Source organism: Pleurodeles waltl, chromosome 3_1 (assembly GCF_031143425.1).
Source record: "Pleurodeles waltl isolate 20211129_DDA chromosome 3_1, aPleWal1.hap1.20221129, whole genome shotgun sequence".
In the NCBI taxonomy this organism is placed as follows: Eukaryota; Metazoa; Chordata; class Amphibia; order Caudata; family Salamandridae; genus Pleurodeles; species Pleurodeles waltl.
The window spans coordinates 810588129-810660217 of record NC_090440.1 but is presented as its reverse complement, the minus strand read 5'-3'; positions in this window follow the sequence as shown (position 1 = coordinate 810660217).

Sequence of the window (72089 nt, the reverse complement as noted above, 5' to 3'; positions counted from 1 at the left end):
TTCTGTGTTTAGTATTAAAAATTAAATTTATACATTCATTTTTGTTTACATTTATATCAAATTTGTAAGGATTATCAAACGGTATTGATTTAGGGATTATGATATTCTGCAGAGTAAGGGGGTCATTATGACTCCAGCGGTTGGGTCTATAGTGGAGGTATTACCGCCAACAGGCAGGCTGTACCTACCCCCACTATTATGACATTGGCCAAAGCCAAACCGCCAAGTCAACACACCGACCGCCACGGCAGTAATGACTGCCGGGCTGGAGACTGAAGTCTCCAGCCTGGCAGCTGTCACTAGGCCGCCCATGGCATTTTGACCCTGCTCACCACTATGGTTTCCGTGATTTCTGTACGGCCACGGAAACCATGGCGGTAGGCACTATCAGTGCCAGGGAATTCCTCCCCTGGCTCTAATAGGCGTCAAACCCTGCCCTCTTCCCCCTCCCCAGAGTCCTCCCCCACTCTTTCCCTCCCCCTGCCAATCCCCCTCCCCACATATACACACATACATGCACATACAAACACACGCATATACACATTCACCCATGCATGCATACATACACACTCACAGCAAAACACACAAACATACATCCAGGCACACACCAAGCACACAACACGACATGCACGTACACAGACACACACACTTGCACACACGCATGCAAGCATTCAAATACAGTCACACACACCCCCACACACGCACACAACAACCCCACCCCCCTCTCCTGTCGGAGAACCTGACTTACCTGCTTGCATGGGGTCCTCCGGCAGGAGACGGGACACGGCGCTGCTCCCAGCAGCAGCGTCTACCAGCAAACACCTCCAGGCCATATCATGGAACATGATATTGTAGGCGGTGTCTTGCTGGCGTGGCATGGCATAGCCGCCATGACCATCCCCGGAGTTCCACCTGTCTTCTGGCGGAATTCCGGATACGGTCATAATGCCATGGATGGTCGGTAGCCACGGCGACAGTATGTTGACGGCTGTCACAGTGGCGGTAGGCGGCATTAACTGCCAATGTCATACTGAGGGCCACAGTGTCTCAAAATGTAAAACAAATTCTGCCGTTTTCATATAGTATACAATTTCTACTCCTATCAATCTTGTTATTTTTACTTACCATGATAGATAGATGACAGTGTTAGAAACAGTGGGTCTCATTAAGAGTTTGGCGGTCCAACTGTCAGACTGCCATGTTGACGGTCCTGAAAAGACTGCCATGTTGGTGGTCTCCCATACTGCCCTATTGCGAGTTATACAGGCAGGACTGCCGACCGCCAACCAAAAATGGCAGACCACCAGCAGTGCTGCAGTCTGGAAAAAGACAGTCTCACCTCCCTCCCCCCCAACCCAGCGACCAACCACCGAGCATATTAGAAGCAAAGAGCCACTTTGATGGTCCTTCACCTGTGGTCAGTCAGTGGTGGTCTGTATCACGGCAGTTCTCAGTCTGCAAAGTAAGAGACAACTGCACATTGGATGAATTTGTAAACAACACAGCTGACCCACATTGCCACACTTGACACACCTGCAAAGGCCACTATGAAACACACCCCGTCACACACCACAATCCTTTACATCTACACTGCAACACCCAGAAGTCAGAGCACCTATATCTTGGGAGCATATAGATTAGACTCCCCGATGTATTTCTCCATCCCATAGAACATCCTGCACACACCCTTGACCATTCACCTCCTATTGCACCTCCCCTGTTAAGCAAGTCACCGTCACCCCAATTGTTTTCCACAACAATATCATGTCTTAAAAATCCCCGTTTCACAGATGAAGAGTTATGAGTCATGGTGGATGAAATCATAAGAGTAGAGCCACAATTGTTTAGAGCACAAGTCCTGCATCCTCCTCTAAGTAGGAAAATGGAAATGTGGAACAGGATAGTCGAAAGGGTGAATTCTATATGATCCATCGTGCGCACAAGGGAGGACATCGGGAAGAGGTGGAAGACCTCAGAGGCAAGGTCTGTTCCCTGGTCTCCAGACACGAACTGCAGGCCATGAAGGCTGGCAGTGGCCCTCCCAGTGCCCCATTACAGATACTATCCTAGGAGGAGAATGCCCTGGCCATCCTGCATCCTAAAGGGATTGACAGGAATACCTGGGGAAGTGGAGTATTATAAGTCACAATGCTAAAATATCACAAAAATAACATGTCATGCATGAACATGTCACCTTTCCCCCCAATTAATGTCACTCCACTCATCATCCCAGGGTCCACCTATCCAAAGACTATATTTTGGCAAATCACAATCGAAGTGTAGTCACCTGGGAAGATGACAGTGTGTATAATACAGGGACTGCCATGGCTACAGCTTCCAGCAGGCAATGTTCCTGTAGCTAAACATTACCACAGTGGTATCATGATACATCTGTAGTAACAAAGATCAATTAAATTGGGCTCACCTAGGGGATGACATTTGTACAGTGTATGTAGCACAGAGAATGACATGTCTATAACTAACAACAGGCTTTGGGTCTGTGACTCCAAATAGCAGCACAGGGTCCATAGGCCCAAATATCCCTGTATGAAATCACTCTACTGCTTTACACTCACCTGGGAGGATAACATTTGTCAAGTGTTGGGTAGTAGACAGATTGGGAAGACTGCCAAGGTCAGGAGGCACTGTTTCTGTGACTACAAACACAAGCCCCTGTCTGTCAACTCTCAATTGAAGTCTACTTACCTGGAGGATACCATTGGTAGAGGGTGTGTAGTACAGGGACTGAGATGACTGCAGCTCACAATAAGCTCTGTTTCTGTCACTCTAAACACCAGACCAGTTCACTCCTGCCCAAATACACCTGCTTGTTAACTCTCAAATGAAGCGTACTCACCTGGAGGGATACCATTTGCATACTGTGTGAAGTACAGGGACTGACTTGACTGTAACTCCAAGAAGACATTGTTCCTCGAACTCCTAAAACCAGTCCAATTTACCTGTTTGACAACTCCAAAAAGCAGTTTGCTCACCTGGGGGGATACCATCTGTCCAGTTTGTGAAGTACAGGTACTGGGCTGACTATAGCTCACAATAGACCCTGCCTCTGTCACTCCAACCACTAGACCAGTTCACTCCTACCCAAATACACCTGTTTGTTAACTCTCAAATGAAGTGTACTAACCTGGGGGGATACCATTTGCATACTGTGTGATGTACAGGGACTTGACTGACTACAGCTCACAATAGGCCCTGTTGCTGTCACTCCAACCACCAGACCAGCTCACTCCTGCTCAAATACACCTGTTTGCCAAAATCCAAACTGGAGTTTACTCACCTGGGGGGAATACCATCTGTTCAGTGCATGAAGTACGGGGTCTGTGCTGAATACAGCTCACAATATGCCTTGTTTCAGTCACGTCAACCACTAGACCAGTGTTCTTGTCTTCAAATACCCTCATTAGGTAACCCACACATAAAGTGTACCCACCTGGGAGAACAGCATTTGTCAAGTGGGGGAAGTAGACGGAGTGACATGAAGGAGAAGGCCAGGAGGCACTGTTTCTGAAATTACAAACACAAGCCAATTGGTCACTTGTCAATATAGCCCTGTTTGTGAAATCCCATTTGAGGTTCACTCACCTGGGAGGATAACATTTGTCAAGTGTTTGGGAGTATGGGGAGTGACCTGACTGCAACTCCCATCAGGCCCTGTAACTGTTACTCCAAACACCAGACCAGTGGTTACTTGTCAAAATACACTTGCTTGCTAACTCTCAATTGTAGTTTACTCATCTGGGAGTGACCAAGATACAGCTCCTGCTCAATTTAGTGCCTGCCTACCTAGCTCCATCTTGACATGCTAACCCAAGATGAAACTAGTGAGGAAAGGAAGGACACCTTACCCAATGTGCCAGAAAATGAGCCCCAATGGAGGGCAGCCCTTGCCCAAGGGACCGCTCCCCTTATGCATAAAAAAAAAATAATCTTTGGAGTCTAGTGGGCATTTGATGCGATTGGGCAGCAGAAATGCTGAGAGAGACACGAAAGGAGAGGAAAAGCCTTTCCTCTCCTTTCATGCCTTTCTCGCCCCCTCCACGTGATCTGAGGAGAAATGCTTTGCGCAGAAGGGTAGGCCTCTGATGAGGTCAGCACGCGTTCACACGCTGACATCATCAGATGCCACAGGAGGTCTGGAGGGACAGCAATTCCCCTTCCATCCATTCCCAGGGGAGGGGATGCTTGGCCCTCGGGCGGGGGCGCTAGCACTCCCCCGAGGGCATATAGCAGGACATGCTGGTCTCGTCCTCAACACTGGGCAACCATGGCCGAGGGTGAGACCAGCTCGTCTAGGGCACCCAGAGGTTAAATGATTTGCTTTGTAATGGTCAAAAAGAAGAGACATGTTTTTAAAATTCCTCTCAAATACTGTCTAGTACCTTCCCTGACTAGGCACTTGGCAGAGTTAAATAGTAAATCTGCCTCCCATTCACTGTCCAGCAGTTTACCTGACTTGGCACTTAGCAGAGTTAGAATAGTAAATCTGCCACTATATTTACTGTCCAGCACCTTCACTGACTAGGCATTTGACATAGTTAGAATATTAAATCTGCCGTCCAGCACCTTCCCTAACAAGGCACTTGGTGAAATTAGATTAGTAAATCTACCCCCCAGTCACTGTCCAGCACATTCCCTGACTAGGCACTTGGAAGAGTAAGAATACTAAATCTGGCCCCCAGTCACTGTCTAGTACCTTCCCTCACTAGACACTGATTTGAAACAAATAAAAATAAGACCCTAATCCCTGTTTAGCAACTTTCTGTGTTTAGTATTAAAAATTAAAATTATACATTCATTTTTGTTTACATTTATATCAAATTTGTAAGGATTATCAAACGGTATTGATTTAGGGATTATGATATTCTGCAGAGTAAGGGGGTCATTACGACTCCGGCGGTTGGGTCTATAGTGGAGGTATTACTGCCAACAGGCAGGCTGTACCTACCCCCACTATTATGACATTGGCCAAAGCCGAACCGCCAAGTCAACACACCGACCGCCACGGCAGTAATGACTGCCGGGCTGGAGACTGAAGTCTCCAGCCTGGCAGCTGTCACTAGGCTGCCCATGGCATTTTGACCCTGCTCACCACTATGGTTTCCGTGATTTCTGTACGGCCACGGAAACCATGCCGGTAGGCACTATCAGTGCCAGGGAATTACTCCCCTGGCTCTAATAGGCGTCAAATCCTGCCCCCTTCCCCCTCCCCAGAGTCCTCCCCCACTCTTTCCCTCCCCCTGCCAATCCCCCTCCCCACATATACACACATACATGCACATACAAACACACGCATATACACATTCACCCATGCATGCATACATACACACTCACAGCAAAACACACAAACATATATCCAGGCACACACCAAGCACACAACACGACATGCACGTACACAGACACACATACTTGCACACACGCATGCAAGCATTCAAATACAGTCACACACACCCCCACACACGCACACAACACCCCCACCCCCCTCTCCTGTCGGAGAACCTGACTTACCTGCTTGCATGGGGTCCTCCGGCAGGAGACGGGACACGGCGCTGCTGCCAGCAGCAGCGTCTACCAGCAAAAACCGCCAGGCCATATCATGGAACATGATATTGTAGGCGGTGTCTTGCTGGTGTGGCATGGCATAGCCACCATGACCATCCCCGGAGTTCCACCTGTCTTCTGGCGGAATTCCGGATACGGTCATAATGCCATGGATGGTCGGTAGCCACGGCGACAGTATGTTGACGGCTGTCACAGTGGCGGTAGGCGGCATTAACTGCCAACATCATACTGAGGGCCACAGTGTCTCAAAATGTAAAACAAATTCTGCCGTTTTCATATAGTATACAATTTCTACTCCTATCAATCTTGTTATTTTTACTTACCATGATAGATAGATGACAGTGTTAGAAACAGTGGGTCTCATTAAGAGTTTGGCGGTCCAACTGTCAGACTGCCATGTTGACGGTCCTGAAAAGACTGCCATGTTGGTGGTCTCCCATACTGCCCTATTGCGAGTTATACAGGCAGGACTGCCGACCGCCAACCAAAAATGGCAGACCACCAGCAGTGCTGCAGTCTGGAAAAAGACGGTCTCACCTCCCTCCCCCCCAACCCAGCGACCAACCACCGAGCATATTAGAAGCAAAGAGCCACTTTGATGGTCCTTCAACTGTGGTCAGTCAGTGGTGGTCTGTATCACAGCAGTTCTCAGTCTGCAAAGTAAGAGACAACTGCACATTGGATGAATTTGTAAACAACACAGCTGACCCACATTGCCACACTTGACACACCTGCAAAGGCCACTATGAAACACACCCCGTCACACACCACAATCCTTTACATCTACATTGCAACACCCAGAAGTCAGAGCACCTATATCTTGGGAGCATATAGATTAGACTCCCCGATGTATTTCTCCATCCCATAGAGCATCCTGCACACACCCTTGACCATTCACCTCCTATTGCACCTCCCCTGTTAAGCAAGTCACCGTCACCCCAATTGTTTTCCACAACAATATCATGTCTTAAAAATCCCTGTTTCACAGATGAAGAGTTATGAGTCATGGTGGATGAAATCATAAGAGTAGAGCCACAATTGTTTAGAGCACAAGTCCTGCATCCTCCTCTCAGTAGGAAAATGGAAATGTGGAACAGGATAGTCGAAAGGGTGAATTCTATATGATCCATCGTGCGCACAAGGGAGGACATCGGGAAGAGGTGGAAGACCTCAGAGGCAAGGTCTGTTCCCTGGTCTCCAGACACGAACTGCAGGCCATGAAGGCTGGCAGTGGCCCTCCCAGTGCCCCATTACAGATACTATCCTAGGAGGAGAATGCCCTGGCCATCCTGCATCCTAAAGGGATTAACAGGAATACCTGGGGAAGTGGAGTATTATAAGTCACAATGCTAAAATATCACAAAAATAACATGTCATGCATGAACATGTCACCTTTCCCCCCAATTAATGTCACTCCACTCATCATCCCAGGGTCCACCTATCCAAAGACTATATTTTGGCAAATCACAATCGAAGTGTAGTCACCTGGGAAGATGACAGTGTGTATAATACAGGGACTGCCATGGCTACAGCTTCCAGCAGGCAATGTTCCTGTAGCTAAACATTACCACAGTGGTATCATGATACATCTGTAGTAACAAAGATCAATTAAATTGGGCTCACCTAGGGGATGACATTTGTACAGTGTATGTAGCACAGAGAATGACATGTCTATAACTAACAACAGGCTTTGGGTCTGTGACTCCAAATAGCAGCACAGGGTCCATAGGCCCAAATATCCCTGTATGAAATCACTCTACTGCTTTACACTCACCTGGGAGGAGAACATTTGTCAAGTGTTGGGTAGTAGACAGATTGGGAAGACTGCCAAGGTCAGGAGGCACTGTTTCTGTGACTACAAACACAAGCCCCTGTCTGTCAACTCTCAATTGAAGTCTACTTACCTGGAGGATACCATTGGTAGAGGGTGTGTAGTACAGGGACTGAGATGACTGCAGCTCACAATAAGCTCTGTTTCTGTCACTCTAAACACCAGACCAGTTCACTCCTGCCCAAATACACCTGCTTGTTAACTCTCAAATGAAGCGTACTCACCTGGAGGGATACCATTTGCATACTGTGTGAAGTACAGGGACTGACTTGACTGTAACTCCAAGGAGACATTGTTCCTCGAACTCCTAAAACCAGTCCAATTTACCTGTTTGACAACTCCAAAAAGCAGTTTGCTCACCTGGGGGGATACCATCTGTCCAGTTTGTGAAGTACAGGTACTGGGCTGACTATAGCTCACAATAGACCCTGCCTCTGTCACTCCAACCACTAGACCAGTTCACTCCTACCCAAATACACCTGTTTGTTAACTCTCAAATGAAGTGTACTAACCTGGGGGGATACCATTTGCATACTGTGTGATGTACAGGGACTTGACTGACTACAGCTCACAATAGGCCCTGTTGCTGTCACTCCAACCACCAGACCAGCTCACTCCTGCTCAAATACACCTGTTTGCCAAAATCCAAACTGGAGTTTACTCACCTGGGGGGAATACCATCTGTTCAGTGCATGAAGTACGGGGTCTGTGCTGAATACAGCTCACAATATGCCTTGTTTCAGTCACGTCAACCACTAGACCAGTGTTCTTGTCTTCAAATACCCTCATTAGGTAACCCACACATAAAGTGTACCCACCTGGGAGAACAGCATTTGTCAAGTGGGAAAAGTAGACGGAGTGACATGAAGGAGAAGGCCAGGAGGCACTGTTTCTGAAATTACAAACACAAGCCAATTGGTCACTTGTCAATATAGCCCTGTTTGTGAAATCCCATTTGAGGTTCACTCACCGGGGAGGATAACATTTGTCAAGTGTTTGGGAGTATGGGGAGTGACCTGACTGCAACTCCCATCAGGCCCTGTAACTGTTACTCCAAACACCAGACCAGTGGTTACTTGTCAAAATACACTTGCTTGCTAACTCTCAATTGTAGTTTACTCATCTGGGAGTGACCAAGATACAGCTCCTGCTCAATTTAGTGCCTGCCTACCTAGCTCCATCTTGACATGCTAACCCAAGATGAAACTAGTGAGGAAAGGAAGGACACCTTACCCAATGTGCCAGAAAATGAGCCCCAATGGAGGGCAGCCCTTGCCCAAGGGACCGCTCCCCTTATGCATAAAAAAAAAAAATCTTTGGAGTCTAGTGGGCATTTGATGCGATTGGGCAGCAGAAATGCTGAGAGAGACACGAAAGGAGAGGAAAAGCCTTTCCTCTCCTTTCATGCCTTTCTCGCCTCCTCCACGTGATCGGAGGAGAAATGCTTTGCGCAGAAGGGTAGGCCTCTGATGAGGTCAGCACGCGTTCACACGCTGACATCATCAGATGCCACAGGAGGTCTGGAGGGACAGCAATTCGCCTTCCATCCATTCCCAGGGGAGGGGATGCTTGGCCCTCGGGCGGGGGCGCTAGCACTCCCCGAGGGCCTATAGCAGGACATGCTGGTCTCGTCCTCAACACTGGGCAACCATGGCCGAGGGTGAGACCAGCTCGTCTAGGGCACCCAGGGGTTAAATGATTTGCTTTGTAATGGTCAAAAAGAAGAGACATGTTTTTAAAATTCCCCTCAAATACTGTCTAGTACCTTCCCTGACTAGGCACTTGGCAGAGTTAAATAGTAAATCTGCCTCCCATTCACTGTCCAGCAGTTTACCTGACTTGGCACTTAGCAGAGTTAGAATAGTAAATCTGCCACTATATTTACTGTCCAGCACCTTCCCTGACTAGGCATTTGACATAGTTAGAATATTAAATCTGCCGTCCAGCACCTTCCCTAACAAGGCACTTGGTGAAATTAGATTAGTAAATCTACCCCCCAGTCACTGTCCAGCACATTCCCTGACTAGGCACTTGGAAGAGTAAGAATACTAAATCTGGCCCCCAGTCACTGTCTAGTACCTTCCCTCACTAGACACTGATTTGAAACAAATAAAAATAAGACCCTAATCCCTGTTTAGCAACTTTCTGTGTTTAGTATTAAAAATTAAAATTATACATTCATTTTTGTTTACATTTATATCAAATTTGTAAGGATTATCAAACGGTATTGATTTAGGGATTATGATATTCTGCAGAGTAAGGGGGTCATTACGACTCCGGCGGTTGGGTCTATAGTGGAGGTATTACTGCCAACAGGCAGGCTGTACCTACCCCCACTATTATGACATTGGCCAAAGCCAAACCGCCAAGTCAACACACCGACCGCCACGGCAGTAATGACTGCCGGGCTGGAGACTGAAGTCTCCAGCCTGGCAGCTGTCACTAGGCTGCCCATGGCATTTTGACCCTGCTCACCACTATGGTTTCCGTGATTTCTGTACGGCCACGGAAACCATGGCGGTAGGCACTATCAGTGCCAGGGAATTCCTCCCCTGGCTCTAATAGGCATCAAATCCTGCCCCCTTCCCCCTCCCCAGAGTCCTCCCCCACTCTTTCCCTCCCCCTGCCAATCCCCCTCCCCACATATACACACATACATGCACATACAAACACACGCATATACACATTCACCCATGCATGCATACATACACACTCACAGCAAAACACACAAACATACATCCAGGCACACACCAAGCACACAACACGACATGCACGTACACAGACACACACACTTGCACACACGCATGCAAGCATTCAAATACAGTCACACACACCCCCACACACGCACACAACACCCCCACCCCACTCTCCTGTCGGAGAACCTGACTTACCTGCTTGCATGGGGTCCTCCGGCAGGAGACGGGACACGTCGCTGCTGCCAGCAGCAGCGTCTACCAGCAAACACCGCCAGGCCATATCATGGAACATGATATTGTAGGCGGTGTCTTGCTGGTGTGGCATGGCATAGCCGCCATGACCATCCCCGGAGTTCCACCTGTCTTCTGGCGGAATTCCGGATACGGTCATAATGCCATGGATGGTGGGTAGCCACGGCGACAGTATGTTGACGGCTGTCACAGTGGCGGTAGGCGGCATTAACTGCCAATGTCATACTGAGGGCCACAGTGTCTCAAAATGTAAAACAAATTCTGCCGTTTTCATATAGTATACAATTTCTACTCCTATCAATCTTGTTATTTTTACTTACCATGATAGATAGATGACAGTGTTAGAAACAGTGGGTCTCATTAAGAGTTTGGCGGTCCAACTGTCAGACTGCCATGTTGACGGTCCTGAAAAGACTGCCATGTTGGTGGTCTCCCATACTGCCCTATTGCGAGTTATACAGGCAGGACTGCCGACCGCCAACCAAAAATGGCAGACCACCAGCAGTGCTGCAGTCTGGAAAAAGACGGTCTCACCTCCCTCCCCCCCAACCCAGCGACCAACCACCGAGCATATTAGAAGCAAAGAGCCACTTTGATGGTCTTTCAACTGTGGTCAGTCAGTGGTGGTCTGTATCACGGCAGTTCTCAGTCTGCAAAGTAAGAGACAACTGCACATTGGATGAATTTGTAAACAACACAGCTGACCCACATTGCCACACTTGACACACCTGCAAAGGCCACTATGAAACACACCCCGTCACACACCACAATCCTTTACATCTACACTGCAACACCCAGAAGTCAGAGCACCTATATCTTGGGAGCATATAGATTAGACTCCCCGATGTATTTCTCCATCCCATAGAACATCATGCACACACCCTTGACCATTCACCTCCTATTGCACCTCCCCTGTTAAGCAAGTCACCGTCACCCCAATTGTTTTCCACAACAATATCATGTCTTAAAAATCCCTGTTTCACAGATGAAGAGTTATGAGTCATGGTGGATGAAATCATAAGAGTAGAGCCACAATTGTTTAGAGCACAAGTCCTGCATCCTCCTCTCAGTAGGAAAATGGAAATGTGGAACAGGATAGTCGAAAGGGTGAATTCTATATGATCCATCGTGCGCACAAGGGAGGACATCGGGAAGAGGTGGAAGACCTCAGAGGCAAGGTCTGTTCCCTGGTCTCCAGACACGAACTGCAGGCCATGAAGGCTGGCAGTGGCCCTCCCAGTGCCCCATTACAGATACTATCCTAGGAGGAGAATGCCCTGGCCATCCTGCATCCTAAAGGGATTGACAGGAATACCTGGGGAAGTGGAGTATTATAAGTCACAATGCTAAAATATCACAAAAATAACATGTCATGCATGAACATGTCACCTTTCCCCCAATTACTGTCACTCCACTCATCATCCCAGGGTCCACCCATCCAAAGACTATATTTTGGCAAATCACAATCGAAGTGTAGTCACCTGGGAAGATGACAGTGTGTATAATACAGGGACTGCCATGGCTACAGCTTCCAGCAGGCAATGTTCCTGTAGCTAAACATTACCACAGTGGTATCATGATACATCTGTAGTAACAAAGATCAATTAAATTGGGCTCACCTAGGGGATGACATTTGTACAGTGTATGTAGCACAGAGAATGACATGTCTATAACTAACAACAGGCTTTGGGTCTGTGACTCCAAATAGCAGCACAGGGTCCATAGGCCCAAATATCCCTGTATGAAATCACTCTACTGCTTTACACTCACCTGGGAGGATAACATTTGTCAAGTGTTGGGTAGTAGACAGATTGGGAAGACTGCCAAGGTCAGGAGGCACTGTTTCTGTGACTACAAACACAAGCCCCTGTCTGTCAACTCTCAATTGAAGTCTACTTACCTGGAGGATACCATTGGTAGAGGGTGTGTAGTACAGGGACTGAGATGACTGCAGCTCACAATAGGCTCTATTTCTGTCACTCTAAACACCAGACCAGTTCACTCCTGCCCAAATACACCTGCTTGTTAACTCTCAAATGAAGCGTACTCACCTGGAGGGATACCATTTGCATTCTGTGTGAAGTACAGGGACTGACTTGACTGTAACTCCAAGGAGACATTGTTCCTCGAACTCCTAAAACCAGTCCAATTTACCTGTTTGACAACTCCAAAAAGCAGTTTGCTCACCTGGGGGATACCATCTGTCCAGTTTGTGAAGTACAGGTACTGGGCTGACTATAGCTCACAATAGACCCTGCCTCTGTCACTCCAACCACTAGACCAGTTCACTCCTACCCAAATACACCTGTTTGTTAACTCTCAAATTAAGTGTACTCACCTGGGGGGATACCATTTGCATACTGTGTGATGTACAGGGACTTGACTGACTACAGCTCACAATAGGCCCTGTTGCTGTCACTCCAACCACCAGACCAGCTCACTCCTGCTCAAATACACCTGTTTGCCAAAATCCAAACTGGAGTTTACTCACCTGGGGGGAATACCATCTGTCCAGTGCATGAAGTACGGGGTCTGTGCTGAATACAGCTCACAATATGCCTTGTTTCAGTCACGCCAACCACTAGACCAGTGTTCTTGTCTTCAAATACCCTCATTAGGTAACCCACACATAAAGTGTACCCACCTGGGAGAACAGCATTTGTCAAGTGGGGGAAGTAGACGGAGTGACATGAAGGAGAAGGCCAGGAGGCACTGTTTCTGAAATTAAAAACACAAGCCAATTGGTCACGTGTCAATATAGCCCTGTTTGTGAAATCCCATTTGAGGTTCACTCACCTGGGAGGATAACATTTGTCAAGTGTTTGGGAGTATGGGGAGTGACCTGACTGCAACTCCCATCAGGCCCTGTAACTGTTACTCCAAACACCAGACCAGTGGTTACTTGTCAAAATACACTTGCTTGCTAACTCTCAATTGTAGTTTACTCATCTGGAAGTGACCAAGATACAGCTCCTGCTCAATTTAGTGCCTGCCTACCTAGCTCCATCTTGACATGCTAACCCAAGATGAAACTAGTGAGGAAAGGAAGGACACCTTACCCAATGTGCCAGAAAATGAGCCCCAAGGCCTCAAGATGCATCACCAGAATGGTATTGCCGGGAGATATATTCACACTGCACTTACCACATGATCACTCCTGCCTCTACCTGCATCTCAATCAACTAGGCCAAAAAATGGCCAAAGTCATATCCTGCACAGCCACTGTCTTGCCTGCACTAGTGGCAAGTTGTCATTTCCAGGCCATCCTCTAAAGTGTAACTGAGCTGCACATCACATCAGCTGCTTGGGTCAAACTCAATTGGCAAACTTCACATATGTTCAGTTAAAACACCAACTACTATGGTCACTTGGCACAATTGGATCAACTGCAACTTAACTTTGAAGAAGGTCTTGGTTTACTATAACACAAACTGTTGCAGGTAGGTGTCAAAAACCAGTAACATTGTAAGTTTCACATCAACAGGTCACCTGTCACTGGGCACATAGAGGTCACAGAGGAAACTGCCCCCCCATCCCCCCTTAGTGAGGACAGGACTCCTGGACTGCTGGATGTGGAGGACACCCCTGGCTCATCTGGGCAACCAAGTCTTACTGTGCCCACATCAATACTTCTCAGCCCAGTTGTCTCAACATCTCAGGCAGTCATTCACCCCCCAACCTTCGTACCTTGCACAGTGTCGACAATCTCATGCCCCCCAGTCCTGGATCCTGAGTTGCGACACAACACTTCAGACAATGAGGGTCTAGGAACATGTGGAAGATGGCAACCTGTTGAAAGGGTACAGGACCGTGGAGGTGGTGTGTGTGGGAGTGATCCGGGGGTTTATCAAGAGTCCCAAGGCGTGATGGGCAAAGGACTGAATGAACTCCAGGAAATCAAGCAGCTACAGAGGGACATCCTTCGGGACATGCAAGAGCAATGGGAGGCCCATAACACCACCATTGATATCAACACCACCCTGGGCAGGGCCATTCAACATCACTGCACCCCTTCCTTCGGTGCAGCAATACCAGGACCATTGACATCAGCGCCAGCCACTGAAAGGGAGGCCCTGCTAGAGGAACGACCAGACCCAGACTCCCCTGCCTCTGTAGCAGCAGATCCTACCTCGCAAGCTAAGACATCCAGCAGAGAATCCAGGAAGTGCAGATGGCAAGACACCCACCGCTGCCAGCAACTGACCACTTCCTAAGGGGACTTCTTTGTGTGCACACATTCACTTTGTTTATCTTTTCCTGAACCAACTACCTGTTCCAATGGGAGGAGTACTCTGGACCTTGGGCTCCCAATGGTGTGACATCTACTCAGTTGATTTCATCCACAATGACTGACCCCTTCACTTTACTTTTAAGTTAATTTCTGTCCACAATCTATGTTTTGCACTAGCACTGCACTAGCACTGTAATAAATTCATCCTTCACAAACGTGTTGTCTGCTTAATTTCCAGATGTAAACTATGTGGACCATATGATGAGGACACAAGCTACTTGTGCAAGAAGGGAAATATCAGTCACCGGTACACAGTGTCCGGCTCAGAACCATAATCATTACACATCAACACATTAGCACAAGTGTCTGGTCACACAAACAAATTTAATTCCAGAGTAAAGCATATAGGCTATCCATATGTCTAGACTTTTAGAAACAAGAATGTGTAATTCATACTGAGTCATTGTACATTTCCTGAGGTACAGCCCTCTCAGACCACAGAGCAAAGGGATTTGGCAGCCATTGACCCGTAGAATAGGCAACAGGGAAGTGGATTATGTCACCAGCCTGAGCCTTATCACATTCCACACCAAAGTTTTCCAAAACCACATAATCTGAGTTATAGACAGATGGCAGGGCAACAGTCTCTGACCACAGGTCCATCATGGTCCGGTTACCATGCATCCAATGGTATGACACACACATATGTCAATGTTGTGACACAGGCACTGTGGCCTGCAATGATGAAAAACATCGACAGCTATATATTGGCAATGCAAAAAGTATTTAGCCAATGTAAAGGAAAAATGATCTGTTTGAAATCTCTGACTACATGTGCCATGTCCATATGATGACACACATGATGCAAGAGGCCCATCCACAGCACATACAACAAGTCCAATAGGCACTTTTGACCTTCCACCAAGTCACTGTGCAAGCTGGAACAATCCATGTCCACTTTGTCTGTCCTAACAGCATCACAAACCTGCCAATGTCACAACTCTGAAATGCCCACATGAGGATGTCAGAGTGAAGGTACCTGTACAAAGACAAAACAAGGAGTATAGGCTTGGAATCATAACCACAACACAAATCACAATTGAAGCAACTTGGAAAACACTTACATTGCAGGGAAACAAACACTAACGGAGCAACATTCTTAATGTGGGGATGTGTCAAACACAAATTAATCAAACTGCCTTTGGCTGGCCATTGCAGAGTGTCAGCTCCTTCGTTTTTTGTGTAAAACAAACTCCACACATTCTCACAACTACAGCCCATTGTACAATCACAGTCATATCATCACAGGACATACTTACGCTCATAAAAAGTAGCCATTCATGAGATTTTCCCTCAAGTCAGCTCCTTCCTCTTCACCACTGTCATCCTCACTTGCCATTTCAGGAGTCTTACCCAGTGGCACTGCAGGCTCCCCTGCCTCTGGCATGTATGGGATGTTCCTACACAGGGCGAGGTTGTAGAGCATGCAGCATGCCATAGTGATCTTACACTAGTACAGGGGGACTCCACCTGTCTGATCAAGGCACCGAAATCTGGCCTTCAGGAGCCCAAAAGCCCGGTCCATGAACTGCCTTGTTCTTCCATGAGCCTAATTGAAGCGGACTTACCCTGGCATAGTTGGATGCCTTAGTGGTGTCAACAACCAAGGATCATTGGGATATACAGAGTCTCCTGCCAAGGAATGGAACATATTTGCATCAATGAGTCTCACACTTCATGTGTGTCGCACCTCACATTGCACACACAGAACCAGAACAGACTTGACTTACCAACTAGCCAGGCCCTCTCTGGTCACAGTTGTGACATCAGCTGGGGTGTGGTGCTGTTTTGAACAATGAAGGAGTCATGGACTGAAGCCGGAGAACAGGCACACACATGTGAAATGTAATGGAAGTTCTTTCTGTTCCAATATATATGTTCATTGGCATGTGATGGCACCAAGCCAACATGTGTGCCATCAATGGCTCCCACCACATGTGGTAGGCATGCAAAACCATAAAAGTCAGCCTTCACATAGGCTAAATCCTCACATCAGGGAAACTGGGTATTGGTGTCAATGTGTTTCAACATTGCAGAGAGGACATCCCTCAACAACCAGACTGAACATGGGCTGGGACATACTGGCTAACCAGGCCACTGTATGTTGGAAGGACTCTGTGGCCAGGAAATGCAACACTGACATGCCTTGTACAATGGATGATATGCTGGTTGGATAACTAATAGCTGGCATCAGATCTGGCTCCAACTGATGACACAAGTCCACTTTTGTTTGCCTATCCATGTGCTACAACATTATGATATGATGATGCTCCATGGTCTGCAAGTCTGGCAGTGGATGGTAGACAGGATGTTGATGCCTCCTGCCTCTCCCTTGGTACCTATGTATGCCAAGACATGATTTGTATCATAAGTCAGTGTGTCTGCAGCAACATACATGATGCATGTCAAGTTTATATTGTGACATAGAATTTCAGTCTGCATAGACATGGCACTCAGTACACATCCCAGCTGGCAACTACACAAGAGTCACATGTGACCCACATGTTTTCACACACGTGTCTGCTACATGGTATTGGACCAAACTATGACATTTGTGCTATACAATTGCCCCTCAAATTGTGACTGCCTCCCCCAAGTACAAAAAATACTGTTGGCAGCGGTGTACCATGCACTGTTGTTTAATTCCATCTGTGCCCTGCAACATGCTAAAATGTTGTTTGATGGGAAGGACGTGACCACCATGTTTTGCAGATTCATTCACTTGACTTCTAACACTGCTGTCAGCAACACCTCCACTACCTGAGCTGCTGTGTGCTGCTTCAGGGAGCAGTCATGCTATGTCCTGCAGGTGATAGGGCCCCTGCCTTATCCTCCGAGGAGCTGGAGAGACTAGTGGACGGGGTCGTACCCCTGAATGGACAGCTTTATGGTGCTCCATAGGAGCAGGTAAGTACCTCATGGGCACAGTTTTTTCTGTACTTCACCATCCTTTCCCTCCTTACATACTAGAATGCGGCCATGTGTGCCTGTTGTTGCAGTCTGTGTGGCATCAATGGGATGGACAGTGTGGAGATATTGGTGGCCTGTGCCATATGTAAAATTCAATCACATTGTGATGTGTGGCTAGTTTGGGTTCCAAGATCCTCCTTATGTTGGATGTATGACTAGGTGAGGAGATATAACTGCCATCCATGGACATGTCTTTCCTTAGGATTGATGTAAATGTCAGACAACATGTATGTGCATGACAGCATGAGCTGAGTATGCATGTTGTATGAGTCAGTTTTGAGTAATGTGAGGAACTTGTATGGTGCCACGGGGATTCATCAACACAACTGCCCTTGCTAAACTGTTGTTTGGAAGGCATATCAAGAGTCACTCTGCCCTTCAGGTTGCCACACACACAACATGCCAATTTGCTGTTGTCTACATGATGTACTGTCAGTAATGGAAATGACAGGAAAGGAGTGTCATGTAGGTTCTGTCTGCTTAGCCTACAGAGACCAGGGCCTGTCAAATGTATCTCCTAGTATGGGTCCTAGCGTAGGCTGGTATAGGGTCACTGTTGCTATGCAACTGTGGCACTGTGCCCACTCCCTGTACCCCAGCAGATCCTGTCATGTGGCCAATATGAGGCTCTGGTGCCAAATCCTGCCCATTCTACCCATGCCTCATTTCTTTGATTAGATTAAGAATGAGTACAGAGGTAATATATTGATCTAATCCATATGTGCACTTGGCATCATTATCAATGTTTGTCTTTGACTCATCACAGGTCCCTTACTCCCACAGCCCTGTTGTCTCCTTCACACAGGTCACACTTGTCCTGTGCAGGCTTATTGCATGAATGACAGTCCAACAGTGCAGACAGTGTGTTGACTCCAGGGAGGTCATGACATGTGACTCAGTAGTTTTATCACATAGCAGAAACTGTACAATGCATGCCTTTGTTTGTTGAATGTCACCTCTGTAGGATGGACACATATATCCAAAGGAGTGTCCTGTAATACAGGTACATTCCACAGAACCCCACCCCCTAAAGTGCCATGAGTCTGCATTTGTTATGGCACACGTCACACATGGACAGGGAAGTCACTTCCTGTACCCACCATGTCAGTCCCTTCATTGTTACCCATGTGTAATATTTGAGTTTGTACTCTGGCAGTTGGCTGCAGGGACTGAATGCAGAGAGTCAATCTCACTGAGTGTGAATGTGTTGGTCCATTCATGCCTAAGGAGATTACCCTTCAGAAGCCACATAGGTGTGATGTGTTTCATAGTGGCTTACGTCACAGTTAGGTTGCTAGAGCATGAGCTACATGATGTCAGTAAGCTTGCTTAGTCATTGTAGGCCATAAGCAGGGTAGTGTTAGTCTGCAGATGGAGACTTATATGTCTGTAGTCATGTCCCTGTACTAAATGGCTTGTATGAGTCATGCTTAGGGACTATTTACAAATAGGAAAGTCCTAGCTTGATGTTTCTCACATGTTTGTGACTCAAGCATTTGTGAGGAAACTTGTGATCATGATCTCTTGATTTGTCTTTTGCATCCATGCAGGTCAACACCCATCAACATAAGGGATTATAGAGAGCCATTGCCAAGAAGGGGGTCCACAGCTGGTGGAGCACCCACTGCATGAAAGGTGCGAGGACCTGAGATGCTGGGTCCGGAAGATCGTGGAGGCCCAGCTGGGGCTGGTGTTTAGTTATTTTAGCCATGTTTTAGACATGTTATTTTAGCAAACTACGCCTGCAGTTGTGCACTTTAGCCCAGTTACATTTCATTCAGCATTGCTTTGTTTTTCTATCATTAGCCACATTTGCGGTGTTGTTTTATTCTCTCTTTTTGATTGTTCTTTCACCTAGGAAAGCATTACGTTCTTAGCACAGCATTCATTTCACTTTGTGCTTTCTTCAAGGCTGCAGCCAGACAGGATTGCCAGCAAAAGTGGTAACCTGTGTCTCCGACATTCACAGACACATACATATCCTTATGTTGGGACCTTTTCTTAGAACATCAGCTATTTTATAATAAAAACCCTTCTCTGTCACATACACATTAGAGGGAGATTCCAGCCAGATAACTACAACTGCATGCTGACTGCTGAATGTCTTCGCTACAGCTTCTTGCTTAGACTGTCAAATCCCTAATATGGGAATGATGTCCTCTTAGACAACGGGCTTCCTTGCTCAGGTATGGGGGATGATGTCTTCCCAGGGGAGAAACCTGAAGGGCGGATTAGGGTTTACCACGCTGTGTGTGTATATATATATATATATTGTTGGACCTGGACCTTTTACACGGTCATTCCCCAGACTTTTTGCTTTTTGCCTCCTTATTTTTCTGACCTTTGATGGCTGACGTTTTGACTCTGAGCACTTTTTCACTGCTAACCAGTGCTAAAGTGCATGTGCCCTCCCTTACAAATTTGGTATGATTAGATTATACCTAATTGGCATATTTAATTTACCTATAAGTCCCTTTTAAAGTGGTATCCCTATACCCAGGGCCTGTAAATTAAATGCTACTAGTGGGCCTGCAGCGCTGCTTGCGCCACCCACTGAAGTAGCCTGTCAAACTTATCTAAGGCCTGCTAGCGCAGAGCCTGTGTCCGCAGTTTCCTGCCACAGGGACCTGCCATCTAAATTTACTTACCAGGCCCAGAACTCCCCTTTTACTACATGTAAGTCACCCCTAAGGTACGCCCTAGCTAGCCCTTTGGGCAGGGTGCCATGTATGTAGAAGGCAGGACATGTGCCATGTTTCGTGGCCTGTCCTGGTAGTGACAAACAGCCTAACTTGGTGTCTCACTGCTGTGAGTGCTGCCTCCTCATAGGATTGCATTGGAAATGCCCTGCCTTATGTGTAAGGGGTATTGTCTGATTTATGAGGGGTAGCGTAGACATGTTTGGTATGGTTGTAATAGTGGTGAGAAATGCTGCTTACTGGTGTAGGTGTGTTTTATATTACTATCACAGAAATGCCACTTCTAGAAAGTGCACATTTATCTGTGCTTATGACTTTGGCTTTTTGCAGCTTGTCTCCAATGCACATCTGCGCAGACTGACAGTTGGGGCTTTGTGCATACTTCTCAGACAGCCTGAACACAGGGAGGGTGGAAGTGACACAGAGGTGCATCTACATATTTTAAAGCCTTCCTGGGCTGAGAGAAGGGAGAGGCGGGGCACACCTGCATTTGTAAAGGCTGTGCCCTGGCCTTACACAATAGGGTCGTTAACCCCCCACAGATGTTGGGAGCCTGTGCTGAAAGGAGAGTGGGGGCACTCCCAGAACCAGTTGTAACTGGCAGGAACCTCCTCTCCCTACCATTGTGAAACACACTGTAAACCCAGTATAAGTACAGGGGAATTTTCCCTACAATTTGAACATTCTTGGAACTTGAAACTGGACACAGAACGCTGATGAATGGACTCACCAGGAAACCACCTTGGACTGCTGCTGCTGTGCTGACCTGCCTGGTCACTAGGAGGAACTGCCACCATCTGCACCCCTTGTGCTGGCCTGTAGCTGGGCCCACCAGCCCTGTGCTTCTTCTTGCTTTGTTGTTCCCAGGGGCAGGGTGCTGTGGCCCCTGACCCCTGCCACGATCTCTACAGCTTTGCCTGAAGCGCTTGGAAAAAGCGCTCTCTCTTAAAATTACTGCAGAAGATCACCGCCGCAGCCCGGGCTGCAGATGTGCCTTAGCGCTTGGAAAAGCGCTTTATTGTAATCCCTGAAATCACCGCCGCAACCCGGGCTTAGAAACAAGCCCTCGTGCTTTCTTTTGAATTGCCCCAAAAAACACCGCCGCGACCAGGGCACCTCATTTTGTCTTTTAGCGCGAGGGTCTCGCTAACTCTATTGCCCCCGGGGCACTTCCAAAGGTGAAGAAAGGAGCTAGCACGCTCCTATCGTGTCCCCGTGTGACGCACGCTTTTCAGAGCACCCCGGGGCACACATTGTCTCCAAATATCCATGCTGCTTCCCTCGCGGACGAGGTAAGGCAGAAAAGCGGCTCGCGCACCGGACCGGGTGCGGCCGCATTCGGAAGCGGGTGAGGAGCCTCAACGGAGGCCCCTGCTTCCTTCATTACCTTGTAGGCAGCTGCACCGCGGACAAGGGTGGCTGCCTTCCTCCAAGCAGGATGCGGGGAAGAAAGGGAGTTCCCTTTCCCCGGTCACTGTGCTAGGGGCACGATCACCCCTGCTGCTCTAACCTTTGGTGCTTTGGGCCTCCCCCTTTCAGAGAGGGCCATTAGAGGTCAGGGGGGGCGCACAAGGATCACGGGTCCCCAGAGGGGCCTGTTCTTTTCATTGTAGAGGGGGTGCAGACCGCCCCTCTCTCCCAAGAGACTGCAGAGGCCCCCGTTTTGCACATAGGAGCGCCGGGGGACCCATTGTCCATCTTCTAGGCACTGGGAGTGCCTCTTCATCACAACCAGGTACTTTTTAGGGAATATGGGCTCGAGGAGCCTAGTATAGACCTTACTGCTTTCAAAACATTACATATATGTGCTGATGTTTCTTTTATGAGCGTGACAAGCTGATATGCATTTTTTATGACTTGTGATCTGTTTTCTAATATTCCTTTTATGGGTGTTTAGAAATTGTTCATGACAAGTGCATATAATTTGTATTGTAATTCCTGACTACTGGTTATGTTGCAGAATCCTGAGTACTTACGTGTTCTAATGTAACAACTGCATATTCTTGCAGAGTATTAGTAACTTGTGTAACATTCTGAAAACTGCTAAGGTAGTAGGGTATTACTTACGTGTAATGTTGGTCTAATTATGTTTTGTGCAATACAGATTATTTTTACATAGCTCAGTGTTGTGTTTACTTTGTGGTGTACATTTTGCGTCACGTGTGTTGTGCAAACGCTTTACACATTGCCTCTGGGATAGGCCTGACTGCTCGTGCCAAGCTACCAAAGGGTGAGCAGGGGTTATCTTAGACGTGTAACTCCCTTGCCCTGACTGGAGTGGGTAGGTTCTGCCTTGCCGAGGTGCATACCCTAGCCAACCAGAAACCCCATTTCTAACATATATATATATATATATATATATATATATGTATATATATATATATATATATATATATATATATATATATATATATATTATTCCTATTGACAGTATGGTAGGACTGTTTTGTGTTTCATTCTTCTCATCACCATTTTGCTTCTAGTGTGTTTTATCATCCTAGATATTGCAATACATGCCATTAAAACCTTGTTGAACTATACTTTGCTTCTGTTTGTCTTTGCATGTGTGAGACTAATGTAACTGAGAGAAAGAGATGAGATCTGATCGACCAGGATTTCCCTGAGGAGTCCTCTCTGCCATGCTCCTGGTTACCACAATCCTCCCCACTCTCGGGTGGAGATGAGGCACTGCTAGTTGGTTGGAAAACCTAGATTGGGCTGACAGGTGTCACATGGTGTGGGATTGTACTCAGTTCCCCTCAATGCAGGTGATTCTGCTGCCCAAATCCAGTAGTCTCATTAGGATAATGAGAACCTGCGTGACATGGTGCCAACAACGTTTGGTGAGGCACTAATATTTGGATCCTCTTAAGTATCTCTGTCTCATTATGTGTTAAAGGCGCTTCAATGCTACATAAGGAGACACCTGTGTTATTGAGGATTTCCTCCTCAGCTAGGTAGGTAGTACCTATCCAACACTGTTGGTTGTTAAAGCGTGAACCTTAAAAGGATCATTTCCCATTTGATGTCCTTATCTCTGAACAAATACCTTTACCATTACCATGGTAAACTCGCACCAGATAGTAATTGCAGTAAACATAGGACAACCCTCACTGCACATTTATTGACAAATGGCCACACAGGCCAGGGGGGTCCAGTCATATTTGTTGTTGAGGCTCATCCAACCTATAGAACAGAAACATTTTATTCTTGGGTCATTTTCCCAGCAGGTGATGGGAACACTAACACATTTCATCACTACACACCTGCTAACATACCTGCACAATACAGAGCTTATACATACTTGGAGATACCTCTTGCTTATCAAGACCATAATAATTGGCTTGATAGCGCCCTACCACATATAATATTACACATTAGGTTAGGTCTTCTGAGCAATGATGGTCCTACCTGGCCTTTACTAGCCACATACACACCACATCCTGATTCAGCAGCCTTGGCGGTAGCTGAGGTTCGCTGCTTACATACAAAGCTCATGGCAATATACAGACTGTTAGTACAGTTTATAATGCAAACATTAAATACTAACCCAGCATGTGCTACCCCAGTGCAACCACATACAGTAATGCCAGGCATTAATCCTGCGACTGTACATTGCATCATGGGTAAAGTAACCCCAGCCAAGCCAGATGAGATTCCGTTTTGGTTAGCTCAAAAAATTAATGTGCTGGAAGCAGTTTTTCCCATACGGGTCCTCAGGATAAACATAGAATACTCACTATGAGCTTGCCATTTGGGATGGTTCCCACAGTAGATAACTGTAATACTTGGGACATGGTATTGGCCACACTCTATATTACTGCACACGGTACATCAACATTTGCTAATCTTCCGAAGGTGTTAAAAAAAATTAAGATGAATATGGGGCTGCTCCGGCCCTTGATTTGGGGATGCAATTAATGGGAAATTTTGCCACAGTGTCTTCAATAATATTGAGTAATCTCAAAGGGGAGGCAGTTGCACTAGCAGTGTGTATGCGGCTCCGCGACGTTCCTGACCAGGACAAGAACGTGAGCTGCTAAAGATTTTATCACTGAGAGCTACTCTAGTATTTGTCAAGATAGTATGGGGGCCGGACCCATTAAACCACAATTACAGGGTAGATCTAATAAAGATTCTACCAACCAAGCACCTGGAGGTGATAGAAAACCCTGTGATACAAAACAACAAACACCTAAAAAAAGTACGTGAAACCGAGAAAGGAGTCACAACGCTTGTCTGAAGTTTCTGTTAAGAAAGAAGAGAAACTTCCCCAACAGAAACCACGATACAAAAAGGAAAAAAGTGGCAGCAGTTGCAATGCAACATGGTACTCAGGGAGCGGGCTTTACTGAAGAACAGGAAGTGGGTACTAGCACTGCTAGACAGTGCAGCAGAGGTCACAATAGTTCACTGGGATCTTCAAGAGCATCGGGAGGTGAAAGCAACTGATGACTTCTTACAAGTTGAGACTGCGGACATGCGTGTCTCCATGCCCGATAAGATGTCTAAAATTACTATACAATTAGGAGGAGACATTGAATGCACAATCAATGCCATCATTTGGGATCCCGTCATTACCATTTATGATATTGTGTTGGCCGAGATGAATTGCCCATCAGAATTTGTCCATAATCTCCCTTATGGGGAATAGCTTTTTGAACAGTCATTCTCATCCCTTGTTCCCAGAAGGTTCATAGAAATTCAGGCCATTGATTTGGCAGTGGCGAAGGCGCCCACATTAAATTACAACGTAGGGCTGGATAAAGATTCCCCCTATCATGTAATACCCATTAAATCCCAATCTGAACCTCAACCCCAATATCCAATAAAGCATGAAACTAAAGCACCTGTGAGGGAAATCGTTACACAATTAGAGTACCACGGCATAATTGAACCCTGTGTCTCACCAATTAACAATATATTGTTCCCTGTAGCTAAACCAGACCATTCATACAGAATAGTCTTGAATTCAATGGCAGCGTCTCTGACTGATGTTGACTATATTTTTGACTCAAAATTACAAACCCGAGAATTTTTGCAATAAAAACTTGAATACCCACTTCCAGCAAATACATTGCCTAATGAACAATATCAAATGATTATGTACACTGATGGCTCAGCCCAACCAGCTATAGGCACAAAACATCAATACTCCGCCGCTTGCGCGGTCATGAATGGCTTCAAGGAGGATGGTGAATTCCAACCACAGCATACTTATGCACAGACCCTAGGGACTGCACTGCACAATTGCAGAGCTTAAAGCTCTGGTGATGGCACTGGAACACACGGATCCAGAACAGCTGACGTTAATTGTGATTTGTACTATTGTGTCCTGTCAGTCAATGAATATCTGCATTACTGGCACGATAATGGATTTAGAGAATCAAAAGTTAACATCATCAAACACAGACTTCTGTGGGGGAAAGTAGTCGATCTGAAGGAAACACTACCTAATGACCATGTTGTACATTCACTAGGACACCAATGTGTTAGAATACACATTGCTGGCAATACCTTGGCTGATGAAGCTGCCAAATCAGCAGTAGCTATGGCTTCTGTTGCTGCAGTAACTCATTCTAGATTGAAACACTGGCTGCTGTGAAAGCTTTGGCTGACGGCATGCCAAAGGCATATCCTGACAAATATGCCTACTGCATATCATGCCTCAATACTTCCCTAGTCATAATTCCAGGGTGTGGGTAATCCTGTGATTCCCAACAAAGATCAAAGACCAGAATTGAGCAAAGTAAGGCATGAGGGAGTTGCTTCTGCCCATGCTGGTGTGATGGCTACAATATCATTGTTACAAGAACGTTACTGGTGGCCAGATCTATATGAACAGACCAAGCAGTAAGTCCTTTGTTGTGACATCTATCAGAAATAAAGGTGTCCACCACCAAACACCCATCGCAGACACCCCTCCTAATTTCTAACAAACTGTTTGTTATAATGTGTGCACTTGGACCATTGTGGTCCCCTGACACCTGACAGTGCATACAAATACATTTTAGTCACTGTTGACTCATGCTCCAGATTTCTATTGGTTTGACCACAATGCTTGGCTGATGCTCAAACTGTTATTAAAGATTTGCAAGTCTTTATCGGCACATATGCTGTTGCGGCTTTCCCCTCGGACCAGGGCCCTGCCTTTGCCTCAAGGGCTTTTAGGGACACCATGGCTTCCTTAGGGGTCCAACTGCATTATTCGTCTCCATTTCATCCCGAGGGAAATAGTGTTGTGTAGCGTAGAAACCAGGATTTAATGTAATCCTTAATAGCCAGAGTATTAGACTCAGGTCGTAGTTGGCTTACTCACCTGTATGGTGTCCAGAGAGCACTTAATAATCTGCCCAGAAAGTCCCTGGGGGACATACCTCATACGAATGCCTGTTCGGAACGCAAATGTATGTTCCAGATCTTGATGGTCCTGGGACGTAGGCGGCAGATACATCGTTCTGCCAGTGCCACCTCCTTGGGAATAAGGGATGTACCAATAACACCTACAGTCTGTATTACAAAATTTGGGGATCTGGTGCGTGTAACGATTGCGGTGAAGAAGGAGTTTGGTCCTACCTATCATGCACTGGTTCCAGTCCTGGGATTTCACGGTACCAGAACTGTAATTTTAACACTGCTGCCTGGTTCTAAAGAAAATCACTTTGTCTCCATCAGCAATGTTAAGCTACACCACATGGCCGATCCTGCACAGCAGACCTAGAGGACTCCTGGGTAGTGCCAAAATCTCTCTCACTACAGACCGTGATGTTCTGACACAGGTTTTAAGGAGCAACACTGACACCTCTCTGAGCTTGGGCAGGGTAGAAAATGATCTTTCATTAGTGCCATTAACTTCTTCTGTGACAGGTAACATCAACAATGTTGAACGATTTTACTCAAATTCTACACAAACGGATGGTATAGTCTACTGTGTCAGGAATCCCCAAGGTGCCTCCTGCGTTATTTGTCAGCATCCCCAGGGATTAGGGTTAAATCATATCTCTGTTCTTGGTTAAACCTTCATGTTTCTAAGTAAACATAATGTGCTGTATTACACAATTGGTTTTTATCAATGCTTGTTTTACCAATGCTTGTTTGCTAATGTGAGCAGGTGTAGGCATGTGCTTCTAATCGGGTGTTGTGTAGACATTTGCTTCTAATTGGGTGTGGTGACTCATCCACATGTGGAAACTCAACTGCTTTCCTGATTGGCTAGAAATAGCAGAGTGAAGCATGCCTCCCTGCTTGGCTCTGTTTTGCTTCCTGGGCTCAGCATCTGATTTGGCAGTCCAGCCCCTGCTGTCATCTTCGTATTCAGGACTTTTGAGGCAATTATTTTCTTCGTTCCTGTACCAGCTGACACCAGCCATTCCTCCACCACTCCGGAAAAGACTGCAGCTAAGTGACTAGTATTCTCAAGGGAGTTTGTTCTTTGAGCGCCCCGCTTTCCTAGAATAGCTGGTGTATTTCAGACCTCGTATTTTGGCAGAGTGCTTATCTTGAAGAGACAAATGCATTTCTGAACATTCTACATTATTATTGTAGTTACTTGCCTAAATGTGCTTCAGGAAATCTGCTTGAGCTCAAGTACTGCAAACAGTGACAGTGCAATTTTAAAAGAACATTTTCGTATCTAATAGCATAACTCTTGGATTTAAATTGTGTCATTCACGCCTGTGTTTCAGGTTTGAGGAATTTGCTTTTGAAGGGTTTTTCACACACACAGTGAAACTAAACCAAACTGTGCCACCCTAACTGTTTCAACCCAGAGTGGACATTTGTATTTCTTGGATTGTTTTTGTTCCTTTTAGTTTAACCCTATGCATGCAGGAAAGTTATATGTGATATAATTAATGCCCTTATTTGTCTTTCTTGTGCATGATAAGTGCAACCACAGTTCTAATTGTAGTGTGCAACAGTGAATCTCTGTGAAGCCATCCCTAGTGTCACAGTATTTGTTATGGTACTCAGTTTGGGTTTTTGGTAATGCAGTGTTAGAAATTGTGCCAGCAGTTATTATTATCCAAGAAAAGTGCTGGAGCATCCCGGTGTCCTTTTACCGCTCCCGTGCCCATATCAGAAAGAGAGATTCCGTTTTAAGGAAGTTGAATGCACTAACTCTACTATCACTCTGTCAACAACGACCTGCCCCCCGAAGATACAGGGTACCTGGCTGGACCGACAAGACGGGGCAATGTTTTGTCTCTTTCTCTTTCACTCCCCCTTTCCTTTTGGGACACCTGCCGGGGTTTCTGTATCCACCAGGAAGTGCAGAGAGGTGTTCCAGGAGGTCAGGCATACCATCGCCCCTGCAGACATCCTGCTTTTCAGGTGAGTGGCCCCGTCTCAACACTATGAACCCGTGAGAGACTTCTGACTGCTCTCCTCTTCCAAATACGGCTCCAGTTTTTGCACAAACTGCTTCTGGATACTTTGGTGATGTCAATGACATTTACACTGACTCATCGGCCTCTTCTCTAACTGAACTGTCAAGGGCAAGAAAGCTGATAATATGGCTCACAATTAACTATTTCATTCTTCCATGGAACTACCTGTGGTTCTTACTTACTATATTTGCTTTGCTCCTCTGGATTCGGTTTGTCATTGTGTTTTTATTTTTACTAATACATGGTCATTACCTTCCTGAATTCACTACAGTTGAACCAGTGGATGAGGTCCTAAAACCTCATTTTTCCTCTTACAAAGTCCCCAGGGACTTGTCCCTAGTGAACATTTCCGCTATACCAATTTCTAATGGGATTGTTTGGGATAAAGTATCATTTGTTATAAATGGCCTGACAGAGGTCATCCAAATTCCATATGTATTTAAAGTTTCCATAAACAACGTAATGACACCCGGATTAGGTTCTGATAATTGGGATGTGAAAACAATTGATTCTGTGATGTCTGATTTGCAATATTTCACTGTATTTGAACATGAGGATGTTTATCAATCTAAAGAAAATTATATAGATATGTTCTGTTATAATTATTATGGATATCATTTCATTCACAGAGCATGTACCCAAAAGACTATTTTTAATTATGTGCAGTGGGAACACTGTCTGACTCAGCCAGTGGGGAGTTCCAAAATGTATGCTGAAAAGTTTGCATATTTCTCTGGACACAATGTTAAAAATGCTGAGTCATATTATTTGAAATTGCCGGTAATAAAAAGTCAACACATTTTATTGACTGATACAAAATTGATTTATTCTGATTCTTTTGTTTCCTGGTTAGCAATAGAAGGATTTGAATATTGGTTGAAGTCAATAGACTTAAAAAGTAGGTAGGGAACTAAAAATTGGCAAATAAGGGGCAAGGAAGCTTTATTTAAAGCATTCCTGATACCTGTTCAAATTATATTTTTTAATGAAACTGAACAACAGACAAGTAGTTTAGGCTTGGCAAAAATTAAGGATTTGAATGCGCCCAGTATTCCTGCTCCTGCAAAATTTTACTAATGGTAAAAGTACATAAATGCAACTGAAGATCAGCTTGATCAGTGGGTCCTGAATGGAATATTTAACACATAACTTTCACATCCTGGTGGGTGGTTATTGTGGGCAGTAGACACCAATGGGTGCCATACATCTTTTGTAAACTCCGCAAGGGGTTTTAGAACAAATAGGCCAGGCCCTTGTTATGTGTCATCGGAACACTTGGGTATAGTGATATCAAACAATGTAGGAAAATTATGCCAGCAATGGTTGAAAAGTTCCTCACTTGATACTGGTAAGGCACATCTCAGTCTTGTGTCTAACAATACAGATTTACAGGATTTCCTGTTAGGCCCCAGAAGACAGCTTCCCTTTTCATACAAATGTTTCAATGGCATGAAAGAGGTCTTTCTTAGGGGCAGTGAATGCAAGACTTCTGTGAGCCATTTGATGGTTTGTCATCAGCTGTCTTAGCATGAGGCATGTGATGCCTCTGCAGCGAACCTGGCTTGCTATCTCAAGGGAATTCCAGTCCCCTTGATTAGTCTTGCATTCCAGGTGCTCTAAAATGGAAGCTATGTGCTTCTTAACAGTGAGAGTTGTTGTAGAATGTGAGCCGGAATTGCTTATGTTGTTTTGGTCTCCCAAATTGTCACCTTTTGCGGGAATGTCCTTTTTCCCCTACACAACAAAGGGAAGTAGCAGAGATTTGGCCTCATGTTGCTACTTTAGATGTCAATTTTGACAAGTTGAGCAGACTCAAGGCTTTATTGTTTCAGAAACATGTGGTGCTTACATTTGCATGTGAGACCTATGCGCTTCAAGTTGCAAGGTCATTTGTAGAGATTCAGGCCCGTATTTATACTTTTTTTAGCGCCGCATTTGCGCCGCTTTTTTACGCAAAACGGCGCAAACCTACAAAATACAATGGCATTTTGCAAGTTTGCGCCGTTTTTGCGTCAAAAAACGACGCAACTGCGGCGCAAAAAAAGTATAAATACGGGCCTCAGTCCCTTTTTTAAGTACAAACTTTCTGAGACACTTTGGTGAACTTGTGGGATGAATATTTAACAAGCCCAGTACTACTGGGCCACACATTTCTTTAAGGCTGTTGGTTCTGCTTTCGTTCACACCTATTCCTCTATATTTGGCTTAATACCTTCAGCCATACACCCAATATTTTTGAGTGTTTTCATGGGATTTCCGATTACTTTGGCTATAATAAGTGGCATTCTGCTGTAGCTATTTTATCTGCAGAATGGCTGTCCCTTCACAACAAGGAGGACTGAAATCGATTCCACCAGCGCAGCTGTGTCGTAAATGCATAATGCAGGTTTTTGAATCACCACTCCTGGAAGAACTGGAGTGCAACTGGTCTCTGTCCGGTTTTGGATTGTGTGCAGCTCGTGTTTTGATACCTTTAGTGCCTTTTCAAACGTGCACTGAAAGATTGTCTTTCTACGCAGTGCTTACTTTCATTGGACGCTGATCCGTTGATGTTTTCGCTGGGGGCTCATTACCAGACACACGCATTGAGGGTGCGTTTGCTACAGGAAGCTCTCTATGAGTTGCCTATTGTGGATTAGGTAGCTCTTAACTCAATATTGGGCACAACACGGAATGCTGCTGCCTCAGTTGGAGCTCAGTCTTTGAAACAAAGTGCTCCTTGCTTTTCCTTGGAAACGATCTGGCTATTTTTCCACCTTCCGAAATAGAACATTTCCTGGCTTCAATTGTCCCAGGTATAATTGGCGATTTTAAAAATGACATTGACTTTTGAATTTGGTTTTATTGGCACCACTGTTGATGTTTTAAATTGCTCCTTATACACCATGCTTAAATGCCTTTTAACTTGTCATTATTGACATTCATGTTTATATGCTTTTATGAATAGGTTTTAGTGGCTTTCATATTTCATTTTAGGCGTTTAACCACTTTTTAACCGGCAAGGGGAGGCTGTTGTATAGCCATTTTATTTATGTTTTATACACGTTATGTTAGCAAACGAGGCTTGCCGTTGTGCACTTTAGCTCAGTTACATTTTGTTCAGCATTGCTTTGTTTTTCTATCGTTAGCCATATTTGCAGTGTTGTTTTATTTTCTCTATTTGGTTGTTCTTTCACCTAGGAAATCATTATGTTCTTAGCACAGCATTCATTTCACTTAGTGCTTTCCTCAAGGCTGCAGCTAGATAGGGTTGCCAGCAAAAGTGGTACACTGTGTCTCCGACATTCACAGAAACATACATATCCTTACGTGGGGACCTTTTCTTGGAACATCGTCTTTTTTATTATAAAAACACTTCTCTGTCCCACACATGTTAGAGAGAGATTCCACCCACATGACCACAACTGCATGCTGACTGCTAAATGTCTTTGCTACAGCTGCTTGCTTAGACTAGCGAAGCCCTATATGGGTACGGTGTCTTCTAAGACAATGGGCCTCCTTGCTCAGGTATGGAGGATGATGTCATTCATAAGGGGGAAACCTAAAGGGGGCATTAGGGCTTATCGCACTGTGCTCTAACACAGCTTAGGTAGGAAATATATATATATATATATATATATATATATATATATATAAGTATATAGATATTATTCCTAGGGACAGTATAGTAGGTCTGTGTTTGTGTTTCACTCTTCTTGTCACCATTTTGCTTTTAGCATGTTTTACATCATAGTTATTGCAATACATGCCATTTTATCTAAGATGCAGTTACTTCAATAAACCGTATTGCACTATACTCTGCTTCTGTTTGTCTTTGCCTGTGTGAGACTAATGTAATTGAGAGAAAGGGATGAGATCTGATCGACCACAATTCCCCTGAGGAGTCCTCTCTGTCATGCACCTGGTTGCCACATTCATCCCACTCTCGGTTGGAGATGAGGCACTGCTAGTTGGCCTGAAAACCCAGATTGGCCGACAGGTGTCACATGGTGTGGGATTGTACTCAATTCCCCACAATTCAGGTGATTCTGCCATTGAAATCCAGTAGCCTCATTAGGATAATGAGAACCTACATGACAGGGCTGTCCTAACGTTAGCGTGGTGCGTGTTGGACCATGACTCCCATAATGGCCTGCATTCTGGTGGTGGCCTAGCTGGAGCTTGATGGGCGTTTGAGGGCTGCACAGCAGCCACAAGAGGGTGAGTACAGGGCATATTTCTGCCTGTCATGTTGCCAAATGAATGAGTTTGGTTCTGACAGCTCCCGCTGGCAATTAGCTATGAGCCATGTGCCACCCAGTAGATGAGTGATTGTTTGTGTAGACATGTGGTGCATACTGATGTGCCTTGCATATTGGCGCAGGTACCAAGGACAGAACTGGGTAGAATCCACAAACCAATTGCTCTCCAGGGAAGACATATGGCTGGGTACATTGATCATAATACTACTGTTTGTTGTAGTGTGTGTAATTCCAATGCAATGGATCACTATTCTTAAATGTTGCAGGCCAAAGGTAAGTAGGTGATGGATCACTGTCTTCAGACATGTGTCTGGGTATATGTGTCTATAGGCATCTGTTATCCAGAGGCCAGTTGTCTTCAGTGTATGATGGGTACTGCTGCCTCACTGCAGTCTGTAATGTGAAGATGTCCAACATACATGTGACAGAGCTTACATTGTTCTTTGAATGCAGCTTTAGGTCACTACTTTCCCTTTGTAAGTGGGGAATGTCCATTGACATGATTTCTGTGCCATCACTGTTTCCAACACACCTTGTGCCTAGAAGCCAGCATGTGTCCCTTTCTTTTTTGCAAAACATTTGTAAGCTGCTGTCTCATGAATGGTCTACCTATGTTGATGGGATGATGTTGGTATTCCTTCACATATATATGCATGGCAAACTGTTTGTGGAATATTACATTTACAATGGGGGTATATTTCTTGTTGTGCCACAGACAGGAATGTGTCAGCAATGTTTGTTGGCTGAAACATACCCTGACCCGTCATAGCATGTCATTTGACATGTACAACTGCAGAGGCATTGAGGGACATGACAGATAGGCCAGGAGTTTAGAGACACAATATGAATATCTCTGCCCTTGATGTGGCATCATGTGGAAAAGTGCATGTCACATGTGTAATGGGTGAGGTTTATGTCCTGAGTGCTGGCCAGCATCATGGAGTGACTTGTAGTTATGTTGGAATGTGGTTGGGTAGAGCCATTCATCCACAGACATCTGGGTATGCATGGCCATAATGGAGACAATGATGTAGCTTCCAATTGGGCAACATTTTAAGTGCCTTCAACAAGTGCTTGCAAATCTCAGGGCTTCTCCAACATCCAAGGGACTAATGGCATCTACTGATGCACTCACAGTATGTAATTGAAAGGGGTGCTAGACATTAGTGGTGATTAGCCTGGGGCTTGCTGATTCATTGTGCTGTGGATTTTTAGGAACATCTCTCCCTGACATATTGCACATGATGTCTACAGTGTTCATTTCCACTGCCTATCTGAGCAACATTTATACTACCTCCATGACCCTGTTGGGACAAACATCACTTCCTGAAGTATGCATTGTTGATATGTTTCCAGTGTGTCATGGGTATTTCCATGTCTTGTTCTCCAAGCTATTGTACTTTTGTCATCAACATGGCACGGTTTTATATCTTCATTTCTCATTGTATGGTCATTATGTATGTGACAAATGAATGTGTGCATGACCTTGTGTGGGATCTGGGGAAATGCATTTGGCACTGGCCTACATTTGTATGTCAACAGACAACTGGGATCTGCTCCATGGGGAAAGTATTAAGGGTGATGGTGTCCCCGACTTGTTGAAAGGTTACTGGGATTTCACAACTTCAGCCATGTCTGAGATCTTGATTTACCTTTGGGCAACTGTTGATAGTTCAGGTGGCATGCATGCATATGGTATGGTACATGTATGGGCCATTTAGGTGGAGTTTGTTGCTGGGGGCTGTTAGTAATAGGGTCTTTGGTTGGCAGCCAGGTTACCCCTTGTCCAAGCAAGAACCTTCACTCTAGTCAGGGTAAGTCACACACAATCCAAATTATCCTGCGCCCACCCTCTGGTAGCTTGGCACTGAGCAGTCAGGCTTACATTAGAAGGCAATGTGTAGAGTATTTGTGTACTAAATCATGCAATAACACAGTAGAACCCCACAAAAATACACCACACAGTATTTAGAAAAATTTATAATATTTATCTGATAAAATGCAGGTCATAATGATCAAGATGCAATAAGTATATGTTGAAATATCACTGTAAAAATGATATAAAGTGTCTATAGTCTTTTAAAAGCAACAAATGTCTCTTGCAAGCACAAAGTACCTGGTTTGCGTTTAAATTCTCTGCAAGGGACCGCAGAGGAGGAGATGCTTGGAAAATGGGGAGGTGTGCGTTGATTTCTCCGGCACACACAGACGATGCGTTGTTTAGTTTTCACGCAAGGCAGGCTTTGCGTCGATTTCTGGCGCATAGACTGGGATCCTCTTCCCGTTGCGGGTTTTCGGACACCCTGGGAGCGATCCGTTGAAATCCAGCGCTTGCAGGATGAAGTCACAGGGGCTGCGTCGATCCGGTGGGCGATGCGTGGAAACTTCTACCGCACGGCAGGCACTACATCGATTGCTCTCAGGAAGTCCAGCTGTGTTGTTCCTGCTCGGCTTTGCGTCAATCCAGTGGGCCTTGCGTCGAATTTTGGGTCACAACACTGCCGCTGCATCGATCTTCTCTTTGTGTAATCGGGCTGGGTCGTCATTCCGGTTCGGTGTGCTGTGATTTTTTCACCGCAATGCAGGCTCTGTGTCGTTTATTGCAGGCTGTGCATCGATTTCTGCCGCACAAGGAGCTCTTTTGCAGGAATGAAGTATTTTTGGTACTGAGTCTTCAGGGAACAGGAGGCAAGCCCTATCCAAGCCCTTGGAGAACATTTCTCAGCACAGCCAGAGAGCAGCAAGGCAGCAGTCCTTCTCAGAAAAGCATTCAGGTGATTCCTTTGGGCAGCCAGACAGTTCTTCTTGGCAGGTTGCAGGTTCTGGTTCAGGGTTTCCTTTCCAGTGGTATCTTGTCCAGAAGTGTCTTGATGAAGTAGAGTGTCTACCTCCGAAGTGTATAAGTTGGTAGGGTCAGAGACCCTGCTTGAATACCCAAATGTGCTTTTGAAGTGGGGGGACTTCAAAGAGTGGCTTGGAAGTGCACAAGGTCCCCTTTCAGTTCCATCCTGTCTGCCAGGGTCCCAGTAGGGGGTGTGGCAGGCCTTTGTGTGAGGGCAGGCTACTGTCCTTTGACTTGTAAGTGTCAGGCCCTCCACCCTCCCAGCCCAGGAAGACCCATTCAATATGCAGATGTGTGCAAGTGTGACTGAGCATCCTGTGTTTGGGGTTGTCTGAGTGAATGCACAAGGGAGCTGTCAACTAAACCTAGGCCAGACGTGAATTGGAAGGCACAGAAGGATTTAAGGGCCAGATGTAGGAAAAATTTGCGAGTCGCAAATGGCCCGAATCGCAATTTGCAACCCCGCAAAATCGGAAATGGGATGCAAAAATCCCATTTCCGTAGTGCAAATTGCGATGCAAGCCATTACCGACTCGCAAAAATTGCGACCTGATTTTGCGACCCGCAAATAAGAAGACGCAATTTGCGAGTCGCAAACCATATGAAAAAGCCATTCGCAAATTGCGACTAGCCGCAAAAAAACCATTTTCCACACCCAAATTACCACTAAGTCAGAGCAGGTGGTAACCAGAACCAAAGTATAAAAGGAGACCCAGAAGGCATCTGGGTTACTCAAAATGGCTGAAATATATGTGGTAGCAAGGAGGAGGAGAGTCCACGCCGCACAGCAGAGGAGGAGGAGGAGCCAGAGACAGGAGAGGATATACAGAACCAGGCAGACACTTTTCGTACAAACTGAGGAGGAGATTTATGACAAATACAGACTCAGCAGTGCAGCAATTTTAGAATTAATTGATCTACTCAATCCGCAGCTTCAACGCCAGACTGTGCGCGGCTGCGTCATCCCCACACATGTGCAAGTGTTATGCTCACTGCACCTCTTGGCCTTGGGTAGCTATCAGGGGGTCATTGCTGTGGCAGGTGGGGTATCCCAAAGTGCACTCCCACGTTTCTTCAGATGTTTCCTAGATGCCATACTCACACACATGTCCAGATACATATACCTACCCAGGAATGAGGCAGAAATTAACAGCACCAAGTTGGAATTCTACAGAATTGCCAACTTCCCACATGTAATAGGGTGTGTAGACGGGACACATATACAAATATGCCCTCCTGCAAATCTGGAATATCTGTTCTGCAATCGGAAGTGTACCCACTCACTGAACATCCAGGTGGTATGTGACGCCCATTATGTCATCACTGACATGGTAGCCAAATTTCCAGGGAGTACACATGACTCTTACATTTTCAGGCACAGTGGGATACACCAACGCCTAGAACGTGGGGAGTTTGGAGACGGATATCTCTTAGGTATTGCTGAAGACACCCTGAAGCCATACACACAGGTCACTTTAGAAACCATCCATGCCCTGCTAACATTGCTTATTTTTGCCAAACAGGTGACAGTGCATATGCGCTACGACCATGGATACTTACCCCATACCTAACACCCAGCAATGAGAATGAGAGGCGATACAACAGTGCACATAGGCGGACCAGAAATGTCGTAGAAAGGACCTTTGGACTGTTAAAGGCAAGATTCCGATGCCTCCACAGAAGTGGAGGTGCGCTCCAGTATGCCCCAATAACAGCATTCAAGATCGTTGGCGCATGCACAATACTACACAACATTGCCACCAGACATGGGCTACATCCCACCCCTGCAGACCCTTATTCGGAGGATGAGGAGCAAGAGTTACCACATCGCCAGCCTGGGGATAGAAGCATTGCAAATCACGGCAGGCAGAGACGGGACCACATTGCAAACCAATACTTTGGAAGGTACATGGCAACAGACACCACACTCACCAATGTCACACACAAAGAGCCCAGTTGTGTAGTGGATCAAACAAAACATTTTAATAAGTGAACCTAATAACTAAAGAACAGAACTGTCGGTAAGGGGCTGCACATGTCCACCCTTAATGAGGACACATTAACTGCATGCGCCTCATGAGTCCTGCAGTGTTTGTGCCTAATACCTCCTCCTGGTTCGCCCAGCATGGCTCGTGCCAGGTGGGTCAGCAGACCCCTGACGTGCACTGCCACTCCGCAGTACACGTGTGTCTGTGGCAGATGCACTGCTGGTAGTGGACCCCTCCTCACTGTCCTGAGGGGTCTCAGCCGTGCCCCTTGCCACCTGCCTGGCCTCCAACATGTCCACAGCGTGGCTAATGCGCCCAGTCCCCGTGCCACATCCCCTGCAAAGTGGCCCAGTTCCACCTGCAGGCTCACGGTCTGTCGTGACAGGCCTGTGGTGTTCAATGCAAGACGGACAATGGACGCTGCCATGCGGTCAAATCGCTGGACTAGTTGGCGCTCACGGTGCCTTGCACTTTGTCTCTCAGCCACCAGTTCCATCACCAGTTGGCGGATTGATTGTGTGAGGTCACTGACATTGTCATTCAGTCTTGTGAACTGTGTGTTCACTTCTGCCAGGTCATGTGTGAAATTGTGTTCCATCCTCTGCACTGCCCCTGAGATAATCCTCAATTACCTTGTTTGCAGGCGCTGACCAGATAGGAGGGATGCCTCAACTGCAGACATGGATGCCTCACCAATATCCTCCTGGGCCACTGCCTGGACCTGGACTCTGCGTCTGCAACACAGTGGTGCTTCTGGCTCTTGCTGTCTCACAGTGTGGGTGGGACCAGGTGTCTTGTCTCCTTCCTCCATGTCCAGTTCTTCATGTGGAGGGGACTGCGGTGGTGTTGTGCTGGGCCCTGTATTGGCTGCTGCAGCCTCCTGCCTGTGGCCTGCTGTCTTCACCCTGGATGGTGTGGCTGGTGGGGGTGTCTTGTGGGAGACCTGCGGGACATAGGGAACACACTGCCAGTCTCTAACATCTGTTGTATGCCTCATAATAAACATTTGCCTGTATGCTGCCTACTGTACTACATTGCCCATAATGCACCATTCTGGTGTTTGCTAGTCTGGAATGGAGCTAGTCTGGTTGTGCATGCTGCTGTGTACTGGGTGAGTGTGGGTATAACATTTATAGGTGTACATGCATGTTACATGGTACTCACTTTTGGATGTCCCTTGCGCAGACGTGTCCAGTGCTCCTATTCCTGACACTGCTTCAGGCTCCAGTGTCTGCTCCACCAATTCCTCCATGGCTGTGGGTGGTGGGATGGTGGATGGGCCTCCTCCTGTGCCCCTCATCTCCCTGAGGCGCTCTGCCACCCTCTCCTTTGTCCTGGAGCACCGGTCGTACCACCGTTTTTAAAATTTCTTCTATGCTCCTGTGGCTCACCCCAATGGCATTGATCCTCTCCTGGATTTCCTGCAAGATCCTCCTCTTGTTTGTGTCTGGGACACTCAGGGCTACCTTTCCAAAGAGCTGGTCATGGTGCTGGCAGCATTCCTCTGTCAGCACCTCAAGTTCCTTCTCTGAGAATTTCAGTTTCCTCTTCCTTCCTGCACTGCCTGTGTCTTCCATGGTAGCAGCTGTTCCTCCAGGTAGTTGCTCAGCAGTTTGAAAAAGGGTGTGGTCCTCCCTCCTCCCAGGTGTATTTGATGTCTTCCTGGCTCTGATGTCATCAGCAAGAGCCAGGAAGTGTGTTTCCAACTGTTTTGCTGCACCTGCATGCAATTTGCGGCACAGACGCAATTTGCGACACCCGACTCGCAAATTGCGAGTTCGCTTTTAGCGAGGTCGCAAAAAGCGACCTCGCTAACAGCGGACTCGCAATCTGCGGTGCGACATAATTTGCGAGTCACAAATTGATGTCGCTTTTTTTTGTTGGATCCCATTTTGCGAGTCGGAAATTGCGAGTCGCAAAGACTCGCAATTTCTGACTTGCAAATTTTTTCCTTCCTACATCTGGCCCTAAGTGTAGAGAAATGCTCACTTTCTAAAATAAGAATTTCTAAAATAGTGACATAAAATCCAACTTCACCATTAAGCAGGATTTTGTATCATCATTCTGGCCATACTAAATATGACCTGGCTACTCCTTTCAGATCAGGATCTACCATTCAACCGTATATGAGGGTAGCCCTAATGCTATCCTATGAAAGGAGCAGGCCTCACATCAGTGTAAAACAAATTTAGGAGTTTTACACTACCAGGACATATAGAACACACATGTTCATGTCCTGCCTTTTACCTACATAGCACCCTGCCCTATGAGTGACTTATATGTAGAAAAAGGGGAGTTTTAGGCTTGGCAAGTACTTTTAAATGGCAAGTCGAATTGGCACTGTAACTGCACACACAGGCACTGCAGAGGCAGGCCTGAGACCTGGCTAGGGGGCTACTTATGTGGGTGGCACAACCAGTCCTGCAGCCCACTAGTAGCATTTAATTTAAAGTCCCTGGGAACATGTAGTGCACTTGACTAAGGACTTACAAGTAAATTAAATAAGCCAATTGGGTATGAGCCAATGTCACCATGTTTTGAGGAGAGAGCATATACACTTTAGCTCTGATTAGGAGTGGTAAAGTGCGCAGAGTCCTAAAGCCAGCAAAAATGAGGTCAGAAAAAGAGAAGGAGTAAGGCAAAACATTTGGGGGTGACCCTACAGAAAGGCCATTTCCATCAGGGGCCTACTTGATATCCTGGTAATGTTTTCTGATCAGAGCTGTTGTTCAAGTGTGATTATGGACATGTGATGACCCTATTTCTCTCTGTATTTGCAGCATCAACACCGGCAAGTGAAGGAGACGGGGCACAGTTGAGTGGGGAAGCATCTAACCATGGAACCTCGGGTCAAGACACCACCAACACAGAGGGACCCAATGGCCTGGAAGATGAGGGGAATGCCACAGGGGAGACCGGAATATCTACTTCATCATTGGATTCTTCCTCCAGTGGACACTCCCTAGTGGCGGCGGACCCATCAAGGCATCTCCCTGTACCATCCTTGTCCGCCACTCCCCATTCTATCATCGCCCTCCCTGTTGCTGTCCACCCAGTAGGCTGTACCCGCTCACCCATGAGGGCGGGCATCTCTTTTGCTGCATGCCCCTCCTCCCTAGGCTTTATTAACCCTGCTCTCCTCAGTGAGGAGGCTATTGGCCTCTTGAGAAGTGTCTCTGTGGATTAGACAGCCATTGTGAATTCCACTCAGGGCTGGCAAGTCAAGTACAACAGCCCAATGCATTCCTGGAAGGCATTCATAGTGCAGTGTCTGGCCTACAGAGATCTTTTCAGGCTTTGGCCTCCACACTGATGGCAGCCAGCCTTCCGTTCCCCCTACCCCCACTTCCCACTCCAAATCCCCTTCCACTACCTACCAAAAGCACACAGACAGATCTGCATGCATCTACATCAACACACAAGAGCAGCACACACAAATACAAGTACCACAAAACACACTGGCACACAGACAAACTACACCCACCCACAGACACAACAACAGTCACCACTTCCCCAGACACCCCCACCACTCCCAGCATTATGCACACATCAAGCATACCCACGGGCACCATGCCAACAGTCAGTGACACATCCACCATACCCGTCATACCCACAGACCCCCCCAACAGACCCCCAGACATCCACCACAAGCACCATATCCACAGACGCCACAACAGACACACATATGTCCACCACATCCAGCATACCTGCAGTCACCACCCCAACAGTCACATCCACATCCACCACTCCATCCCCCAGCACCTCTACCCTCCAGCCCCCTAAGATACATAAAGGCACTCACTCTCCTACCCAACAGACACCCACAAAACACAAGCATACCTCCCAGAAACATCCACACATACACAGCAGACAATTAGTCCCTTGACCTCCAAATCACAGCCCCTTCTGCTGACCGTCCCTGTGTCCCTAAGAAAGTTTTTGTTTGACCTTGACCTTTCCCCTGTACCGTCTATCCCCTTTCCCAGACCCAAGAGGCATCCCCCAACCTCCCAGCCCCTCCCTTCCACCTCCACGGGCTTCTGCCCCCCGCAAGCACCTAATACCTCTCCCCTTAAGAAGAAGCCAACCCCTGCCAAACCCAGGACCACCCCCCAAAACATCAACTCCCACCAAAACATGATCCCTGAGGTGCCTGCCTGCCCTCTTGATGCCCCTTCCTGTGGAAGTTCCATGGCAGTTAGGAATCAAGCTTTGGCACAATACTGTGCTATAATGTACAGGAAAATTGACTCATCAATTGCATTTGTTCTGATTTATTCATTTTAAATAAACCCAAGCAGTTGTTTTTTAGGGTACCCCTTAGTCCTGTAATTCTGTTGCTACCATTATAGTGTTCCTGAGTAATTTGCGTTGTCTGCCTACTACTGTGTGTGTTTCAACCTGCTTGCTGTTCCTTTTGGTGTTGTTTTCAGCATGTGACTTTGTGGGCAGTGCTGTTGTCCAATGTGAGCATGTATGGTGTTAGACTTTTCCCACTAATATGGATCATGTATTCATCTGATGTGTGTCAGCTTGAGGTTTGTTTGTGCAGACATGGAGTGTGTTCAGTTGTGCTCCCTTATTTTGCAATTGTGCATGTGTCCACTTAGCTGTGTGTACCTTGCAGCTAGTTCCTGTAGGTGTATGTCCAATGCAGTTGGAGTTGTAAGTGCTTTTCTGACTTGCCCTTCCACATTGTGCAGATCAACATGTCATTTGGCTCTAGTATTGTTTGTCCCTGAGATACATGAGGGATATTTCCTGTGAAAATGTTGTTTGAGGTGCATGTGCATAGTGATATATGTCCCAGTGCAGCCTCCTTCCCTAAGTGTACCTGATGGCCCCATCCCAATTATGCAGGTATGGTTTGCATAGTGGGCTTGGGGCATTTATGTCTCTGACTGTTGTGCAACCATTGTCCTTCCATTGTGTTGTAATGTGTGTGATGTATGTGTCCATTGCAGGGTTGTTTAATGACAGTGTTGTTTGTGTTCCATGCCACATCCATACATACGTGTGTTGAATGTGATGACAATCTATGCCATATGTGCAATGTGAGTGTGTGAGTTGTATTTGTATATGTGATGTTGGTGTGTTGTTGGTGTTGTGTGAGACAATGTTGCGTACCCTTCACTGTCCCCATGCCTGAGAGGGTCAGACATGTGTTTTTGTGTAGTGTTGCAGCGCAGTGTGAGGGACCTGCCCAAAGTGGGCGTATTGTGCCTGTGATTGTGTCCATCTTTATGTGTTATTCTGACTGTGTACACAATGAGATGTGTACTTGGTGCCTGTAGCATGAGCCCCATTCCATGTGGACCACAGCGCAATGATCTGTTGTAATGGTTGATAACACCAGCAGATGGGTGTATTTAAGGTTGGTTGTGCCCATGACGGTGTGGATTTTGGTCTCTGAGGATCAACAGCAGCAGTAGGACCTGTGTGATGGGCTCCATGGCGGCAGAAGACGTGTAAGTTTGACTTCAGGTGAATGTCTCACTTTATAGTCTCTGTTTCCATGTGCTTGGATGTGATGGTTGGAATGCCATGGTCACACTGACAGTATGCAGACTCGTAATGTGTCCAGCGGAAACACAGGCTCCACTGGCATGTTTGTGCTGCCTTGTGACCGTGGCAACCTGTGCTGCCAGTGGAACCGTGGCAGTCTTTGCTCCATAGGCCCCCATGACTTGGAATATGGTGATCCAACTGCCAACCCAACCGGGGTTGGACCACCGCCGCCATGGCGGTCAGCAGATCCCCAAATCCATTAGTGAGGTCCAGTATCTCTAAAATACTCCTCTTCTCTGGTGCCTGTGGTCACTTCAGAAAGCAGTGTTCCACTTATCACAAAATGGTGGATGTCTGTTTTTAAAACATTTTCAAGTTGTAACCATTATTTTCAATAAATGAACTGCGGTAATCCGTATTTTTATGTGAACAAAAGCATGACTAAACCTATACATCATTTTGGCAGTGAAATTTGTCATGTTTTTTACTTTCCCCAGAATGTTCATCTACCATCTTGTTTGGGGACAGAGGCACAGATTGTGTAGTAATGCAAGAGGTCATAGTTTGCATTTTCCATGGTGATATATTGATGTTTAAAACATTTGCATAGTAGTGTGATATGTTGGTTGTGGTGCACACACAAGTGTGATGCAACAGATATTTGTATTTTGAAATGTTGAGAAATATATAATAGCATACACCATAATTTAACTGACATTGTAAAAACATATGTTTTAAATATTTCTTTTAATTTCTTCCTTTAAAAACAATGTGTGGTAAAGGTTTGTGTGGTAATTGTGTGCATGGTAAAGGTATGTGTGTTAATGGTCACTTTAATGGAAACCTATGTATGTTTATGAAAAAGGTATGCATGGTAAAAACATGTGTGGTAAAGGTATATATATGCTAAAGACTGCATGGCAAAGGCATGCATGGTAAAGGCATGCTGTTCGAAATGAGGTCTCTGGTTGGCAGTGGCTTGCACGCTGTCCAAGCACAGACCCTCACTCTCATCAGGGTAAGGGAGTCACACAGCTAAGATCACCCCTGCTCACCCACTTCAAAGTTTGGCTCAAACAGTTAGACTTATCTCAGAGGCAATGTGTAAAGTATTCGTACGAACACACACACACAGTAACACAGTGAAAACAACACAAAAGTACTGTACACCAGTTTGGAAAGATAGCCAATATTTATCTGAGTAAAATCTAACAAACACAAGTCAAAATATATATTTTTCAGAGATGGCAGTGATGTGTCGATTTTCTGACCTGCGTCCTCAGTTCCTTGCTCCGGTGTGGGCCATAATTTGTGGGGTCATTAACAGTGCATGGCGAGAGCTTAAGTAATAGTTATCGTATGGTAGGAGTTATAGGGCCAGATGTACCAAACAGTTTTGCCCATTCTGTGTCTATGGGAAAATGTGTTTGTACATATGGCCCATAGTTACTTGAGGTGATGCATGGAAAATTCAGAAGCACTGTATTGATGGGACTGCGGTAAAACAGTCGATTCTGCAGCCACAGGACAGGTGCTGCATCGATTCCCCAGCCCTGGGACAGGTGCTGCAACAATTCTTTCAGGGTGGCGCTTTGACACATGGGTTTTCTCCTTCAGATCCCCAACTTGCACTTCCAAGGGCCCAGGGACTGGAGTTGACACCACTTGGCAAGTCGGGACTCCCAACGGGAGAGCCCAGGCATTGGCAGAGGAAGTCTTTGATGTCCCTGACATTTATTATCAGGAGGCAAGCTCAGTCCAAGATCTTGGAGAACCTTTGGGAGCAGAATGTAGAAAGCCAACTCCAGTCCTTTCACTCTCAATACTGAAGCACTAAACAGCAGGCAAGCACAACAAAGCAACAGGTAGAGTGGCAGTCCCTCCTACAGCATACAGCTCTTTTTCCTGGCAGAATTTCCTCAGTCCAGAATGATTCTAACTATGTGGTGTCAGAGGTCCAATAAGTATACCCCTTTCTGTCTTTGAAGTAGGCAAACTTCAAAGAGAAGTTTAACACCCTTCCTTTTCCTGCCCTGGCCCTAGACACACTCCAGGGGAGTGGAGACTGCTTTGTGTGAGGACTGGCACAGCCCTATTTGGGTGCAAGTGTCAGCTTCTCCCAACACTCTAGCTCAGGAAAGCCCACCAGCCTGGTGATGGGCCATCAAGACATGCAGGGCACACCTCAGCTCCCTGTTTGTGACTGTCTAGAGTGAATGCATAAACAGCCCAACTGTCACCCTCACCCAGATGTGTATTCAGCATGGCACAGAAAGTTAAGCAAGAAAATGGCCACTTTCTAAAAGTGCCATTTTCAAAACTCACTATTCAAAAAACACCTTCACAAAAAGGTGTATTTTTAGTTTGTAGACCCCAAACTCCACATCTCTGCTCCCAATGGGAAATTACACTTAAAAGATATTTCAAGACAATCCCCATGATACCCCATGGGAGAAATAGACCCTACAATAGTAAAAATTAATTTAGTAGCATGTCACTATTAGGACAAGTAAACCACACCAGCACATGTCCTACCTTTTTAATACACTGCACCCTGCCCATGTGCTGCCTTGGGCCTACCTTGGGGGTGACACATAGGTAATAAAAGGGAAGGTTTGGATCTGGCAAGTGGGTTCACTTGAGAGGTCGAAATGGCAGTTTAAACTTACACTCACAGACATTGCAATGTCAGACCTGAGCCATATTTACAGGGCTACTTGTGTGGGTGGGACAATCAGTGCTGCAGCCCACTAGTAGCATTTGATTTACAGGCCTTGGGCACACACTGTGCACTGTACTAGGGACTTACTAGCAAATTAAATATGCCAATCATGGAGAAGCCAATCACTAATACATTTTAGACAGAGAGCATGTGCTCTTTAGCACTGGTTAGCAGTGGTAAAGTGCTCAGAGTCCTAAAGTCAACAAAAACAGGTCAGAAAAATATAGGAGGAAGAAGGCAAAAGATTTGGGGAAACCCTGGTTGTATATCATACATCAAAGCCTAAAAAACTATCTCTCTCCCTCTCACTTTCTCTCTCTCTCTCTCTTTCAATCAATTTCTCCCACTTACACACCGACTCAGACACTCACAGCTCCACTCAGACCATCAAGCACCCACTCACAGACCCACTCAGACTCTCACACACCCACTCATGGACCCATTGTTACCCTCATGCACCCACTCACAGACCCACGTCACACTGATGCACCCGCTAAAACACTGATATAACCTCTCTCATACCCAGACACACCATCTAACAGCCATTCTCACCACCAAATACACCTTCTCACACCTATTCTCACACCCAGAGAGGCTGCAGCCTACTCCTGCTGCGCACAACCAAAGGACTGTGTACAGCATGGGGTCGGGTGGTTATGGGGGTTGGCTGCAGGGTCTGGCTGCAGGCCAGGTCTTGCGGGCAACCTCTACTGCACACAGGCGAAGGACATGCACCGTGCAAGGTTGGGTGCTTATAGTGGGCAGGACAGGCCTTTTGGGCAACTGCCACCGTGCAATAACAAAGGCCATGGGTGGCGGTGGTTGGAATAACATAGTAATGAAAATTACTGTACATTAAAAAAACATAGAAATTCACTGAAAAAAACAACATTTACAGCGATGTTGGAGTTAGGAAATAGAATTTTTTAAAAGCATAGAAATTCACATAAAAAAACAAAGGTTACAGAGACGTTATAGGAAGGCTCACATTTTAAATGTACGAAACCACAGAACTTCACCAGTTATAGTTAGAGTTACCTCAAGTAACTATAACTCGTGCCTTAAGGTAACTATAACTCGCGCCCTAGCCATGCACAGTTTTTTGTCACAAATTTTACTGCAAATATTAGATTGATGTTATCAATGATGTTATCAAAGATGTCATGAGAGACATAATTTGTGGGGTCATTAACAGTGCATGGCGAGAGCGCAAGTAATAGATATCGTATTGTACGAGTTATAGTTACTTGAGGTCACCACTAGGAAGCTACAGTTAGTACCTAGTTTCTATTGAAAAAGCATTTTTTACTTGCATATAACCTTGGCACTGGTTGACAAATCTTCATGCAATTTTCTAAAAACAATTGTCTGGAAAGTTTTGGGGTGATCCGTCAGGCGAGAAAAAAGGTGGCATCCCAAAACACTTTTCCCCCATTCATTTTTGCATAGGGATTTTTAATAGCGATTGCACTGAACCAGTGAACGGAATTACACCAATTTGGCAGAAAGATAGCTGTTGATCCTGAAAGCAACCTTTTTGTTATTTGGTGTAAATCTGTTCAGTAGTTTTTTTAGTAATTAAAGAAAAAAAATAATTCTACATATAGGGATGCAAAGGCTTCACGAACCCTCCCGATCTCGAGCTGAGATCTGAATGGCTGCCAACACTTCAACAAGGAAATGTTGGTAGCCATCTTGGGACTTGGCCAAGTCACAAAACAAAAGTTAAAAAAAGGAAAGGGACCAGAGTATGGACACCCTGACCCCTTAGCTCTGGTGCTGGGGTCCCAGAGGGACCTCCCCAGAGCAATAAAAGCATTTTTTAAAACATTTTTGAAAGACGTTGCGGCGGATCCATGGATCCACTGAAAAAAAAAAGAAACCAAGTGCGGGCTCCCACGCTTGTTTCTGTGAGGCACCCTGGTGGGCCATGGCCTGGAATTATCAATCCTTGGGGGGCTGCCCGACCCCCGCAGCCCTGAGGACCACCACCTCCCCGGGACACCAATCACAAACAGTGCGGGGGGCGCCTGGCTCCCCGCAGCCCCAGGGACCACCCCAGGTTCTGCGGCCAACCCCCGCTGTGCACTGCCTTCAGCCATGCACTGCACGGGGTTGGATAGTTATTGGGGTTGTCAGAGGGCCTGGCCGCTAACCCCCACTGTGCACGGCCTTCAGCAATGTGCAGCACAGTCTTGGTCAGATATAGGGGTTGACCGCAGGTCAACTGCCATGGTGTATAGTCTTTGGCCGGTCATTGGATTAACGTATTGTAAAGTTAATTACTTTACATTTTAAAAAAAGTTGAAATTTACTGAAAAAAAGGTCACAAGGACATTATAGTTAGAAAATAGAATTAAAAAACATAGAAATTCACTTTAAATACCAAAGGTTACAGGGACGTTATTTTAAGGCTCACATTTTAAACATACCAAACCATATAAATTCACCTGCTATAGTTAAAGTTATCTCAAGTAACTATAACTTGTGCCTAAGGTAACTATAACTCACGCCCTCGCCATGCACTGCTAATTACCCCACAAGTTACAGCACTCAGGACATCATTGATAACATCAATGTAATTTTTGCATTAAAGTTTTTGACTATATCCTACAACTATAACATCCCTGTAACCTCTGTTTTTTTAAGTGAATATATATACATATATATATATATGTATACATATCTATATGTATATATATATATCTATACACATCTATATGTATATATATATATATATATATATATATATATATATATATATATATATACTCCCACAAAAAACAAAGATTACAGGGACGTTGTAGTTAGGTTCACATTTTAATCCCACACAAAACTATAGAAATTCAGCAGTTATAGTTGTGGTTGTCTCAAGTAACTATAACTCATGCCCCTGCCATGCACAGTTATCTCATCAATAATTTTACTGCAAATGTTACATTGATATTATCATTATCAATGATGTTATACAAGATGTCATGAGTGATGTAATATCGGTAATTATTAGCAGTGCATGGTGAGAACGCGAGTTATAATTACTAGACGTAACCATAACTATAACTACTGAATTTCTAAGGTTTTGTGCGAGTAAAATGTGAACCTAACTATAAAGTACCTGTAAACTTTGTTTTTTTAATTGAATTTTAATTGTTTTAATTCTATTTCCAAACTATAACATCCATGTAACCTTTGGTTTTTCAGTGAATTTCTCTGTTTTTTTTTTTAACATGAAGTAATATTAAATTACTTTAGTTAATCCAATCAACACCAAAGACTGTGCATGGCCAATCCCATAAGCACTCAATATCTCCCCTGGCCCTACCACCTCCCCAGGCCTGTAAAATCATTAAAACTGGGAGGGGGGCATGTGGCCCCCCCACACAGTTGTAGTTATTTTACAGGCCCTGGGGAGATGGTAGTCCCTGTGGCCAGGGGGTCCAGATGACCCTCCTTTCAAAGTTTGTAATTTTGCCCCGGGAGGTGGTGGTTCCCAGGGCTTCCAACAGCAACTGGAGGGGGATCCACGTGCCCCCCATCTTAAAAACAAGCCCCAGGGAGGTGGTGATCCCTGGGGCTCCTAGGAGCTCACTGGAGGGGGGCTGCACAACCCCCCTCCAATATCTGTAAAAAGCCCTTGGGACATGGTGGTCCCTGAGGTTCAAAAGACCCCTGGGGGACCCCATGTGGCCCACCTTTTTTTATTAATTGTGCATGCCCCTGGATATCAGATTGCTCACCTGACTGCCAGGGTCCCTTTAAGACAGGAAGTGCAGGGGCTTCCATATGGTGGAGCGCATTGCCTGCAAGGCTGCGCGCTGCACCATGACGACTGCTCGTCGTCAGTTCTCACACCGTCTCATACTCACCTGCACTTCTGGATTTTGGTATTCTAAAAGCGCTCAGCATCCAGTCCTTTTCTTTGTGCCTCTCATTTTTTTTGTTTCATTTTTATCACATTTCTCTTGCTCTCTTCTGGATCACAACAAGAATTCTGGAATGAAAGAGAAAGATTACAAATATCAGGAAAGCGGGAGACATCCACAGTGGATACTTGGTTTGATTGCTTTATATGAAAAGCTGTGAAGGATTACGTATCTGACTTGAACTGGAATGGCAAATTTGGTGAGAGTAACCATGGCCTTTTTGCATACAGGTTAATCTAAATAACATGAGAAAAGACAACACAATGAGGATATTGTTTTTTTTAAGCAATCATTTATTTTCTTTTGTAAAAGACTCATGTTGAGGTATTTTGAAACATTGATGAATACAGTTTTAGATATATAATACAAGCATTTCTTGAAAGTTACCCAATGTCTTTATACATTCTAATTTTAGAATAAAAATTAGTGATACTCTAGAAAGCATGAACTGTGACACATGGACTGGTGTTTCCTCTTCTATTTTATACTTGGTAGGTGTAATATGAACTATGAGGACTTACACACATCCACACAGTATGCTGGGGAATATAATCTTATATTTTTTGTTTGTTCTTAGATAATTTTGTAACCACAGCAGTCCTCAGAAATCAGGCCCTGAAAAGGGAGAGAGGACTTCAATAACAAATAACTGAATTCTGACATAATAGATACGTTATTTCAAATTGTGAGATATCTAAAGAGTGTTTTTCTGTTTTCTTTGTTAGAAGAAAATCCAATGCCACTAGTGAGGATGAATTGATCTGGACCTGATCTCATTTTGTGTCTTCATCCCGGTGGGACAGGCATATCTGGTTACTGGTCCACTTGTCTCGCAGGGAAGCTGGGAACTATGTTGTGCCCATTTCACTCCTGCAGAAAAAAGGTACAAGTTTGACAGTATGATGAGCCCACCTTTGCTCTCCACTTGATCCCGCACCTCCTCATATTATTATGCAGGGAAGAGTAGCGCTAAATCTGGTAATAACGGATCTGTTGAACAGCTCGCTACAAAGTGGGATGGTGCCGGATTCCTGGAAACATGCAGTGGTCAAGCCCCTTCTAAAGAAACCTAATTTAAACGGAGCGGTCTTTAAAAACTATAGGCCTATCTCGCTCCTTCCCATGATGGCAAAACTTATTGATAAGCATGTAAATATACAACTATCGGGCTTTTTGGAGGAACACAAGATTTTGCACATAACTCAAATGGGCTTTAGACCGGGCCATAGCACTGAATCTGCCATGATTGCGGTTACGGAAGAAGCGAGAAAACAAATGGACCAAGGTCAGGCAACTGTAATAATAATGCTAGATTTGAGCGCGGCATTTGATACGGTCAATCATGATCTACTTATATAAAAAGAATGGGAAATAGTGGGATCAAAGGAAGGGCGCTCAAATGGTTAAACTCGTTCTTACAAAACAGAACCTTTCAAGTCCTGGATCGCTCTTTTCCCTCAGCCCAGCTGAAATTTCTATGCGGAGTTCCGCAGGGCTCATCTCTGAGTCCCACTCTGTTTAACATTTATATGTCCCCCCTAGCAGAGATCATAGAACCTTTTGGGGTATCCCTGATGTCATATGCGGATGACACACAGCTGGTGGTTTCCTTCTCCTCCAATAAGGAGTCGGATAACCTGGCCTTGCCTGCCTGTCTCCAAGCGATTGCTGCTTGGATGACAGAAAGCAGGCTGCTACTCAACGAAGAAAAGACAGAAATTATGTTTTTGGGAAAACTGGCCAACCCTGCTAAAAATATAGGACCAGCAATACATTTAGATTACTTACCCCCTCCCAAAGCTCAGATTAAAGCCTTGGGAGTTTGGTTGGATCCCAAACTCACCATGAAACATCAGGCCAAGAGAACGTCAGCCACCTGTTTTGGGATACTTAAGCTACTTAGGAAGATTATGGGCCTGCTTCCACCATTGGCCAAAAGACTGGCCGTAAAAGCCCTGATTTTATCCAGATTAGATTACGGAAACAGTCTCTTTTTGGGATCTCCAGGTTATGTGGTTAACAAACTACAGGTGGTACAAAATGCTGCAGCACGTCTGCTCTTTAATCTGCCTAGGACCACATCAGCTAAGAAAGCTCTGATTGAACTGCACTGGCTTCCAGTGGCAAAAAGGATAAAGTTTAAGGCTCTTTGCTTCTTCCACAGAGCTCTATATAAAAAGGATCCTCATTATCTAAAATCATTAATTTCATAATACATACCCACAAGAGTTTTGAGATCGGCCTCTAAAGCCCTTGTAGTGGTTCCCAAAGTAAAGAGAACATCATGGGGAGGAAGATCCCTGAAGTACCAGGGAGCCAGACTTTGGAACTCTCTACCCATGAATATTCGTATGATGACTCAGGAGACTGAATTTAGGAAAGCCATTAAAACCTGGCTATTCTAACTTCCTCTAAGCTCCCTCCTCTCCAGTGAAGTTTAGGATTCCTCCAGTATATCTAATTTTTCAAGTTGATCAGCGCTACGAGGCCTCCGGGTAGCTGGCGCTATATAAGTCTCAATAACATAACAATAACATAACATAACATTCAGTTTCTGTCTGAGTGAAATGGGGACGCGAGAGTTACATTGGCCAATTTAGCTAATATGATTGGCAATTTGCAAAAAGAAACACAAACACTTGCACAAAGAGTAGACGCTCATCAAGAAAGAGTCTCTGCTACATCATCTGCCTCGGGCACTGAGCATGGGCAGGACACTTCAGGAGGAATGTATTCGCAGTATGAGGGAGCTGTGGTACAGGTACACCAGTAATACAAGTTACTACTCCTCCAGCTATTCCGCTGGCCCCTCCTGAGTGTTTTTCTGGGGAACCATCCAAATTTTCTACGTTTAATAATTAATGTCAGCTACATTTTATTTGTAAACCAACTTGTTTTCCTAATAATCAAACCAAAGTGACCTTTATACTGTCTTATTTGGGAGGTGCACCGTAACATGGTCCATTCCTATTGTTGAAAGAGATGATCCCTTAATAAATAATTATCCTGCGCTTAAAGCTGAACTTAGAAAATTATTTGACCACCATACCTTTATTCAATCAATAGATATTGAGTTATTGAACTTAAAATAGGGCAGTGAAGATTTAATAACCTATATCACTACCTTCAATCCTTTAGTAGCAGAATCAGGGTGGTCAGAGAGTAAAAGGAGTTCTTTATTCTACAAGGGATTATGTAAGGAGTTGAAAGACTTACTGGCCCAAGTGGTGAATCCCCCAGAAACTTGTAGTGAACTTATAGACTTGGTAGTGAAGCTAGATTGTCGTTTAGCTGAACATAGATGGGAGAAAGGCTGAACAGAACCTAGATAATTGTACACAAAGAAAGAAAGGCAGAGCCAGAAAAAAGTGATGAACCAGAACCTATGCAGATTGGCAGTCTAAGGGGGCCCTTAAGTGAGGAAGAACGGCAGAGATTGTTACAGCTCTGCCTGTACTGTGGAGACGAGAGACATTATTACATGACTGTCCTAAAAAAACAAGTAAGAAAAATGTGGTGGGAAAGTAGAACATCCGAAATATGACGATGCAAGCATTTCAGGTAAACAACATAGTTTAGCCTCTAAAACCTTAGCACAAACATCTTGTATTCATCACTATCGTCATTTTTACATAACAGCCCAAGTGCCCTGGAATGGGGTCTCAATTGCTTTCCACTTGTTAGCTGACTCAGGAGCTACAGGGAATTTCATGGATTAGACTTTATCTGCATTATATGGTATCCCTTGTGAATCTAAGAAACATGCAGAAGAAGTTAAAACAATAGATGGCAGTGCTTTAAAATCTGGTCCCATAACTCATTCCACTATTGCCTTTGGGCTAACTACACAGGAATCCCATTTTGAACAAATACAGTTTTTATTTTATATAAGCACCCCGCTTCCAAGCGATGTTAGGCATCCCATGGTTGGAAAGTCATAATCCTGCCATAGATTGGAAATAACAGAAGATTACATTCTGCTCTTCTTATTGTAGGTAACATTGTTTACGTGATAAGTCAAAGACAGAACCAGATAAAATGCAAGTATTATATACCCTTATAGAGAAACCTTAGTTCCCTGCATGCTACCAAGATAAAGCTGATGTATTTTATAAAAAGAAAGCCACTGCCCGTCCCCCACATCATCCTTATGATTGCCAAATAGATCTGATTCCTGGGACACATTTACCCTGTACAATGATATATCCACTCACAGAAAAAGAGACCATCTACTTGAGAGAGTACTTATATGAGATGTTACAGATAGGGTTTATCAGGCCTTCCCGCTCACCAGCCTCTTCTTCTCTGTCTATTTTCTACCCAACAAAGCAGGTGATTTACATGCCTGTATCGACTATAGAGCATGTAATGATGTCATTATAAAGAATAGTTTTCCCCTACCTCTCATTTCCAGTCTTATTGATCAAGTAAAAGAAGCTCTGATGTTACTAGTTAAATCTGAGAGGGGCTTATCATTGGGTGAGAGTAAGAGAAGGAGATGAGTGGAAAACAGCTTTTTGCACCAAATTTGGATTGTATGAATACTAAGTGATGCCCTTTGGATTATGTAATGCCCCTGTTGCATTCCATTTTTTTATAAACAAGGTTTTGAGGGACATTCTGGATGTGTGTGTGGTGGTACATATGGAAGATATATTAATATATTCTCCCTCCATGTCTGAGCATGATGGCCATGTCAAGGCTGTATTACAAAGATTACATGAATACTGGCTCTTATCAAGCTTGGGAAATGTGAATTTCATGCCTCTGAAGTTACCTTTTTGGGTTATGTTCTCTCTTCATGTGACATTAGTATGGAACTACAGAATGTAGAAGCTATTGTACAATGGAAGTCGCCAAGGACAGTGAAGGAGGTCCAAAGTTTTCATGGTTTTGCCAATTTTTACAGGAGATATATATATAATTTTTCCACAATGGTATCCCCTATAACTCACTTACTAATGAAAGGCATGGCATTTCAGTGGTCTGAAGCTGCAGTACAGGTTTTTCAACAGCTGAAAGAGATGTTTATAAAAGCCCCAATTTTACAAAACCCTGACACCACACAGTCTTTATAGTAGAGGCTGAGGCTTCTCAGTTGGCAATTGAGAGGTACTCTCTCAGAGGAATCCATCAGTTTATTATTCTCGCACGCTTCCTGCTGAAATTAACTACCCCAGTCGAGATAAAGAATTATCAACAATAAAAAAAAGGTTTTTGAATAGTGGTGTCATTATCTAATGGGTGCTTTGCATACCGTAATAGTAATTAATGACCACAGAAACCGTAAATTTCTCAATTCAGCTTGTCGAAGGGAAATTGCTTTGGACACAATTCTTTAATGCGTACGACTTCCAAGTGGGTTGGCAGCATGGGAAAGCAAATGCCCTGTCCCGTTTAGGTCATGACATTGTGAAACATGAGCTAGAAAACCAAAATATCATACCCTCTGACCATTTTTTTTTGAGGCAGTGATATCAGAAAAATCATTTTTGACAGATGTAGCTGCTGCCCAGCTCAACAAGGAAGTTTAAGAAATCCTGCAAGGACAAGAGACAAGGGTGTAAATAGTATTCATTATGTAGAGGATAGATTGTTTATTCCTACTCTAGCCATACAGCAGCAAGCATTAGTGTGGTGTCATGCTCACATGATGGCCGGGCATCCGGGGGAAAAAAGACCTTAGAATTGATTAGACGGTACTGTTGGTGGCCTACATAACGGACATAAACATTTTTGTATAAAGTTGTGCAATAAGAGTCCAGTCAGGTTACTGATGGATTACTACATCCCTTACCCACTCCTCTACATCTTTAGCATACCCTGTCTGTAGATTTCATAGTCTAACTACCTAAGACAGACCATGGTTATACTACAGTTATGGTTGTAGTAGATATGTTTACTTAAGTGGCTAATTTCACACCCTTAACAGGTCTACCCACCTCAAAAACACCTGCAGATGTCTTTTTGAAATCAATAGTCCTGCTGGACCCCTGACCTGCACCTGGACACTGCACTCTGGAGAACTGCACCAGCTGCACACTTGGGCTTCACCACTAAAAGGACTTTACCTGTTTTTTTACTGCTTCAAGAAGGGACTCCCTGTTTGCTACAGGTACAAAGGAGCTGCCCAGAGTCCCCTGCATCAAGTCCTGCAAGGAGAGCCCAGCTGACCACCGTCCAGTGGCCATTTGAGGATTCTGACCAGGTGCATTCTGGGTATTGTAGCCCCAACTCCCAAGGAGCAACTCAGAGCTTCTGGAACCTTGGATCAAGTTGTGGACACTTCAAGGACACAAAAAGGACCTCTGGAAGAAGATCCAGAAGTTTGGAGACGTTTGGAGCAACTCCATAAGTTGAAGAGGTGCATTGTGGGAGTTGTAATCCCAGACCCCAAGAGGCACACCAGAGCCTCTGAACCATTGGCAGGTGCTGTGGACCACTTTCCTGAATCAAACACTTCTGAAAGTAAGTGTGACAGTGTTACCTCATGGGTGGCCTGAACTCTGGACTTTATTCCTTTCCAGTGTGACCTTTTTTAACCCTTTGAGCGCTAGTTGCTTCTATGCGTTAGAAAGCATTAATTCTTTAAAAATTAATTCAAGTTTTGTAATATTTGAATGCTTTATTCTTAGTCTCATAAGTTAAGCCTTGTCGCTCGTTGCCAAGCTACCAAGGGTTGAGCTGGGTTTAATTTACTGAGACCTAACTGGACCTAAGTGGAGGTTAGTGACCTATTGCTAAGTGTATGTACTTACCTGCCCTTACCAATAACCCATTTTCCAACATATACATTTTAACCTGGGAAATTAATTTTCCCCATTGATTTACATTGAAAAAGAGGAGATTTTAGGCAGGTGCAATATAAAAATAAAGCCCTTTTCAACTTAAAAACAGCAGGAGTCTCCTGCCTGAATCAGGTCTGTTGGCATGTATGGTTGTACTGCCACTACCTTGTCCTTCTGCCCTCAATGGTCTGTTATACTGCCACAGCTTCTCTTGCCTGGCCAGCATGGTTGGTTTGTTGCCCCTGCCCCCCTTTCCCTTGTCTTCCATGGTCTGTTGTGCTACCACTACCCCTCCTGCCTGTCCAGCATGGTTGACTGCACCCTCCTCCCTGCCCTCAATTATCCAAGTCAGTGCCCCTGACATCTGTTTCCCCACAGTATTCTGATGAAAAATTTGGTTGCTAACATTTGGGCCTTCATTATGACTTTGGTGGATGGGAAACTCCATCCGCCGAAGCAAGGCGGTCAGAAAACTGCCAATGCGGTGACCTGACCACGAGGGCTATTACGAGTTTTCCGATGGGTTCGTCTGCCAGCCAGCCCCGCAAAAAACAACCCACAACATTAACATCGGCTCATAATAGAGCTGGTGGCAATGTTGCGGTGCGTCAGGTGCAGCAGCAACCCGTTGCGCTTTTCACTGTTTGCCAAGCAGACAGTGAAAAGTGTGACAGGGCTGGCCATGTAAGCCCCTGCACTGCCCATGTCAAGTAAAAAAAAAAAAATTGAAATGAGTTCAGTTGGACTCGAACCCCCATAGCTCATAGTTTTTTTAGCCCCCTTTTTCTTGGCCCCTGCTTGACGAATCACACCGAAATTTATATAATTGCTTTTTCCAAGGAAGCCTACAAAATATATTCAAAACACTATGCCCCTCATTACGACTTCAGTGGTCTTTTCGTAAGACTGCTAAAGCCATGGGTGCCGACAGACCTCCCAATTACGACTGATTTCTGAATTCCATCTGAAATCGGGTGGCATTCTGACACCAGTCTTGCTGGCAGTCGGCAGTGAGGAGGCGGTTCCACAGCTGGCACCACAACACCAAAAGGACGCCGCACACCATATGACCCGTAACATGACATGGCGGTGTTCTGATGGCAGGGCACTGCCAGTGGTGGAAGCACTGGGACCCATCCCTTCCGGGTGATCTCCTTGACGGATGAGGTAAGTGGATCATCCGACAGGGAGGGGTGTGTGTGTAACTGTGGGTGTGAATGTCATGAATACAAGGTAGGTGTGGGGGTGTTTGTGGGTGTGTGTCTGCATGTGTGAGTGATTGTGGATGGGGTGGGGTGAGGGGTGTGTGTGAGTGTTTGTGGATGGGTGAGGCGTGTTTGTGAGTGTTTGTGGACGGGGCGGGGGTGTGTGAGTGTTTGTGGATGGGGAGGGGAGTGAGTGCAGGTGTGGCGATTGAGTGCATGAATTCGATTGAGCGGATGGAAGGGGTGAGTGCATGTTTGCGTGTGCATGTGTATGTAAGTGGACGGGGAGTGGGGTGAGTGTGTGAGTGGACGGGGAGAGCGGGTGAGTGCGTGTATGGGATACAGGGGGAAGCAGGTGTAAATGTATGTATGTGGTGGGGGAGGTGGGTGTGAATGTATGTATGTGCAGGGGGACGTGAAAGTCTTTATATGCAGGGGGAGGGAGGAGTGAATTTGTGCATGAGTGCGGTGTTTGTGTGGGTATGATAGTGTGAATGGGGGTGTATGACGCGAGGGCGTAGGTGAGTGGGGTGTGTTTGTGTGTGGGAATATGTGGGTGCATGTGTGGGTGTATGTTGATGTGTGTGCGAGTATATCCTGGTGACAGGAATGCTTATTCCTGTCACCAGGAGGCAAGACCTCCAGCTTTTTCTGGCGGTCTCCCTCATTGTAATACTGCTAGTGGTATTATGGGGTCCAACATGCTGGAGGTGCTCCGCCCCCGCATACACTATACCAGACGCAGGCATAATGTGTTGCAAGGGGTCGCAAAGTGACGCAGTGCATTAATTGCACCACTTTGTAAATTGACGGTGAAGCTCTCATTTCTAGCTATAGACTTCTTGTTAATAAGCATTAGTTCGGCTGCAGTCTCGTCTAAAATTACTGCTTGTGCTTCTAATGAATTTTCCAAGCTAAGGCACTGTCTTCATTGTCCTGAGGAGGCCGTAGTTGATAAGGCCGAAACGTGTCGACTATATCGTACTAAGGAGTGACTGTTGGAATTCTTTAAACATTTGGACTGAATAATTTGGGGAGTGGATCAGACTTTTATTTCAGTGATTGACTGTCCTCACTGGAACAGGATACTTTCCTCCCACAACTGTCACTACCTGGAATGTGGACTGCTTGCAACCCGATGGTTAAGCAGCTTCTATTTTATGTATCACGGTGCTTGTTTGTATTGTTAGGGTTGTTTTGGATTTGTTTATCATCTGATTTTATGTATTACTCTTTTAGGTGTACAGGTGGTTTGTGGACATTATGATTGAATTGATTTATTTGTAGTAAAGAAATTATTACTCAGTAAAAAATTGAGTTTTTTGCTTAGATACTTGGTATAGATTTATCCCTGTTGGTTATTTTGATTTTTTGCTTTGTTATTGTCCCTAATCCAGCGGGGTAACAGGGACTTCCCCTCCCTCTGTTGGTATCCACTTTGTAAATGTGGCACGGCAAAAAATGCCTCCTTGAGCCACATTAGAGTAAAAAGAAAATGATGGTAGTGTAGTGCAAGGAGGCACTAGGGCCCCGTAAATCTGGCCCGAGTGTTTACTTTTTGAGGGATGTTTAAAGGTGTTACCCTGTATTAAATAAGGAATGAAATGCCATCTGCCTTGGGCCTTGTTTCCTCTGTGTGGTCATGAATCTCCCCAGTGACTTGCAGTGTCCTTGTAATATACCATAGAGGGTACTTTGGCCTATGTATAATATAGAATTAAGAGGATTTCAGTCCATATATAAAAAACGTACAGCATTTATATGTCAAATGTAACTTGATTTGTTTATGCAGATTCAGACAACCATAACCAACTGCAGTAGCACAGCAAAGCTTCTATCCACGACTTAGGTACAACCATGCTTATCTTTCATAAATGAAACCCTGAACATTTAGCGGGGAAATCAACACCTGCAGCATAACTGGTTCCATTCTCCACAGGGAAATAATTATGAACTTGTAAAGAGATGATTATGTAAACAACAGTGTGCTAAATTGCTGTTTTTTCACTTGTGTTTTAAATTCCAATTACTTTAATTAGTCTCAAATGCTGAATAAACACTTGTGTGAAGTGGAGAAGCAGAGTTAGGAAGGTAGCACAGTGGTATTTTGCTCTAATAGATTTCCATCTAATAGTTCAGAATTCCCAATTCTCTTGGCAATTACTTAGTACAATTTTCTGTTTTCTTTGTGTGGTGAGATGATATTAATTCATGCCCACCGCTGAAGTGCCAAGTGTGGAAAATATCCAAAAGAGAGTCAAAACGTTAACATTAGACATAATTCTGTGATTGTGTAGGGTCAGTGCATATGAATTCAGAATGGATCTATTGCAGACTGTCTTTAGCACAGTAAGGAGTGGGATATTCATGCAGATGTTTCCTCAACTGTATTTGCACAGATGAAGAATAAAAAATATTGCACAGATTAAAAAAAATAATCTGACCATGCACAAAATGTGCTGTGGATGCACAGTTTGTGATTTTGTCTCAGTAGAACTCTGAAAAAATGTCCACATTCGCCCTGATCATCAATAGTGGTTTACCTCCCAGAGTATTAACTCTGGTACAGGTACATAGTTTCTCTGGGGCAAAGAATGCTACATATGGCCCTTAGCCAGGAGGGGGCGTACTCCCACGAGACACCTGAACTGCCATCATCAGATGTCGCTTTTCTATCTACAGCTCCCACAATAACATTACCGAAAACGTGGTCGGTTGAGGGGAAGGACGTTCCCGCAGCACACTACCTAGCCGGATTCAGACATTGAGGTGCTTCTCTCTTCCTATTTCATGCCAATGGGAACTAACGGTCATGTACTACTGTACCAGGTGCACAAACGACTTCACAGACATTCCTTAACTTCACTTGCTGATGCAAGAACCTCCTCATAATGGGATGCACAAAACAGGATAGGTAAATGGTGGGGCAGCTGTTGCACTGATGAGTTTAGCAGAAGGAGAACAACCATGCACCCAGAAAGAGTTGTTGGTAAATACCCTGGCAGCACACTCATACAGGTTTGATAAGATACCATCCACTGTGCTAGACATCAAAGCCACGTTGGAACCCAAGATGGACGCACTCTGGCTTGATATGGGCCTAATGAGGGAAGATCATAAGAAATTGAAAGATCGAGTCGAATCCACAGAATCTAACCTCGCTTCCCTCAGACCCTCAGTTTCAGATGCCACTGCACACATTAAGGCCCTGCAAGAAGAGGTGGCATACCTCAGACAGTGTGAGATGATCAGGAGGGCAGATCCTGCTGACACAACGTGCACATCATGGGCCTTCTGTAGTGCGTAGAGGGCCCCAGTATGGAACTGTATCTTGAGGAAATGTTCTCAACGACAATCCTCCAGGGAAAAAACTCAACCGTTTTCTATGTGGTATGCACACACAGGGTGCCGAGCAGGCCACTCCCAACGGCACCCCCTCCTCGTCTAGTGGTAGCCTGCCTCTTTGATTGTAGAGACAGGGATCACATCCTGCAAGTCACCCCAGCAAAAGGCCAGTGGAAGGTGGAGGACTCCCAAATTAATATTTTCCCCAACTATACCCTGGTGAAAGTTTATCTTCTCAGATGATTTTTGCTAAAGTTCGATGGTAAGTGCTGACTGGGGCCAATCTACTTCATGTAGCCATTTCGCACTCCATCACAGTCAGCCTATTGCGTGGGCTCTCATTAGCTGAATGAGGCTGCTTGATTCAGATGTCAGTATCACCTGAATCTTGGGTAATCTTGGGTAACTGGGTCCAACCCCACACAATGTGACAACTGTTGGCCTGATACCTGATACTAACTAGCAGTGCCTCATCTCTTACCAAGAGCAGGGATGATCTGTGGCAACCAGGTGGATGACAAGAATGACTTATCATGGAAATCGTGGTGTATCAGATCTCATCCTTTTTTCACAGTTACATTAGTCTCACACCGGCAAAGACAAACAGAGGCAGAAAATGGTTCAATACGATTTATTGAATCATCTGCGTCCAAGATAAAATGACATGTATAACAATAATTAGAATGATGAAACATGGTAGAAGCAAAATGGTGATGAGAAAATTAAAACACAGGAAAAGTCCCACCATACTGTCACTATGGGCCTCATTGTGATCGTGGCGGTCTGGCCACAATATTACGACCGTGGCAAAAGTGCCACGGTCAGATGGCCGGCACCACCAGGTTGCAGCCAGCTGACTTGGCAGTTGTAATCCGCCAGGGCAGCGCTGCTTGCAGTGCTGCCCTGCAGATTACGTGTCCCCTTTCCACCAGGCTTTGCATGGCGATACCCCCGCTATGCGAAGGCTGGCGGAAATGGGGTGCAAGGGCCCCCATGGACAGTCCTGTTGTGCTTTCCACTGCCCGAAGTATGGGCAGTGGAAAGCGCGATGGGTGCTGCTGCACCTGCCGCACCGCCACATTGGCGCCGACTCGATTATGAGCTGGTGTCAATGTTAAGGCCCTGTTTACTGCAAGGCCGGTGGGCGGAAACGCTGTTTCAGCCTGCCGGCCCTGGGTGAAATGCTTATAGGGCTGGCCGTGTTCTGGCGGTCTGATGACGGTGTGAGTTTGGCGGCATAATGAAGGCCTATGTGTGTATTATATGTGGTTCCTACCTAAACTATGTAAGAGCACAGCGTGACAAGCCCTAATCCGCCGTTCAGGACCCCCATAGGAAGACATCATCCCCCATACCTGAGCAAGGAAGCCTGGTGTCAAGAGAAACACCATCCCCAAGTAGTCCAGCAACCAATAGTCTCAGAAAGCAGCTGTAGCAAAGTCAATTAGCATGCTGTTGTGGTCATCTGGCTGGAATCTCCCTCCAATGTGCATGGGATAGAGAAATGTTTTTATATTAAAACAGCTGATGTTCTGAGAAAATGTCCCTGTGTAAGGATGCGTATGTTTCTGTGAATGTTGGAGACACAGCGTACCACTTTGCCAGCAACCCTATCTCGCTGCAGCCTTCAGGAAACCACAAAGTGAAAAGAATGCCTTGCTAAGAAACGCAATGCTTTCCTAGGTGAAAGAACAATTAGATAAAGAAAATAAAACAGCAACATGAATGTGGCCTATGCTGGAATAATAAATGTGAAGCATAATAAAATGTAACTGGGCTAAAGGGCTCAAGCTGCAGACTTAGGGGCTCATTCTGAGCCCGGCGGGCGGCGGGAGCCGCCCGCCTGGAGGGAGCCGCCAAATGACCGCACCGCGGTCAAAAGACCGCGGCGGCCATTCAGACATTTCCTCTGGGCCGGCGGGCGCTCTCCAAAAGAGCGCCCGCCGGCCCAGAGGAAATGCCCCTGCAACGAGGACGCCGGCTCAGAATTGAGCCGGTGTAGTTGCAGGGGTGCGACGGGTGCAGTTTGCACCCGTCGCGTATTTCAGTGTCTGCATTGCAGACACTGAAATACACAGTGGGGCCCTCTTACGGGGGCCCCTGCAGTGCCCATGCCATTGGCATGGGCACTGCAGGGGCCCCCAGGGGCCCCGCGGCACCCCCTACCGTCATCCTGTTCCTGGCGGGAGACCCGCCAGGAACAGGATGGCGGTAGGGGGTGTCAGAATCCACATGGCGGCGGAGCGCGCTCCGCCGCCATGGAGGATTCCCCCGAGCAGCGGGAAGTCGGCGGGAGACCGCCGACTTTCCGCTTCTGACCGCGGCTGAACTGCCGCGGTCAGAATGCTCGTGGGAGCACCGCCAGCCTGTTGGCGGTGCTCCCGTGGTCGGTGGCCCTGGCGGCCACCGGCCGCCAGGGTCAGAATGACCCCCTTAGTTCCTAAAATAACGTGCCTAAAGGCAGCACTAAAATGGCTATACAACAAGACATATTTTTCGAGTTTGACTTGGTCTCCCGCTGCTAGTTGTCCACAGTTAGCACTTTGATCTTTTACCTGCTAGTTTTTACCTTAAATTTTAGAAATTCAAATAACTCCGGTTCTACTGATTTAATTTTTGTCATTTTGGTGTCAAATAGTTTATTAAAATGTACTCTATTTTCCTACATTGGTGTGCTTTTTTTTCTTGTGCTTTGTTTTCCCTTTACTACTGTTTCTGTGCTGCATAACTACTTTACACATTGCCTCTAAGTTAGGTCTGGCTGCTTTTATGCCCAGCTACCAGAGGGTTAAGCAGAAGTTAATTTATTCACTTTATTGGTTCACCCTGACAGATTGTGGCTGTTGATTGAACAGGGTCAACACACCACTCAAGCAACAACCCAATTTTTCACACAGGGGTCTGTTTCTGATTAACAGAACGGCAGTGACCCTGTTGTACTGGGAGTTTTCTCTCTGCTTTCAGAGTCTATTGCTTGCTTTTTCCCCAGCAGAGTTTGCCATGCCTTGCATGGAGAACCTGAAGGAGGAACCTAAGCACCTGAAGGACTGCCCTAAACAGAGATCTTGCCCTGTCCAAAAGATTTTGTGAAATTCTGAAGATTGTAGCACAAAGATAGTTCACTTGTGACTTTCCCCTTTTGAAAGGTACAAGCTGCCCGATGAGTGAGTGTAAGCAGAATAAAGTGATGAAGGTTTTATCTGATGCCTAATCCGACACGTCTACTGAGGAATGGCTATGGACACTCGCTGACAATGTATGCTTGCTAGTGGTGGCATCCTATATCCTCCTCAGGTATCCTCCAAAAGCAGTGGATTGCCTGATTACATCTGGTTTGTGGGTTTGTCCTCTTGTTTTCACTTTCCGCCTTGCTGCCCACTATATTGAGCCAGTGGTGACAGCCGTAAAGAGACTAAATCAAAATGAGAGCTAGTTATGATTAAGAAATGACAAGAGCAGAATTATTCATGTACTGGCAATACAGTATGGTCAATTCCGGCAAGCACATTATGTATTTGCTTTTCTTTAAAAGATGTAGGCAAATAACTTTCTAGTATTATTCTTGCCAATGATACAGTGGTCTAAAAATACAAATGCTTTCTAAGCAAGTGGAAGCTCACCCTTCTTGAATGCTGGCGTGCACTCAAACTGGAGTTTTTCCAAATGTAGGAGTATAGCTACCTGATATGGATGCAATTTAGTTATAGGATTAGGAGTGTGGACAGTTTTTATTAATTGAAGTCTTACATAACCCCTTCTATCAGCCAAAGCATAATTTGAAGAGTTTCTCACTGAGCCTGCGTCTGTGCTCTCACAAATTTTCTATGCAAACTTTTCTTCATGAGAGTTACTGGCACTGAAAACGGATGCACAGTTTTCTTACGAGATAACTTTAAAACTGTTTTACTGGCAACTTTGAAATATTGAAAATCTTATTTTTCAAAACGACTTAAAAAAGGATACAAGCATTCACATTTTCCCACGAAAAAATTACATGAAGAACACTTCAAGAAGCAGGATTAGTAATATATTCGTAATAGTTACGGAAACTCATTTCATATCTTGCACATCTCTCTCAATTGCTTCTGGAGACTAAATGATGGTATAAATGCAATAATCTGAGTTTGAAATAGATTTTGATTGCTGCTCCATAGTTTTTTTAATGCTGTCTATTGTGTAGGAGGATTTAAAAGTCACGGGCTCTGATTACAAGTTGTGCGGAGTGAAATTTCCAGTGGAAGTCTGTTCTGCAGAGTTTTAATTGGCTGTATAATTTGGGTACAGAAACACCGGGTCGAGCTATACTCGGCTGGAAAAACGTGCTCACCTCTACTTTCCCGTTTCCTAATGCACCCTTCACACTTAACTTCCCTCCCCTGCCTGATCCAGCCGCCTTGAAGCCATTGACCACATTCTTGAGGTTGTACATGTATGTGCTAAAACACACAAATGGACACTTTTGTGTGGAATACCAGCCAATAAACAACACTGAGTGCCTCATTATGACCCTGGTGGTAAGATGGTGGTAACACTGCCAACAGGTTGGCGGTGTTCCGCCTGCTATTATGACCGTGGCGCAATAGCCGCGGCCATACCGCTGGCCCCTCCACTATACCGCCAGGCTTTTGCCTGGTGGTCTTAATCCCCAGGGCAGCGGTGCAAGCACCGCTGCCCTGGGGATTATGAGTCCCCGACCGCCAGCCTGGCCACGGCGGTAAACACTGCCATAGAAAGGCTGGCGGTAAGGGGGACTTGGGGTGCGCCTGGGGGTCCCTGCACTGCCCATGCTCCTGACATGGGCAGTGCAGGGGCCCCCAGGCATAGCCCCGTCGTGCATTTCACTGCCCGAATTTTGGCAGTGAAATGCGCGATGGGTGCTACTGCACCCGCTGCACATCAGCATTGCCGTGACTATATTACCAGTTGGCAGCAATGTTGATGTGACTTTTCTGCTGGGCCAGCGGACGATAACACCATTACCGCCTGCTGACCCAGCTGAAAAGCCGTAATAGGGAGCCAGAAATACCACCAGCACTGGCGGTATTCTGGTGCCCGCAGCCTCGGCGTTCTTTGGAAAAGACCGCCGAGGTTGAAATGGGGGCCTAAGTTTTAGTTTGCTCTTTGACAGGCGTTAGGGCCACCCACACATGGGGAGCATCATTTTAATCGGGGGAAGTGTAGAAATGCAAGATGGCAAGAGTTTGGCCATTGACTGGAACAGCTTTTTTCATGTAACAGAAGTATAGAAAAATAGCCATTTTGACTGATACTAAGACGATACTATGATGATTCTGGGTATTCTGGGAAAACATGCTGGAATCCATCACCTTGACCTTCCCCGGGGTCTCTACTGTAAAGAAATGTTCATTATTGGTAAAGCTCCCAGGTGCACTGGTATCATGTGATTTCTCAGTTCTGCACCACAGTGAATTCTGGGTACTGACAAATAATTCACTGCATGAGCCTCCACTGGGAAGCCTTCTCCTGGTGCCAATGTGGTTCAGTATACTGTTGGATGTCAGTAAGGTCCTCTTGCCCTGATGAAATTACTGCAATCTTGCACTTGGAAATGAAATATATCAGCCATCTGTTACTTAATGGTCAGAGCATGTCCAAGTGGTTTTAATCATGAGTCGAAGACCCACCTAATTAAATATCTTGTTGGGTACTTCAAACACATTTTCTGTCCCTGAGAGAGATGATAGAACTCTCATCTTACTTTAGGGCCTTTTTAGATGCAGGAACCAATGCAGTAATAGTGACTATATTGACCACATGTCTCCGACCTCTCTCTACAAGTGGTTTTGGAGGACTGGCCTCCTTTCCTTTTTGTCCTGCATCTATAGAAAGTGTTGATGATGAGATATTAGTCAGTCTGTAACATCCTTCAACAGGCTGGTGATGGTTATCTACGCGAGGCTCCTATATATTTTTATCCTGTTTTTTTATTTTTTCTTATATTTTGTTACATTGTTTTGACTGTAACCTCCTAATGCTACATCTATTCAAAATTGTGTATGTAGCCTCACTCCCTTTTTAAGAATTCTACAGTCAGGGGAGTGGGCCCTGAGTCCTAATAATAAACAGGGGAACCAGTGTATTTGGAAGCTTTTTGTGGATGTTCGGAGAGTTGGGTTTTGTTGTTGTTGTGCTTAGTTGTGTGGAAGGTGCCCTTCTTTTCCTTCTTTTTCCTCTTTTTATCCTTTATTTTGTCGTGTAGGCTCTCATTATCCTAATGAGACTACTGGATTTGGGCGTCAGAATCACTTGCACTGTGGCCTGTCTTCTTTTTTTAAAAACGTTTTTTTGCAGTTTTATTGTCTTCAGTCTAGTAATAGCCAAACTTGTGTGTGGTTTTCATTAATTGCAATTTCTGGTGCTCTGGTAAATGATGCTGCTGGTTTTAAAGATGATATGTAGTGAGGAGGGAGCAAGTGATGTTTTTATCAGGGGTTGGTTGTTGTGGGTGAATTTAATCACCCCTCTGATGAGATGTTCTTCTGCATTTGCAATAGTTTTTGTGTGTGTAGGGAGGAGTGAGCAATGTGGTACTGAGAGAGCGTAGCTTTTATAATCTATATTAACATGAAATGTTTATGAATTAAGGTGTGATGATGCCGCATAGAAACTATAATAATAGCAATTTTGCTTAAACGTGCACCTCAATTGTGACCACGAAGAGTAGCCACCAATGTATACGCAAACTAATAATGATAATCAAAATGTTTGTTACGTTCAAATGAGCTTATACTAACATTTGCGTTATTAAATCTGTATTGAAAACCTCATAGGCCTTAAGTTAGCATGAGCTGCAGCTCAGCTGCTTGGGTCTCATATTAAATGCATTTTTCTATTTTCCAGTGTGCTGACTCACAAGGGGCCATGACCCTGGTTTGTTCTTTTTCTTCAAACTTGGAAGATGAATGTAACCATGTTAAATCTGTTCTAAAGCATATTTTCTATGCCCATGGAATAAATGTTATAAATGAATTGAAACAGTGAAGATTAATGTAATGTACAAGGTCATTCAAACCGGTGAAGACAATGGAATTGCTGACCAAAAGATGTGCAAAGAATTACACAAAGATTAAGTCACACCAGACGTGCCACCTCTGAAGACGTCAATTACGAAGACCAATCAAAGACTTGTAAACCAATATGGGGTGAAGATTAGGATTACTTAATGTACTTTCTGATAGGTTAAAGATAGTGGGGTATAGCAAATGTCCAATAGAATTTTGGGGGAATGTACTACGAAAATGGGATAAAGACCCATGTCACAGGGAGGTCATTTAGGTGGGTTAGGGAATGCTATTGATTTTATCCAGAAACTCTGTCACTCTGTTTGGTGACTTGATATTTTACTTAAAACCATCTTTGCCCTTAGACTGCCCATTTACACTTTTCCTCTTCAAGAGGAAGTGCCCTTTTGTCCCAGAAGCTGAGTTCTGACTGATGGCGATTTGACTGATGTCCTGAAGACGAAGACTGAACCTGTGCGCTGACCTAATCCTTGGAGGGTAATTATGACAATGCATTTGTAATTTGTCTGTTTGCTTTTCCTTTCTAGGTACCAACTGCTTACTTTTGACAGAGACCTTAGCTAAATGTTTTCCAAATTGGTGTTCTAATTTTTTTGCATGAAGCCCAACATGCTAATGCTAATTAGTGGTTAGGACAAGTGTTCACCAAAACTGACGCAAATAGACAAACGACCGAGACTGTGCTTTGTTGAACTGATGCGTTATTGACACACTCTGCTGAAATGATCTATGTTCACGCCGTGTTATGTTCTGATGTTCATGATTCTCGCTTTACTGAAATCTTATCAAAGTTGCCATATCGTGAGTATGCTATTATGTTTTTTGGTGTTGAGATTAACGCATTTGCTATTAGATTGTAACTAATAGGGAATACAATTCATAAAATTCTACTAAACCACGTGTGGTTATTCATGGCTGAAAGGTCATGGTAATGTTGTTGAATTGATTAATGACTCTGACTAAAGTGAAATGCATTGTCGTGATAAATATTGATGACATTATTGATGTATTGATGGATATATTGATTATCTATCTTGTCCTACGGTGTCTCTCAACTGGGCCAAAAGATTCATTGGCCTAAAACGAGTCCTGATGTGTAATAAAATATCATAAAAGGACGCGTTACCAGTTCCAAGGAGGTCATGCTGCAGGGTGTCCCTGTGATTTAGGTGTGAAAGTACATGGAGTTGGCCAGCAGTTCTGAAGTTTTGAAGAGAAACAGCTTACCTTTTTTAAGCGGAAGAGCGTGTTCCATGTCATCTTGATTCTCTTAGGAATGTGTTTTATGAAGGAGATTGCAATTGAGGATGCAGTAATAACCACTGTTTGCAGGCAAAGGTGTTGTGAATATTTACTTCCATGCCCTGTGTTTGCACCTACATTTGACAAACCTATTAAAAGTGTGGCTGGTGGATGGTCTTTGGCAACTAGCTTTCTACTATGAAATAGTGTGGCTTATTTAACAAAGCACAATCATATTGAATTCAATATCACAGGTATGTTTGTGCTTATTTAAGGCAGTTGCTGTGTTACAGATTGCCATTGTATCACACATAAATGTAATAACCTATATGTATGAGTTTTTTTTTTTTTAAAGCCATTGGACCGTTCAATTTAATAGTTGAATTAATGAGATAAGTTGAGTGGTTAATCAAGTTCTTCAATTACGCTTTAATTTCAATTTATTAACCCTGTGATATTTTCCATTTGACGATTTCCGCAGCTGGGCATCATGTATGGCACTATTGATGGACACCTGAATGGTGCAATCCAGTTTGGTTTCAAACTAACCAACAACTGTGCAAGTAATCTCCAATGCAATTCCTCACTTACAATTTTGCCTAATACCTGTTTCTTGTGGATATCTATTATTCTGTTGATCACATGCCCCTCATCTCCCAAGGTTTTATAAATTATTAGGACCTTGTAAAAGAAATTGCTTGACCAATTTTGGTGATTCATTAGGTGAGGCTATGGCTGCATGCATTCAGTGCTACTTTATTAACTGGAATATGAGTTTAATACAAAATCTTAAATGGAATACTATGTTACTACACTCAGTAGAGGTTTCTTTGCAAATGAGTAACATATTCTCGCCTTTATATCTTTCCTAGTCTCAACCATAAACTTCTGCTAACTCTTTAGCCAATGGTGTTATTTGTATTTATACACAGGAAATTTAATGTATATTGACTAACAACAAAACAACACCCAGAGCAGAACAAAACAACACATGCCGATCATCAGTCAATGAAAGAGAAACCAGTAAATCCAGTCCAGACTTAAGAATCAGTGGACCAATACGATCTTTAATCCATAACGAACCGGCAGCCGACACGTGTTTCATCTTTGATTACTTTTTCAAGGCTGCAGAGATAAAATATTGTATGGCAAGCTTAAGAGAAATATCCACCTCAGAGAGGGATCTATCATGAATCATAAATCAAGGAAATCAGAGGTATAGGGCCTGATCACAACCTTGAAGGAGAGGATTACTTCATCACAAACTTGACTGATATCCCGCTCGCTGTATTACAAGTTCCATTATATCCTAAGTTCTCCTTCATAGTTTGCATTGATCACTCCCCCAGGATCTTTAAGTGCCAACCCATATCTAGGAGCAATCAACCCAAAGTGCTCCAGGGGAATCCGTATTCCAACATCTGTTTCAAAGAAGTGTCATGTCGCTTGGTTTTAATCTGCACATATTCAAATCTTGTAAAACAAGTCCTGCAGATTCTGGTGGTTCAGTAAGGAGCTAAGGCTCCTGGTTTTAGTTACCAATACATGATGGTATTTGTTGCAACATGGGGTTGTATCTGTAATACTGGGTTCAACATTCACAATGGAGGAGTCTCTGTATTTGTCAGGGGTCTATTATTCATCATTTGGAGTGCTTCATTTAAATGCTCTCTCCAGTTTCTCAAAGTTCTATTAGATAATTTTTGTAATTGGGCTTTCAGTAAGCCGTTCATTCTCTCAATCATTCCTGCAGCATGTGGGTAACATATAATATGAAAAATCAACTCAATTTTGTGTTGTGAACAATAATCTTGCACCAAATTACCTTTAAAATGTGACCCAGATGTCACTCTGGATTTGGAGTGGGACTCTTTAATACAACATTAACAAGTCCAGAGTTTTGATAGTATTGAACTGACTAGCACGTTTGCACAGGACTGCAATCAATTAGCCAGAATAAGTGTCCCCCACTGTGCAGGTGTATTGACAACCACGACTATTCGGTAGTGGCCCACTGTAATCAATTTGCCATATCTGCCCCAGAAACTTCCCTCTCCCCAACTGACCTTTGAAAGCTTGCGGGACAGATCTCTGTTGTGTGTGTTGACAAATAGTATACTGCATGATTATTGTTTTATCAAATCTAGGGGAATGTGCATCCCTCTAATCTCTGCCCATCTGTTAGTGGCCTTCTCTCCCAGATGTCCATATTTTTGGTGCACCCACTTAGCCATCCCCTCCAAGTCAGAATCCTGTGTCGCCACTTCTGCCTCTAAGATTTTGGCTTTGTCATCTGCCAGGGAATTAAACCATTGTTTTAGGGACTCGGTGGGACAGTGGTCATCTACATGATATACAGTAATGGTACTCTGCTCTAGCATTTCCCAAATTTCTTGCCACGATTCTTTGCCCCACACCTCTTTGAAATGTATTTGCCAGTTATATGCATGCCATGTAGGAAGCCAGGTGGCTAACCTACTGGCGGTAGACCAAGAATCAGTATAAATGTGACAGGTCCCAGACAATTCATGTTTCA